General features: G+C 32.7%; 5 protein-coding genes across 7 annotated transcripts; 3 read left to right on the top strand and 2 right to left on the bottom strand.

Annotated features, from left to right (window-relative positions):
- Window positions 1–2,961: 2,961 nt before the first annotated feature.
- On the bottom strand, window positions 2,962–6,500 carry LOC120078290 (ARM repeat superfamily protein). Its single transcript, XM_039032523.2, has 2 exons — window positions 3,777–6,500; window positions 2,962–3,419 (listed from the first exon to the last, which is right to left on the bottom strand). The coding sequence occupies exon 1, from the start codon at window positions 5,530–5,532 to the stop codon at window positions 3,808–3,810; it is 1,725 nt and encodes a 574-aa protein (XP_038888451.1). The 5' UTR covers window positions 5,533–6,500; the 3' UTR covers window positions 2,962–3,419; window positions 3,777–3,807.
- Window positions 6,501–7,443: 943 nt separating this feature from the next.
- Window positions 7,444–19,541, top strand: LOC120077765 (uncharacterized). Of its 2 annotated transcripts, XM_039031773.2 has the most exons (17): window positions 7,445–7,741; window positions 7,821–8,458; window positions 8,788–8,951; window positions 9,359–9,419; window positions 10,134–10,199; window positions 10,453–10,541; window positions 11,013–11,076; window positions 11,533–11,745; window positions 12,880–12,945; window positions 13,490–13,569; window positions 13,649–13,776; window positions 16,164–16,231; window positions 16,716–16,758; window positions 17,012–17,971; window positions 18,080–18,180; window positions 18,299–18,609; window positions 18,803–19,541. In XM_039031773.2, the coding sequence occupies exons 1-11, from the start codon at window positions 7,600–7,602 to the stop codon at window positions 13,761–13,763; spliced, it is 1,698 nt and encodes a 565-aa protein (XP_038887701.1). In that variant the 5' UTR covers window positions 7,445–7,599; the 3' UTR covers window positions 13,764–13,776; window positions 16,164–16,231; window positions 16,716–16,758; window positions 17,012–17,971; window positions 18,080–18,180; window positions 18,299–18,609; window positions 18,803–19,541. The 2 variants fall into 2 exon arrangements, with proteins under 2 accessions (XP_090170019.1, XP_038887701.1); XM_090313893.1 differs by lacking the exons at window positions 16,716–16,758; window positions 18,080–18,180; window positions 18,299–18,609; window positions 18,803–19,541 and having other exon boundaries at window positions 7,444–7,741; window positions 17,012–17,302.
- On the top strand, window positions 18,833–19,541 carry LOC120077437 (uncharacterized). The gene has a single exon (XM_039031317.2). The coding sequence runs from the start codon at window positions 18,833–18,835 to the stop codon at window positions 19,340–19,342; it is 510 nt and encodes a 169-aa protein (XP_038887245.2). The 3' UTR covers window positions 19,343–19,541.
- A 9,281-nt stretch (window positions 19,542–28,822) lies between these two features.
- Window positions 28,823–30,947, top strand: LOC120077485 (1-aminocyclopropane-1-carboxylate oxidase 1). Its single transcript, XM_039031378.2, has 4 exons — window positions 28,823–29,157; window positions 29,386–29,612; window positions 29,730–30,063; window positions 30,324–30,947. Exons 1-4 carry the CDS (start codon window positions 28,828–28,830, stop codon window positions 30,609–30,611), a joined length of 1,179 nt encoding a protein of 392 aa, XP_038887306.2. The 5' UTR covers window positions 28,823–28,827; the 3' UTR covers window positions 30,612–30,947.
- A 7,726-nt stretch (window positions 30,948–38,673) lies between these two features.
- On the bottom strand, window positions 38,674–41,764 carry LOC120078115 (inositol diphosphatase DSP1-like). Of its 2 annotated transcripts, XM_039032335.2 has the most exons (6): window positions 41,270–41,764; window positions 41,046–41,139; window positions 40,489–40,578; window positions 39,777–39,834; window positions 39,608–39,651; window positions 38,674–39,166 (listed from the first exon to the last, which is right to left on the bottom strand). In XM_039032335.2, exons 1-6 carry the CDS (start codon window positions 41,506–41,508, stop codon window positions 38,981–38,983), a joined length of 711 nt encoding a protein of 236 aa, XP_038888263.1. In that variant the 5' UTR covers window positions 41,509–41,764; the 3' UTR covers window positions 38,674–38,980. The 2 variants fall into 2 exon arrangements, with proteins under 2 accessions (XP_038888263.1, XP_038888264.1); XM_039032336.2 differs by lacking the exon at window positions 40,489–40,578 and having other exon boundaries at window positions 41,270–41,744.
- Between the last annotated feature and the right edge of the window lie 9,077 nt (window positions 41,765–50,841).

Consider the following 50,841-nt stretch of genomic DNA (forward strand, 5'->3'; position numbering starts at 1 on the left):
TCATCGCAACAATCTATAATGGTAAATACTACTTTGGTACATATGTATTTTGAGGTTACATCAACTAACTCCATATCATATCAAATTTTCAACCTAAATCTAGTCATGATCATATCAAAATTTCACTTTAATTCGATATACATCTCAATATAAAAAACTATAATAACATTTTGATTCTTCTCATTTCATTTTTAGTTATTTACTTTCAAATAAATCACACTTCCACCACTTACTTTATAATCAAAATACTGCATCAAGATCGAGTAAAACTTCACCACACATTTTAACACATGTCCCCAAGTTCGACACTCGGATCACACTAAGGCATCTCTAGCTAGATTCATACTTGGATTTACCTAGAGAAAACATTGCATCTAGATTGAGAGATTCATATGGAAGGAGTACGATATAAGGCATTTCATCGCAACAATCTATAATGGTAAATACTACTTTGGTACATATGTATTTTGAGGTTACATCAACTAACTCCATATCATATCAAATTTTCAACCTAAATCTAGTCATGATCATATCAAAATTTCACTTTAATTCGATATACATCTCAATATAAAAAACTATAATAACATTTTGATTCTTCTCATTTCATTTTTAGTTATTTACTTTCAAATAAATCTTAAGATTGGCTCCTACTATTAATTTATTGTTAACTTTTCTCCCAACAAAATGCATATGAAAATAAGATATAAACAATAAACAAGTTTACATAATTAAATGAGGTATTTCCCTTTAAAACGATCATAAGTTTGAATCCCTACTCCAAATCGAGATATAATTTCTTTAAGAATATACAAACGAAGAAAACGATAAACAATAAACAAAGCTATAAAGCTAGGAAGAGGCTAAATTACATTAATGTCTTCGGAATAAAATGGAAAAAAATCTAATATTATCTTTATCGTACAAGCAGAAACATGGACAAAGAAAAAAAAAAATCAATTTTTTCTATAAAATAATTGATATAAAAAAGAAAAACAAAGAAAAATTTCCTTTTTTATATCAATTATAGAAATGAAGGTTTTAGAAAAAAGTTTAAAAGCTGCAAAGTAGCTCAAAACCAAAATAGTGAAGAAGGCAATAGGAAAGTGGGAGTAGAGACATGCATTGAAAGATGACTGCACTCACTGCTACCTCTTGGGAAAGAGAGACTGAAAAAGGGAAAAGAATGAAGCTTTACAGCTAGCTAATGGATATATATATAGCTTTGCATTCATAGACATCACAAGAAATCCCACAATATCAAAAGTCACTTCCTTTTTCCCATTCCAAATATCAAATTAAAACAGACACACACCCACAATATCACACAATGAAATTATCAAAAAAGGAAACAGAAAAATATAAATGGCAACTGGCAAGCAGAGGCATGTGAATAGAAGGTAAAAATAATGGCCCACACCCCACATCATATATTTTATTTGGACTAAATTACCAAAAAAATAAATAAAAAAAAAAACCTAAGATATATGATTATCTCATATACTAATTTCATCGTTGTTTATACATTTTCAACTTTAGCTTATTTTCGTCGTTACACTTTTAAAATATTCATTTTAGTTCTTATACTTCCAAAAAGTAGTCATTTTGATTCCTTTATTTTTATTTTTAGTTCAATTTTAAGAGAGCAAATTGGTCACTTTTTGAAAGTTTAATGACCAAATAAACCAAGGTTGAAGGTAAAAGGACTAAAATGAACATTTAAAAATACACGGATCAAAATAAACTAAAAACTAAAAATATAAAGACCAAAATGAACCAAAGCCAAAAATATACGGACCGAAATAATATTTAAACCCTAAAAGTAACATTTTACCTTTGGCCTTTCATAAACATTAACTTAAACCTCAAATACACGATTTCGCCTAGGTTAGAGGTATCAGGATAACTTTTGAAAGAATAGGAGTAATTCTACCAAGTTTAAGGGTATTTTTTTTTTTTCTTTTTTGGTAATTTATTTATCTCTCAAAATACTTTGTGACAGGACAGTATTCGGCCTGTGCAAAGTTGAACACTTTCCTTTGGGACCCTCACCCTTTCCTGTTTTTTTCCCCTACATCTCCGCCGTGCTTACCTCTCCTTTGTTTTCTTCTTTTTCCAACTCTTAATCATAATTTCTCCCTTCGGAATCAGATTCACATGGATTTGCATTTCTCAATTCTCAAGCCTCAGCTTCTTCCCAACCCTAAAAACTTACATCTACATCTACCCCAATAATTGCCAACCACTCTCACATGGGATTGCCATCTCCTCAGTGAACCCCAAGCTTCCATATCACACTACAAGATTTCCTTGTAAGTGTTAAATAGAAACGAAAAAAAAAAAAAAAAAGATCCCTAGCTATAACTAACTAGTGGGGTAGATATTGTTTTCTGAAATTATCATTGTATCAATAAACAAGCAAGAGAAGAAACCACAAGGCCCCACTCATCCATACCTGATGGAAAATGCCCTTCCTTCCTCACTTCTCAATGCTTCATCCCTCCCTCCATTATTATTACCCACTACAAATCGGAAAAAATTTATAATCCGACAGTACATACTCCTTCCATTTAATCATTATGAGTTGGCCTAGTAGTATATAAAGGAACATCACTTGATAAAAGGCTAAAAGATCATAGGTTCAATCTATGGTAACTACCTATCTAGAATTTAATATTCGGTGAGTTGTCCTATCAGATTAGTCCAAATATACATCGACTGACTCAAGACATTCACGAATATTAAAAAAAAAAAAATACACGCTCCTTACCTTAAATATTTGACATAAAATTTTAACTGATTACGCTCTGCATAGCCAGCCAACCAGAGGATAACCATAGGATAATTTGATGATGAAACAGAAACATACAGAATCAGACAGAAAAGAAGCCATTGAGGCAAACACAACCAAACAAAAGGATAGGGATTCACAGAGCATCATCATCATCACCATAATCCGACACATTTGTTGGTCAAAAAAGGTATACACAAAAAAACCACCTCCACTCTTTCAATAAACTTCTTCATTACATAATTTTCTTCCTTCTCTTTTTGAATAAATAATAAAAAAGAAGAAACTCACTTGAAATGTACACAATCAAACAAAATGACAATCATGGGCATAAGACACCACACTTACATCCTCATCAGTGAAATTAAATTAATATTATAAGGAAAAAGCATACCAGGATACTCCCTAAAACCCGCATCCATGCTTCTTTCTTCCATTTTTTTCCTTACTTTTTTCCCCCTAAACCTTACCAAAGAAAAAAGGTTTAAATATATTATATATATTAAAAAAAGATAATATACTACTAGGTGAAAATGGTTGTTGAGTATACGATTGGGTTGGTCATATGTTGTTGTTGTAACCTTTTTCTCTCTGTCTTCAGCAGTTAGAAAAATCCAAACGAACTGATCCCCTGAAAAATACAGTTTATAAATTAAATAAATACGATAATTAATTACTTTATTATTTATCCCCAAAAAATAAAAATAAAAATAGGACGGTCGATTTAAGTACTGTCATAATTCCTACGACTAAATTATGTGTCAGTGTAGAGGTCCAGTGGTCCCCACAGGTGTGATGGGAGATACTGATACGACGTCGTGTTTGTTTCCCTAACAGGTGACTGGCACTGGCCGGTCACATGAGGAGGGGTATCATTGACTTTCTACCGAATGGTACTCTCTGGTCAATCTCAGAGAAAGGTTTAAAGTGTAGGGTCAACACCTGATACTATAGCGAGTTTCCGTATTTACCCTTGGATGAATCTTACCTTTGACGGCGGGGGTTAGTTTCTTTTCCGTTTATTCCTTCCATGTCCTGTTGAAGATGCTTCTCAGCCGATTGCCGTTCAGCCGCTGTAGGGCCTTTTTAGCTCCGTCGACGTTCATATCGGCGAGATTCTGCAGGTGCTGGTAAGCTCCGGCATCAATCAGTCTCTTCCGGCAACCGTTGCTTCCGCCGGCGAGAACAGCTGTGACGATGGCTAATGGGAAAGACTTGCCGACGACCTCGTTTTTTGGATCAAGCATTTGCATCAATCTCATTACGCTCTTCTCGTCCTTCATCAATTCTTTCCGATTTGATCGGACGGTCAATAGAGATGCTAGGGCACGCACTGCCACCTCCTGAACTCCGGCCGGCTTCGGCATTTCCATTAGCTTCACCAGGGAACTCATACAACTCCCAATGGCTCTCTTGTTCCCATCGCTAATTGATAAATTGGAAACCAGAGAGGCGGCAATTTGCTGCAGTACTAAGTTTCCGTGCTTCACTAATTCGCCGAGTTTCATTACAAATAATGTAGAAGATGATAGAATCCGAGCGACAGAATCGGAAACCGCGAGGGAACTTAGGGCTCGCAACGCGTTTTCGATCGTATCTGAACTCGGTGAATCGTGGATGAGGTGTAATAATCTTTGTAAACCTCGTTCTTGGATTATCAGTGATCGGTAATACTCACCGGAGGAGGCTAATACTGCTATTGACATTGCTGCCTTCTCCTGCGCGGCCGTTGTGCTCGAAACTAACAATTGTAACAAGACTGGAATCGCCCCTTCCTCGACGAGAGAGGATTTGATATCTTCCACCGCCGTGACGTTTCTAATCGCACCGACCGCCGAAGCTTGCAGCGAAGGGGTACCTGATCGGCAGGCATCGATTAAGACCGATACGCCTCCATAAGCGGAAACAGCCCAAGCGTTTTCGGAGTCGATGGTGATGGCTTCGACTGCGGCGGCGGCTTTTTCCTTCAGATGCATCCATCCTGTTTCAAGAATCCTCAACAATGGGCCTAATCCTCCTTCTTCGAACACTCTTTTCCTCGATTCATCGCCGGCCGTAGAGAGAACTGATACCGCAGAAGCAGCAAGCTCTCGCACAGACGGCTGAGCGTTGAAATCAAGCAAATGTACCAAATACCCAATGTTTCCCTCTTTAGCAACCAACCCAGCAGACTTCTCATCCTGGTTCAGAAGCTGAACCAGAGACTCCAGAGCCTTCTTCTTGAACTCCATCCCTCCGATTTGCAACCGCGTGAAGAGATCCCTAATGAAAAACTCAGTATCATCCTTATTCGAACCCGGAACTGGCTGAGAGAGCACTAACGCGTTGGATTGATAAAGAACCCCAGATCTAAGCAACAAATCGAGGTCGTTGAGTTGACTAGAGAGAGAAGCAGACGCCATATCTAAATCACTCTGCATATGAAGCTTCCCGCCAGAGAAGGCAGGGTCGGAGCATTGGTCTGACAAAGACTTAAGCCGCTGAAGGGTTGAAAGTAGTGACGGAAGAATGGTATGAACAAGGGGGTTTTCCGACCAGTGAGGGGAATCCAAGATTTCGATAAGAGCAGAGTGAAGAATGGAGAGCTTCGAATGGAGAACCTGCCACCGCCCAACGAAGGACCGGACATTGAGGGAGGAAAGTAGTAGAAACGAAACAATCTGAATGATGAGGTCGAGAAGGGCTTGGGAGGAAGAGGTGGACGAAGGCGGCGGAATGGGTGGTCCAGCGGTGGTCGGAGGCATTTACGGGTAAGATTCTGATCGGAATAGAACCCTTAGAAAGCTCTGAAACAGGTGTGAGAAACAGAGAACATGACAGAGAGAAGGATTGCTTGGTGGGAAAGGAAAAAAAAGGAAAAAAAAAAGATGAAAGGGAGGGAAAATGGAAGTGCTTCTGACACAAAAACGATACAGAAAAGTGATTGTTGGCGGAATCAAGAACACAATCAACGACGATGAGAGAGAGAGAAGGAGAAGAAAGCTTCGAAGTGGAGAAAGAAAAACCGTGGCGGTTGAAAAGAGAGAAGCTGCGGGTCACGCGGAGAAGATCGTGGGGCTCCAATTGGGCCTTTCTTATTTGGGCCTAATGGGCCGGATTATCCATTTCACATTTTCCTCTGCTTTGACTTCTCACTTTGCCATCGTCAAAATTATTTTTTTCTTCATTTTTAACAAATGCTGAAATTAATTTTAGAAAAATATAAAATTATTTAGAATAAGACTTTTCAATAATTAGTCAAAATGCGTTTTGGGCTGATTGCCTGAACAAATCACTCCACAAATTTTGTCCCAAATTACTTTTAAGACCCTACATCAATTTAAAATCAAAAGTTTGAAACCAAACGTTGATTTGATTATATAAAATTAAATGTACCTAAAAATTTATATTTTTTTGTGGCTTCTTCAACTTGTTGAAGAGGATTTTCTTGTGTTTGATTGCAAAATAGTGTTGCCCATGTTCCGTTTTGCAGGACAGTCAGTGCATCAGAGAGTATGTTATGGCCTTATTAGAATGTTTTTCCTTTATGGCTCACTCGACTTGTTGAAAGGAATTTTGATGTGTTGATTTTGTTTAAGACTATGTTGTTGTCTTAAAAGACATTATAACTTCCTTGATTACTGAATTTAGGTGTAACATCTTAGAGTATTTTTTTTGTTAGTACATACAATTGTGAGAATATGGGACTAAACTTTCAGCTTATGAAGAGGAATGTTTTGCCAATTACGAACGAGTAAGCTCATTTTGCAGATTTGACAGTAATTACAAAAATGAAAATTGAAAATTGCATTTTATTCTTATCGTTATTAGAAGTTGGGAACTTAATTGACAATATTTACTTTACCGTCTTCAAGTTGGATTTTTCATATTTATTTGAGATTTGATTATATAATTCAGATTTTTTTAGTATGATATTCAGATTAATGTTCTTGGGGGGTTTATTTTTTCAGTGAGTTGGTTGGCATTGGAACACACATATATTGATTCCTAGTGTGACGTTGGACTGGACCACCCTCTGCCTTACCTTACCCCATCTATAGAGACACCTTTTTACAAATATAATTGAAAACAAATATATCTGTAAGAAAGTGAGTGTTTAATTCCTACAAAATTTATGTTAAGTAGTCAATAAACAACAGTTTTTTTTTTAAACAAATAATTGGGATAGGGAAATCGAGCCCCTAATATTAAAGTCAATATTACAAATTTTTATATCAATTGGGCTATACTCATTATGGTGAATAAAATGCTACAATCATTTCTTCAAGAATATCATCATAGAAAAAATGATATACAAAGATTGCACGTTACAAGAGTGTTGATAGTAAACATTTCAGTTGGATATCCTTAGATCATGTTGGTTACTTTCTTCATCTATCTTGTTTGTGCTCCTCCCTCATATTCTCGTGCTCATGTCTCTCGAAGTTTTTCCTAAAGCACGAGCGTGAGTGATTGTTGAAGCGAACAATGGATGGTTAGACCATGGATTACAAATGAGCTTATATTATTCGACATCTATTGAAAAAATTCTTCAATTTGTTTATATTTTACCATCTAATATCTAAGTTGTCTCTTAAAAAAAATCAAATATCTAAATCGAGGGACTATTTAGAGACTCGTAATAGTATAAGTTTGTAAAGTAATATAATCCAAAAAATCATATTTGAATGGAGGGTTTTGGGTTCAAAAGGGAAAAAACGTTTATCCTTTATCCTCTAAACCCTTGTTGTACCTCCATCAGTTTTTACTCAGCACACAGAAAATAGATTATCAAGAAGCCAACGATCTGAAGAAGGCTTCACCCACCAAAAATGGTGCAAAAACCATGGAGGATAATACCAAAGCCATTGCTCGAAACCGTCCTCAACAATCATTCACAGCACCACCGTGTCCCTCAGCCTTTGATCCTTCATGGCCCCAGAGGCGTCGGCAAAACCACTCTCATTCTCGAACGTAAACTCTTCTAATGTCTTTTCTTTTTCAGCTAATTTCCTATCGAATTCTTTATCTCATGATTACTGATGTTTCTCAGGCCTCCTCGCCGATTGGAACAAAGGCCCTCACTTATCTGGATATGTAGACTTTGCTGAAACTATCGAAGATCATCACCCAATTTACGGCCAGTCCTTTCCCTGGGCATCGTGGTCGAATTGTCCGCCACCATCTCTGTCTAATTGCAGAATTAAACTGGAAACTTGTCTCGAATCCATGGCTGAAAAGGGCGTCAAACTAGGCAGTATAACATCCCATCAAATATTCACCACCATGAACAAGTGGCACGGCCTGAATACGGCCCTTCGTCGCGTACTTCAGGGGGATAATGCTTCGAAAAGTGTGGCCTCGCGCAGATCGTCAAGCGCGGCTCTGTGGGATCAAGCCGTTTTTGCACTATCTGCTCGATGTAATGCCGCTGAGGTTGATGGGGTCTTAGGATTGGGTGAGGAAGGGAGGAGTTTATCAATCGAAGAAGCTTCTTATTTTAGAGACGCTATTGTGGCGCTGAGACTGGCTAAGGAGTTGATCAAAATTCAGCAAGGGTGGCGAGCTAATGCCATTGCTGATTTGAGTCGGACGCGTGGTTTCTCGCCGTCATTGGCACATTCCTGTACTGATTGGCCTTGTTTGTTGATAGAATTGCTGTCACAAGCTGCTGAAATCGATCATTTTCAGGTAAACATATTTAAAACAGTTCGAGTGTGATGTAGTTTAATCGATATTATTGACTTGATGAAGAGAAAGGATCCTTCCCCCCCTCCCCCATTTTAGGGAGGGGGGTGAATTATAGGCTATAATCCCAAGACGTTTTGTTGATTAAATAAAGAGGCATTTCTTTTTAAAACCCGAATCTTCAAGAGGAAATGAACCCCGACGGAACTTTGTCTTCAAGACTTAGAAACGGGGATTACTTGTACAATTTCATAATGGTGATTTTGTTAAGCACGATGAGATATGTATGGGAATTGGACTGTAACCCTTTTCTTTTGGTATGTTCTTGGCAGCCAAAATTAATTATTAACAATATAGACGTGTTACGAAATGCAAGTTTATCAGATGATGATACATCAGTATGTGGATCGATGTATCATGACAGCCTAGTCTGGAGAATAATTGCTCTTGGGGCAAATGAAAGGTGCCTTCCTGTTATACTTGTAACGTCTGATAGGTAAGGTTACTGGCATACCCTTGCATTCTCTTATATACACTGCTTCAATTGTCAGGACTTTAGAGCATGTAAATATTGGATACCCTATCATATGATAAATAATTATTTGTATCTAGGAGAAAGCTTATCAAATAACGTATATTTAAAATCTTTAATATGAGGTTGATTCTCCAGCCTAGTAATCTACATTGTGGTATTTGTTTCTGGTCAGCTGATTTGTTTTAATTGAATTCAGCTTTCATATTTAGCTATATATATATATATATTGATAAGAAAATGTTTCGTTGATGGTATGAAAATACTTGGCTATTTTTTTGGTTTATCTATGTTTGAATCACTCTTCATATTCATATGCCATATATAGAATATAATCTTTTCATTACTGCCTTCTTCTCCTTCTTGAACAGCTACTATTCTTACCGCGCTTACATGGATTTTGGATTTCCAGATATATTTGTCTCACGTGAGGTACTGTGTGTATAGAGAAGGTTGAACTAATTTATCTTTGTTTCTATATCTATATCATTTTGCCCTTTTCCAAGACTCCCACTATGTTCATTATTCAATTATGGATGAAATACCATTTTGGTCCCTCTACTTTGACGAGACTTGCTCAATTTAGGCCCAAATTATAGATGCCCACTTCATCCAAGAGTTCCAGCCTTCGCCATCTTGTCCAGTATGCTATTTATTTGTTTATTTATGTTTTTAACAAATGAATAAGTTAACCCCAGCCTAATGGTTTAGGTTGCTGGTGTCAAAACAGTTCAATATGGTTGAGATAGGTAGTAATTTAATGTGATATTGAGATCCTAATATTAAAATTCGACGACTGCTTGTTCAGTTCAAGATTACCAAGGTCTTGTTTCTGAGGCTTGATAATCAAAACAAAATTTGATCACAGATGGAGATGGGAGTGTTAAGAATTTGTATAAAGAAATGGAGCAACCTCAATCTGACAACTTAAGCATTTGAGACTAAAATAGTACTTGCACGGAGCAAAGAAACTAATGAATGGATGCGGACGTACAGAAAAAGAAGGAACATCTTTGTCTTGTCTTATTACATCTTTGTCTTGTTTTATTAACTTCGTTGATTAAATAAGCATTGGAATGCTTAGAGATCTCTTGTTCTAGAATAATCATTCTAAATCTCATCCTTTCAAGTTCGTTTGAGCTGCAGACTTTTGGATGGACTCCTCAAGAGGCTAAACTGCATATGGTTCCTGATTATTTCAGCAATGCAGAGGTTAGTAACTGCTATGAATTGTAAAGAACTCTTTCCTTGAGGGAGCTGTAATTGAAATGCAAAGGTTTAAATTTAACAAACCAACGGAAGAAGATTGAATGTATGAAAAACAATGTTGTAAAGCTTATCTGCATTTTTTAAATCTGCTTTTCGTTTCTCGCAAGTTATTCACATTAAAATACATGTAATGTACTTCTGCTCTACCCTGAATTACAATCATTCCGAGACTATATTCATTCTCTCTAAATTGTAGTGGAAGCTGATTGCTGAGGTGCTTGGCCCAAACCCTCGACACTTATTTGAGCTTTATGCTCTGAAGCAAGGCAATTACTTTAACAAAACGTAAGAATGAGATGTTTTATTGTTATTCTCATTACTGCAATACCTCGAAACTGTGTCGGCTCTTGGGCTCATAGATGGTGTGGCTAGCTTTATCTGACTGGTACTGTAATATGAAATGTTTGGTGTAACTATTACTGTGCTTGTTGCATAGTTTGTTCTCCAATTAAGTTCGTTGACTACTAAATGAACAAGGTTTTCATTCGTGTGTTATGCATCCTTGTACCAGAAAGTTAACTGAAAATGTGCAGAAGGTCTTTCATTTGCTCTATGAAAGTTTAGTTTTTCATTTTTTTTTAAAATGTTACATTGTATATTCGGAAATTCCTTCTTTGAAGACATCCTAGTTACTGAACCACTGGAACTGTTTAAAAATGATTCAGTTCTCTGCTTATATGGTGTTTTTGATTCAGACAAAATGGAAAGTTGATTCTATATTGAATTTGATTGACTAAACTTTATGATTGACTATAGGGCAACGGATCATAATTTTGGCACAATCGAGGATATAGTAGATGCATACTTGGCATACTTGCAAGTAAGGACATGAAGACAGCGTGCCTATTCTTTAACTGTTTATCATACTTTCTCATTATCGTCTCCATTATTTGTATATTGTTAGATAATGAATAGATGTCTAATACTTTGTATGGCTAAAAGATATTTCGATTGAGTTAAATTTCTTCCAATAGCATGTTATTGTGCATATTTTCATCTTCTGGGAATTGGAAGTATTGGGGTTTGATGAAGTCAGACAAAGAAGGCACTAATGTCCCTGTTATAAGTATCCTGCACGAAAGTTTGGAGGTGTTTTCTGGTGTATTGGATGGACCTATTAACCAGCTTAAGTAGTCCATGCCTCTGTTTCATTTTCATATTCTTCTTCAGACAGTATTTCTATAATGATGTGTGCATGCTATTTTGTATTACCTATTTCTTTTAATTTTACAAAACTTAGTTTAGCGACCTTCTACCTAAGTTTCTTTATTTTAAGGTGACAGTGGTAAATCCTGCCATGGACAGAGCACTATCACTCCTGCAAGCGCATGTTGTCGATGTGCGGAATGGACTGGTTTCAAAAGATAAATTACGCTTTGGTGCACCTTGGAGGCATCCTCCTCAGAGTGATGATCCACGCTTGAGTTTGGACTGGGCAAAGATTCAGCTGATGGATTTTGTGCATTCTCTTGTGGATGCGGAATTTGGGGTAACTATCTGTGTTTTGGTGCAGAAATTGTTAGTTGTAAATGCTTCCTATTGTGTTGCATAGCCCTTGAATCATTTTGCATGTGTTGCATAGCCCTTGAATCATTTTGCATGTATGCATCAGGGGAGGTTTTTTGCGTCTTAGCAGGTGTAGAATTGCGTTATTCATTCTTCCTTGCCACCATCTTTTATCTAACCATTGTTAAAATGTAATATATAGTTTCTTACGTTTATATTGGAAATTTTTTAGATTAAAACAATCTCGATGTTAAAGTTGACTAAAAAAAAAGATTTAAATGTGATTTCAGATTTATTTATTCTAAAACATAAATTCTTAATTGAATGAAAAAAATGTTAAAAAAACACTTTTGGTCTTTGAATGCTCGTGAAAGTAACAATTTAGTTCCTGAACTCTAATAAGTAACAATTTAATCTCTGTACTTCAAATTTTTAACAATTTAATCCCTATACTTCAAATTTTTAACAATTTAGTCCCTTACATGAAGAATCTCATCAAATTAAGTGTCAATTTTTATTATGTAATAACTCATTATTTATAGTTTAGAAAAAAATTTGATCTTGGATTAGTTTATTGATCTACATGTATAATTTTTTTCATTAAATCTTACAAAAATTTTCACGCTAGGGATTAAATCGTTACAAATTATAAAGTATATGGACTCAATTTTTTTTTTTTTTTTTTAACGTCCTCAGTATATGGAATCAATTGTTACTTATTAAAGTTTAGGGACTAAATTTTTACAAATTTCAATGTAAAGGGATTACATTGTTTCGAACTAAAGCTTAGATACCAAAGGTTTCTTTTAACCTAAAAAAGAAAAGAAGGGGTGGAGAATAGGATAGAAGATAACAACGAGCTTATTTAATTAAAACTTTGATTGACTCAAGAAGTTAGTGGGATTTTAGTTAGTTACGTTTGTTTGTTTGTTTTTTCTTTTTTTCTTTTTCCTTTTTTTTTTTTGGGGGGGGGGGGGGAGCCTAGGTGGGATGCCTTTCATAATTGTAACTTGAGCCTTGTTAGGATTTTTTTTTTTTTTTTTTTTTTGGTCCTCTGTACTAAAACTATTATTTTAGTCTTTATTCCTCATTCAAATTTTTGCACTCTTGTTATTAGGTTAACTATCTTGCTGACTGTAGCCTTGAGATCTTTGATGATCCTTCTGCCGTTGCATTGGCTGAGGTTAGCCTTCTTCCATTAATGATTTTTTCTTATTCGCGAGTCGATTGATATGGTTCACATACTATTTGGTTTCATAGAAGTTCTTAACTGTCAACTTTTTCAACAAAGCAGTCAAGTCCTACTTCTCGCAATGTACAGTATTTTTTTTCTTTAGTTTGGCAAATGTTTGTTACTTTTACTTTTTAAAATTGAAAACCTAATTTAGGTTAGTTCACTCCATCTACTTCGGCTATCTTTGAAATATTAACCTTGATCTAGTAAATTTTTTCTTCTATTTGTGTGAGTTTTCCAACATCTTAATTCAATGGGGATGTTTGCACTAACAATGGTTCTTAAAAAATTAGCGAGTAAACTGACGTTGCTCCGTGAGTAGGTTTTACCATGGTGAAAACCAAACTGCATAGGATAGAATTTTGTTATTTTCCCAAGAAAAGGATAGGATTTAGTTAATTTATTCATGTTATTCTACAGTTGATATCTAGATCTAACCGCGTTGAATCAACTCACCTATTTTCTCCCATGTAATCTTTCTCACCTCCTGAAGGTCGGTTTGCTTTATGCACAACGGGATCCATCCTTCATGCGGCCTATATCTAGAGGGATTCAAAGATGTCTAGTGCGATGGTAAGGGAACCTTCTTGTCTATCATACAAGGGAGAAACAATGATATGAATTCAAATGGAAATTTTCTATTATTCTTCAGGCTTGTCCAACAGCAACTTCAACTTAGTTCCAGACGTCGTCTTCAGTATCTCTGGCAGAGAATTATACGTGGACGTAGCTATCGCCATCTCATGCTAGAAGTGGGATATAAATAGACCCTGGTATAAGGTGAGCACTCACCGCACAGTTAGCAAAATAATGATTTGAGTCAAACTCTTATCCTTGCCCCAGTATCCTCTTTCTTGAGCTTCATTTTTTTGACACCCTCAATAAGAAAATTTGTCTCAACTATAAGTAGGAAAATGGACTCGAAAGAAAGAAAGAAAAAAAAAAGAGAATATTATTTTAAGTAGGAATTAACTCTTTTATATATATATATATAAATGGTACTCAATGAAAAGAGATTATTGCTCAAAGTATAAAGCTCAGGATACAAAGATACAAGATAATAATCATAATAATCTAGAGCTCTATAAATTAGCAGGTGCACCAGGACATCTCAACTAGGTTGACACCCCCATAGCATCTTCATCATATTCATTTACAAGATGAAACTATCAAACAAGAATCAGAGACTACTAGTTAGTTACAAAGAAGTTATAAAAGCATTTCAATTGAGGTAAATGCCAACATTCAAGAAAGTTGATGAACATGTAACTTAAATTGTCATTTAAACCTTCCCATAACCTGTCCTGGGTCCCATTGTGGGGTATCCGTAAGAGTGAGTCCTTTTGGAATCCTATGTTGGAAAATGTTTAAAAGCAGCTGTTTTTCCGGAGGCCTTTCTTCTCTGCGAGAGGAAGGTTTAGTCTTATCCAATAGTGTTAAGTGGGATCCCTTCATATTTCCTTTTCATGTTTAGAATTCTAGTAGCAGTGAACAAAAGCAATGAAAAAATTATGAAGAATTTCTTATATGAAAGGGAGGTCGAGGGGGGAGGTTTGCATATGGTTAGTTGGGAGGTGGTTGTGAAACCCATGGAAGCTTGGAGACCTCCCTTGATAAGGAGATTTTCCAGGCCTGGAGAAACTTGCAAGTGAGGTTTGCAATATTATGTGTTTTAGTACCTACTTGTGGGCGATAGTTTCTCCTCCATTCTGTAATCTAATTATCAGTCTTCTTCTTTTGGATTGGAATCTATTTCATGGTTAGCTTTTGATTTTTTTTTTTTTTTTTTTTTTAGGTTAGGCATGTGCACATTCTTTCATTTCTCTCCATCAAACTAGATTTCTTATTATATATATATATATATATATATATAGATGTATATTTCTTATTTGTGAGTGACCGGGTCAAAGTGCACGCACTTCGACTAATGTCACGGGACAGCCCGTCTTACCTTACAATATTTGGATGCCAAGAAAACTTGTAGGATATAAAATTCTAGATTAGTGACCACCAGGAATTGAATAAATAATTGAACCACTGCTATCTCGCATTAGAATGGAAATAGAAAACCAAAGGAAAACCAAGAATGATATAATGTATTCCTAAATTGCAAGAATTCACCAGTTTTTGAATTTCTCAAAGAAAAAGTGCAAGAAAAAACTTGAATTTTAGGTCAGTCTTATCACATAATGTCATAACCCATCCTAAAGGCAAGCTATAAAGGAAACTATGAGCATAGCTCTATTGTTTTAAGACGTGTCCTAAACAAGAGGTTAGAGGTTCAAATCTTCCCACCCCACTTTTAATGTTGTCCTAAAAAAAGAGTTGATAAAGGAGCATGAGAAAGACAGTTGAAATAGTTTACACACAACCTCGACTTAGTATCAATAGACCAAACTGTCCTACCATCACAACACTTGTGCCCCAGACCATTAACGACTTTTCTGAGGTATTAGAATTCACTTCTCATTCCATATCATTCGTTTCTTCAAAAGTGTTGGTTCCACCTTGCCAAGGGAAGAGATATTGAAGAAGCAATAAGCATTGCATTGATTGGAAGAAGGAAAAAAAACGACGAAATAAGAATCGAGAAGAGCTCTCAATTTAAACTTTTTCCACGAACTGAATTGAGTCTGTTAACCACGGCAAACTTGCATGGAATTGTCTTCAAGTTTTTTCCCTTTCTTTCCTTTCCTCATTTCTTTCTTTCTTCCATAACTGGGAATGTTTGGACTAACTTACTAAGGTAACAACATGCTCCTAAATATCGATCATTGTGAAACTTGTAAGATAATTTAATAACTTCCTTAAATGTCCCCAAGGTTTCAACCTAACCACAAACATTTCTGTCTGGATTACAACTTGGCTCTAGATCAAGTTCAAGGGAAACAACTAGTGTACTCCTTCTTTGGTATATCTGAGTATTACAGTATATGTGTTTACTGTTATTCCATTTTATTATTTATTGTTTCCATTTATTGTAACATTGCATGTGTGTACGTGTGACTTCAGTATGTATTTAAGAGAGATTCATTCTCATTAATTGGAATTAGACGAAATTCCTTTTTCCTCTCAATTGTTGTGAAACTGATTTGTTTGTACATTTGAAATATGTTGTGCCTTTGATCAATAATTTTATTTTCAAAATGGCGGTCATTTTCTTTCAGGTTTTCTTTGACAATGGCATATTCAGAAGAGGGCAGGATGTTACACTTGGGGTTTCAAATACAGAAATGTAAGTTGCTCATTCCATGAAGAAATTACTGTTGTGCTTCGCGTTTTTAGTGTAGTTTCTTACAACTATTTTGTTTTCTTTTTTGGGTTTGGAGATTGTCCACTGTCATATATAGCTGATATATATATATATATATATATATATATATGAACACATTGGTTATGGTGGAGTTTCGCCTACCTATGATCATACATTCAGTTTGAACAATTCCTCTTCCTTGATCGTTTCTTGTGCATAATGGTGGAATTTGAATTATATGTATATGGGAAAGCTCGGTTTCTTACTAAAAGAATTCTATGCATATGGAACAGAGTCTCGAGTATTTGTAGAAGTCACTTTGGTTTTCACTTGTTCTCTTGCGTGAAAATGGGGCTTCCAATAATGCGGAGCATTATTTACTACACCGTATAAGGATATTACTCAAAACTTTACTATCTGAGCACGCTGTTTTTTTGTTAATTCGGAGTTTCTTGTTGGCATACAGGTACGGGTAGATTTAGGGACTGACTCGATAATTTCAATATAAGGTTAGAGCCTCCTTCCTTGATTTCTCATATGGCACGTGATCACTCTCTAATTAGATCGTCTTCCCTCTTTTCAAAACCAAAATTAGTTCTACATTAGTAAATATTATCCACGATTAATTTGGGATATATATGGATCACGGAGCTTAGTGACCAATGTTCCTTCATTGGTGCCAATTGTATCAGTATAACCTCAGTGTCATCAGTTTCACTTGTGACGAGTCTAATTACTGTTGAAAAACTGGTTTAATTGCAGGAACTGAGCTTCCAGGCGCAGCTGTTATACTAACATGTGGAGTATTTATTCAATTTTTGAAGAAGGAAGGTTTTCATTGAAATTTCTGTGTATTCAAGAATTTCTTAGAATCGTAGATTGATATATTTGTAGACTGATTGATAATGGGGGCATAATAAGAGTGTAAAGTAACAACCTTTTCTTGGGAAGGTGGGTAAAAGATCAATATGGGATTTTTTGAATATTCATTTACATTTCCATAGAAATCAAATTACTTGAAATGAGTGTAAAGAAACAGCTTTTTTGGAGTCACTGTTCATCTTTATTTCATTATGCCCGATTTCAACTTTTTGGACAAAAGGTGGGCCGGAAACCAACCCCCTCAAATTAAGTAGGAAGGAGAAGAAACGTGCCGGATTTATTGGCTTTTTTCTTCTTTTATTTGAATTAACTCTCGCCGCAAAGGAGCAGAAAATTGCCATGATTATAGTTATAGTAACTAGCTTGCACACTGGCCCCAATTAAAAATGAAGTGGTCTAACCCTTCCAAGTTTACCTGGCCTTTATTAATCTATCCCGAGATAGGAAGAGCTCCTTAAAGTAGAAAAAGTAGCACAACCGTAGTTTTCAAGGATTTCATTTTGACCATTCCAAGTTCATATGAACTATCATGTTCGTCTGAGAACATCACTTCTTTATATGAGTACATGATTTTGATGTTCAAATAAGACCCCTTGTAATATCTAGAAGGTGTCACTTCAAGATTCTTTTTTTTTTCCTCCCAGAAGTAGATTTGTGTTTGAAAGGGTTTAAGCTTTAAATGAGAGAGATGATGATCACCACCCAACACTATCATCTGTTCATGTGTCAACTACCCCAAAAATTATTCTGTATTAACAATCATTTATCGCAGGATTTAGATACTTGAGATTATGCGGTTTGGGATGGTGGGCTTTCCTTTTTTAGTTCAACAAAAATAAGGTAAAGGATTCAAATCTCTAACATTTTGGTCGAAGACACAAGGATTGGTTTGGAATGATGAGTATGTGCATTAAAACCATACATATACACTATTTCTATCTATTACAGGCTTAGAAGAGTAAATGGTGTGTTCTCACCAGAAATGGGTAGCTTGAATGGCGCATAGGTCTACGGTTTCCCGCTCATATAGAGGCACTAATTTGAATTAGGTACTTTCCAACCCACCTGAAGTCTTTGTTAGTGGTAGAGATAAGAGTTAGAGTTAGAGAGAGAAATGTCAATTGTCAACAGAGAAATCAAACATGGCGGGTCCCCTTTTCCATATAGATCGAGATCGATGCCTGCACGTTTATTGCTTTACTCTCTCTTCATTGCCTGCTGCGGCGCTCCCCCCTCCACTCCAATGCCAACCACAAAGTCTTTGATCAATCAGCTTATTCAATTCAACTACACAAACTTTCCTTAGACCCAACTTCTTCTTCAGTTCAGATATGGAAATGGAATGAATGGCGGACATGGCATGGCCCTTCATTCGACTTCCCAGTTTCTCCCTTCTTCACCACCACTCAGCCATGGCGGACTTCTTTCAGCTTAGTTAATGAAGTCCTATCCCTGAAGATTTACAGAACCCAAAACTGGTTAGTAAGATAACTCTCTCTTTCATTACAAACCCACTTTTCCTTTACTGATTTTCCTTGTTCTTTGATCTCAAACGGCATTATTTGAGGCATTCTTCTTTCTGGGTATCTCTGATTTGCTACCTTCTCTGTTTCATTTCTCACCAGAATTCCTTTCTGGTTTTTTTTTTTTTTTTTTTTTTTTTTGAGTCAGACCGGTTGATAGGCGAAATTTGAGGAGAAAATGGAGCGGCCAAATCGAGGGCGGAGATGGGCTAATTTGAAGCAACGGCTAGGATTGAAGGGGATGGGGTGCTGTGGAGGTTCATGGAGTCCAACGTCGTCAACTTTGACAATGATTGAAGGGTTTAGCTTAAGCCGCCATGGAAGTAGCCGCAGCCATAGAGAAGATGGGGCTCGGAGCTCTGCAGCTTCCGGTATGAACTTGGCGATGGCTCTGGCAGCGGAGAGAAATTTGAGGACTGATGAAGGAGGCCCCACCGGCGCCGGTGATGTGAAATCACTGATGAGATTGTTTGAAGAAATGGACGGTGGGGATTGGAAAACAAAAAGAAAGGAGATTGAGAATAACAGTGATTGGATGTGCTGCGTGTGCATGGAAAGGAGTAAAGGCGCGGCTTTTATTCCCTGTGGACACACCTTCTGTAGGGTATGTTCTAGAGAATTATGGCTCAACAGAGGCACGTGTCCTATTTGCAACCGTTCGATCATTGAGATTCTTGACATTTTTTAAATTTTAAACAACGTTTTCGTTTTCGTTTTCGTTTTCGTGAATTCTCTCGATGGTTTGGATTTTTTTCCCCTTTCGATATGATAGAAGGATAAGGCTATATGGATTCATGCATTTCTTTTTCTTCTTTAAAAGAATATAATTAGTTGAATTGAATCTGATGTAAACAAAGAGAATATTATGCTATTAAAATTCTTGTAAAGATTGGATCTTGTCAGGATTAGGATATGTTGATGTTAGAATTTTGGTTTGCACAACTTCTCAATCACACTTGATTTCCTTAGCGTCATTTCAAACTAAAGACGATGAGTAAGAGTTGAAACACTTGCACAATAACCGTGCTGCTAAGATTCTAAGATGTTCGAGAGCTATCTGTTTAGAGCTTAGCTAGAATTAGAGAATGTATATTTTGGGTAAAAGAGAAGACGATTAATTTTGCAGGGAAAGTTTCAAGATCCTCGAAAAAAAAAAAAAATTCAACACTTTTAGCATCTATTGTTGTATTTGTATTTTGTATCTATTTGAGATAAGTACAAATATAACTTTGTAGATAACATAACTTTCTTAGATAGCAATAATAATATATTAAATAGGACACGGCGGGGTTGGAGACAGAGTATAATCCTTGTCCCCATACTTGTTTAATCAACGGGGAGAAAACTCTTCTTGCTTTCTCCCTCATTCTCCGTTTAATAGGAGAATTCTCACTCTATTTAGAGCGGGTCTGCAAAGTAGATATAGTCAAGCAAAAATAAATGAGGCATGAGAATTTGAACTTTCGACTTAAAAAAAAAAAGGTACATGTAATTATCAGGAAGTTATGCTTACTTTTGACAAATGGTGCTTAGTTTATAACCCTCCATTGATTTAGATACTGAAGTGTGTTGGACAAATCCTAAACCTAAAAGTCTACCTCAATAGGTTATAGGGCTAATTGCATAAATATAATTCAAGTCTAAAATAATAGAATATGTACTACAAGGATAAAATAATTGCATATATAGATCAAAAAATGGTAAAAGACTAAAAAATCCATGTCTAGCCACCATTTTGCTCGCATCTTCCCAGTTTTCTCAAATTAAAAGTTATCACTAATAGCAACTATCAGTGATAGCCATTGATAGCTGCTATCAGCTCCTATCACTGATAGCTTCTATCAATTGCTATCGATGATAGTTGCTATCAGCGATAACTTTCAGTTTGAGAAAAAATAATACAATCTTGAAATATTAGCTTTTAATTTGCTATCAATTATCAGTAGCTATCATTGATTTACTTTCATCAATTGGAATCAACCTTGAAATATTAATACTTAAGACTATCAATGGCTATCAATGATAGATTTATAAATAGTGATCAACTTTGATTACCACAGTAGCTAATCACTAATGGCAGCTATCAATTGCTATCACTGATAGGCTTTCATCAATTAGAATCAACCTTAAAATATTAACACTTATGGCTATCAATGATAGACTTCTATAACTGGTTATCACCTTTGAAAGAAACTCGATATATAGATATCACCTAAGTTTTATCACCGATATCACTAACATCACTCATATTATGGTTATCAGTGATAGCTTCTTTCACTGATAATATCACTAATAAGATGTTATCAATGATCTCACTGATATCATGCTATCAGTGATAGTTCTCTATCACCGATAACGTGCTATCAGTAGTAGCTTCTATTACCGATAATGTACTATCGGATAGCTTCTATCACCGATAACGTACTATTGGATAGCTTCTATCACCGATAACGTGTTATCGTATAGCTTTTATCATCGATAACATGCTATTAGAATTAGCTTCTATCACTAGTAACATGCTATCAGTAGTAGCTTCTATCAATCATAGTCACTGAACACGTTTTTGCTCTTTCTTGTCCTTCCCAAATATTTATAAGCCCCTCTTCTTTTCGATGATAGCTTCTATCACTGATAAACATGCTATTAGCAATAACTTCTAGGCATTCCACTTACATTTTAGTTTGAGATCCAACTTTATTAATTAAATTCACTAAGTTGGCTATCAATGATAGCTATTAGTGATAACTTCTAGGCATTCCACTTACATTTTAGTTTGAGATCCAACTTTATTAATTAAATTCACTAAGTTGGCTATCAATGATAGATTTCTATAAGTGGCTATTAACTATAAAAATATAATCAAAGATTAAGCTATCAATGATAGAAAATATTAGTGACTATCACTTATAGACTTTCATTTGCTATTTATATTTATTATTTGTTATAATAATCAAACTTGATGATTAGCTTGTTGGTGTTAAGTCTAATTGAGTAGTTTCAAGTCTTTGGTACAAAACTCAGCTTCATAATTCTTGTGAAAAAAAATGGAAGCAAAAAATTCAAATAAAGGAAAGAAAAATTTTAAAAATAAGAGAAAGAGAATAAGCAAAAACTGAAGAAAGAAAATAAAATTAAATAGAAAAAATGGAGTAAAAACCAGAAAAATAAAAGAAAAATTTTAAAAAGAAAAAGAAATGGAAGAAGCAAAAAATCGAAGAAAGAAACTAAAATAAGATAATAAAAAAAGAAAAAGGAAGAAGCAAAAATCGGAGAAAGGAAAGAAAATAAAAAATAAAATAAAAAAAAAGAATAAGCAAGAACCAAAGAAAGAAAATTTTAAAAATAAATAAATAAATAAAAACCGAAGAAAGAAAATAAAATAAAATTAAAAAAGAAAAAGAAAAAGAAAGAAAAAGAGAAGGATGTGAAAGAAATTAAAAAAGAAAGGAAAGAAAAAGAAAGGAAAAAAGAAGGAAAAGAAAGAAAAGAAAAAATAAAAGGTGCACATCAAAATAAGACCATGGAGGACGAAATTGAAAATTAAAAAGAAATTAAAAAATTGATTAGTCAACTCATCCATATTTGCATTTTTAGATTTTTTTTTCTCTTATTCTACTATGTATTACAAATATCCTAGGTTATATATTTGAAGGCCTTGCTTTAAAATTGTATAAAATTTAGGCTTTTTACTCTTGATATGAATTAAAATCTTAGATTAAGGTCCTTCAACTTTGAAAGTAACATTTTTTTTCAGTTAAACCAATTTAGAGTGGGTGATTAAATTTCAACACTGTCTAAACTACATTTAGATTGACTTTCTAAGTTGGCCATTTAATTTTTGTACTTCAAAATAATTCTAATAGGTCTCTAAATGTTAAATTATATAATTCATAGTTGACACATGTTAATAGCTAAACATGTATGACATGAAATTAAGAAATCAAGTCTCTAGTAATTTTTTTGGTATAGAATTGACAATTCCATGCTTTATTATAATATGAATTTCAACTTATGAAATCGATCGATATTTAAGACTATATAAACATCGCATAACCTTGAATTTCTTATACTTACTAAGTATGAGTAAACAATATTTCTCCTAATCTCTAGAAGGATTATGGTTAGTAGAAGGCTCTTTAGCCAAAAAAAAAAAAAAAAAAAATTCATTGAGAAAAATAAAAGAACTTAGAAAGGCATAAAAAAAACAAGCTTGCAAAAAGAGTCATCGACTAGCTATAAGAATGGACTCGAAATTCAAACGAATTACATAATAAACTAATAATTACACAATAAACTTGATAATAACCTCCTTCAGACCTCTCCGAACATCTAATAGTTCTACAACTCAACAAATCACACCCTCACAAAATAGTAAAAGAATAACCCGTACTCGAAGAGTTTTTAGAGGGAGAGTTCATCAAAATCTCTTTCAATCATAGAGCAACGGTTCCTATTATGCACTATAACAACCCCAAAATATGATCAAGACTCACCTCTTATCGATAACAAAGGACACATCATTACGGATGTACGTAAAACTAAGAAAAAAATGTAGTTTTATATGATCATGGGTGTTCACTTATATATTATAGGATTTCGGCAAGTTATAAAGAACAACATAACAACTCCAATCTCCACATATTTCAATTTTCTACTACATAACCATTGTAGGAATATGTAAATTTGAACTTCAGACTTCGAGAAAACGAATATACGTATGAATTATCATATGATTATAATAATCTTAATTAAAAGTTTTGTAAATGTAATCCATTTAAGATAGAATAATTATACATATTAATTAAAGAAGTAAAAAAGAATAATAGTTATTAAGATTTAAAATGGTGTATTCTTAAAGTGGAGGATGAGATAGAGATATAAACATATTTTGGTGGACAATCTAAATATATGATTTGCCTTGTTATGGGACATTTCAAATATTGCAACTTTTTATAACTTCTCAAAAGATAAAAGCTCTGTATTTAGACATATTCAAACGTTTTAATCAAAAGTTGTTCGATCATTATCAGAACTCATTCCTTTTTCGTGTTTTTTTTTTTAAATTAATTTTTTTAAAAAAACTCACTCTATATGCATCTAGTCCTAAACTTTTTTTGATGTTTTGGTGAAATTTCCCACTATTAGCCATGGCTCAGTCAAAAAAATGCCAAAAAAAATTTAATCTCATATTTATTATACGTTGAAAATTTTCAAACTCCTTAATCAATCTCTTAATATAAAAATCTACTCTCTTTTAAGTCAATAATAATTATAGCGAATAGAAATTATAGTATAATATAGGTTTGACATCGTTTATTTACTCAAAAACATTAATTTCATACAAATTACTTGAATATATGTTGAAAAAATTACACACAAAGACTTTTCTTCTTTATAATCAATCTAAATCAACGTCCACATTTTTTCTTTTATTAAAGACTTTGTAATTTATGTATTGATCTAAGCCAATTAGTAATTTCTCTCGTTCTAGAAGATTCATATAATTAATATTTCCAAATATCCTTGAGAGCTTGGAAGAAAAAAGAGTTAAAACCTAAAACTTCCTCTTGTGTCAAAAATGAGATTTGATTTCTATTTCATATGAGTAGACATTACCTCCAACTTGTGGCCTTTAAGTGGTTGATAGGTTCAAAGTAACAAGAGATATCCCATCCCACCATACTATACCAAAGGGCTTCACCTAAAGGTGATAAATGTTGACAACCCCTTTTTCTTCTTCATTCATCACTTTTTTTTTTCCCAATCTATATTTGTCTCTATATATTTTGTCCGACATAAAATATATTTTTTGTCCTTAAGATTTCAACTAAATTTCTATCTGGTTCATAAGTTCTGAATATAACCTTTTTAATCTTTGAGATTTAATTTTAGTTTTGTTGGAATGTCTTGAATTTGTTTGTTGGTGCTTCAAACAATCAAATACGGGAGTCTCGCTGCCCGATCAGCAAATCGAGGTCCAAGGACAGCATGTCCTGGTGGAGTTCGAGGACATCGCCCCCGAAACCTATTCATAATTCGTATTTAGCATATTTATTTATTTGTAGTTATTTACGATTATGACCTTAGAGGCGCTGATTTTTTTTTTTTTTTGTTATTCAGAAAATATTTTCTCTAATAATATCGTTCTTCCTTTGCTTCGTGAATGTAACTAATACACTATTACTGAACCATGTATATCTGTGTGTTGATACTTTTTTACGTTTTTATATTCTTTAATTGTCGATTACGTAACAAGATTCAATTTAGTCTTTGGAGTTTCAAAAGTGATATGTAAGATCTCAAAAATTAAATTCAACTTAATCCTTAATTGGTCCTTGAGATTTTGAAATTGGTTTCTAAATAAATCCTTTGAGTACTAGAGAGTGAATATTCATAAAATCAAACAAAATGATGAAGTTAACATATGCTAATCAATCTTGTTTATATTTACTTTTTAAACGGGTGTTTCTTAAACTAAATTGAGGACAAAACATTTTATTTTTTGAGACCTCAAGTACCCAAATAGAAATTAAATTCACATTTCAATGATAAAAAAAAATGTTAGTTTTGAATACTTAAGATCGAGTTTGAATATTACCTAAGGATTAAAAACATAGTTTTTTTTTTTCTTTTTTTTGTTACATAAAGATAATAAGGTAGCTACCCATAGCATACAAACATATTTGATGATGAACATTATGAACATTAGGTTAAAATATATAATAAGGTTGTAGCTTAAATTAATATATACTCGCCATGATTTTGTATATATCCGAACAGCCATCCTTGTTGCAGCCATATGTAGCCAAGAAATTTTGGTAAAAGATTGGATTTTGGGTATCAGCAGCCATTAAAATTCAAACAAACTTTTTAATATATTCAATTTGATTAAAACCCAATTTTAAATCATCGAATCTCTGAGAAAAAACCAAATTATTCTTCATATATATTATATATGTGTGTTGAATGTCAACCGTGAGATCAATATGGATAATATTTATGAAAATGAATTAAAAAAAAATTGGTACATTTCATCCTTCCAAACCATATATTATATACTAAAAAAATCACATTTATGACATGCTAATCAACCTACTGCTTTTTTGTAAAATGAAATTTGAGAAATTATCAATACAATTGGTATTTGTCCTTATCAATATCAAAGCTAATTTGTTTTTAGTTGATTGGAATGAACCCAAAAAAAAAGAAAAAATGCAAGTAAATGATAATTTATAATTTAAGATAAAGAGTGGAGAAAAAAAAAATTCAATTCAACTAACATAAATTCATACAACAGATTTCAAGATTAGAGGCTCAATTTCCCTACCCCACATCTCGTTAGGCAATAAAAACATTCAAGCTCCCTTTAGACAAACAAATTGATCTCCAAAGTTAAGTTCGAGTATATTTTGTTTGCGAAGTCATTTTCGATATGTTATTTAATTTATCCTTTTCCATCGTCAGTTACTAAACTTTTAAATTTATATCTAGTCTATGAATTTTAAAAATATCTCAAATCTGTGTTTAATAGGTTATTATTCTCTTAAGATATTTAAATAAACATTAACGGATATGTATCGTTTAAAAAAAAAGTTAAATTTAATTCCATGTCTAATAATAGAGGATGTTAAATTTTCAATTGTGTCTAGAGTAGGTATATAGATTTAATTAGGTAAATGATGGATTAGAAACAAAGAAAAAAAAGAAATTGAAAACTCAAATCTATTTTGTGACACATGATTTAAAGTTAAAAAAACTTGTTAAAATGCAGTGAGCAAAGTTTGTGATTAAAAAAGGAAAAAAGAAAAAAGAAAAAGAAAAAGAAAAAAAGGTGAGTGGGTTAAAAGACAAGTGGCACAAAATCTCGAAAGAAGAGGAAAAGTAATATTAATAAAGAATTTTGAAACAAAAAGTTGAGAGAGAATGTTTTTGTATGTAAAAGAGTAAATGGTGTGAAGAAGGGGTTAATGTGTTAGGGACTTAGCATATAAATGAGTGACATGGCATGTTTGATGACAACAACCGCACTAACACTCCTTATGGGAATGGCCTAAGCTGTCCACACCATACAAAACACTTCTGCATGCCAAACCCATTTATATCAAACTTCTAATCATTATCACTCTATAGTTTATCCCTACAAAATTCACTCAATTTCTTGTTACTGAATCCAACCTACATTCGTCAATGTGTGAGAGTACTTACACCGATGTGGTACCAAGTTGAAGACATTCATGCCTAACTTAGTATCAAGGAGTATTTAATTCAACTAGATATGTAAACTTTGGATTACTTACTCACCTCCCCTTGGTGTCGTCAAAACGAAGTTGTTCCTTTAACTTCTACTTGAGGTTACATGAAACACCGACATGTCAGGATGAGTATGGCCGTTGGTTATTTTCCCTTTTGGTGAAATTCTATAGCTCGATTAGTCGATCCAAAACTCAAGTCTCTAGCGTTTTCTTTTTTAAAACGTGTCATCTCTTGAGTTTGAAGCAACCCTTAATAAACCACGTGTGAGATGAGGATGAAGTGTACCAAAATGAGATTTGATTGGAAGTCCAAGGTGGTGATAATATTGGATTGTATAATATACTCTATTTGGATGTGGAATGAGCTAGAGATTGAATCACATGTTTAGAAAGAAAGTTCTCCTATTTTAGTTTTTCTTTTTAAGTGAGAAGAAATAATGTATGGTGTTGTTAGGTGGTATAAGATGGATCATGGTATTAAATTTTCGTCAACATTTTCACATTTAGATATTCGACATCAGTATGAAGAGTGAAGCAAAATTTCTATTATATCTTAAAAAGAACCATGAAACATAAACAATGAACAACAAAGTGTCGCTAATGTAAATATATTGTAACTAATAAATATTATTTTTGTTTTTATAATTTTTTTAGAAATATTCATCAACATCGATATATTTTATCGATATTTTCATCGACATTTCTGTAAAATTGAAGCTTCGACATTTCTGCCGACATAGACAATTTAAATTTTGTATGAGATAAGAGCATAAACGTTTCGTTTCGTGGTCAAATAGGAATGGTTAGGTTTAAGACTTCTAAATGATCACGAGAGAAAAGTTTTTACTTGAGAGAGAAGGAATTATAGAATGTATTTGATATGATGTTTGTTCATCTTTAGCATTAGTACACAAATGAAAATTGGTGTGAGACCCACACAAAAAAAAAAATAGAAGAAATTAAAGGGAAATTTTAAGAGGTGGGATCGGATTGATGAGAGAATACAAGGTTGGTAAAATTCCTAGAGAGAATTGATATAGGAGAATAATTTCTAATTATATTATTTTCAGTTTTTTTTTTTTTTTAATAAAGGTAGTGTAGAGGATAGAACCGAAAACAAATTAGAATATGAATTATCCATTCACTCATGCTTATCAAACTTTAAAATTGAGATTGAGTTAAAATTCACATAGATAAAATATAAAGAAATAAATAAGCACGGGATGAAACGTCCCACCAAAATGATCGAAATAATGATCACGATGGATGATGACATATTTCATCATTTTTTAGGAGTGTTTGGTGCAAGGATTAGAATAGTGAGCTCTAAAGAGTTATGAAGTTTAAGAAGTTGTGAACTCCTAAAATTCACGGTGTAAGGAGTTGATAAGGTATAAAATTAATGTGTTTTTTAGTAGTGAGATCCACAAATTCTTTAAGCCAAACAAGGAGTGAAATTTACAATTCCAACTACCATCTAGATTTCCAAATCTTGAGCTCAAGGCATTACAATCTAAGTGAACAAATCATCTAAGTCTCGGTTCGTTTATTTGACACGCAATGTTTTCAAAGGTAAAAGAAAATAGAAGAAAAATTAGAAGTAGGTGAGTTTAAAGAAAACATACCAAATGCATGTAAGAATTATATGTGAGATTCAAAAAATAAAGAAAAATGTGGAAGTCATGTAAGTACAAAATAGGTACTGTTTTTTTTTTTTTGTTTTTTCTACTGAATCACAATATGGGAAGACACCAAGGAATTAGGGTGTATGGCATTGGCAGCCAAAAAATAGCTCCAAATTTTGTTCCAACATTAAAGATCATAAAGCTAATCAAAGTGGGTCCAATCCTCACCAAAGAGGAAATTCAGTCTTCAACAAGCCAAAGCCACCCCCTCTTCCCACATACATGCATGAAAATTTATGGGCCCATTATTTTATCATCACATTTTTAATAATTTCTTCTTCTTCTTCTTCTTTTTTTCATCAATTTCTTCCCACTTTCCAATCCAAAACAATTTCTCTATAAATACCCTTCATTATAACTTGTTCCAACACACACCACCAACCAAAAACAATACTCAAAACCAAAGAGTTTTTTTTTTTTTTTTCCCTTTACACAAACCAATTTTTTTTTATCTGCAAAAAATGGCTGTCTTTCCTATCATCAACTTGGAAAACATCAATGGTGATGGTAGAGCTAAGATCTTGGAGCAAATTGAAGATGCCTGCCAAAATTGGGGTTTCTTTGAGGTGATTTCATATATTCTCATTCCTTTTTTTTTTTTTCTCCCTCAAGAATTTGAACCTATGAACTTTGGTGGAAGTAGAGACATCTCGACTTAACTGCGGGAATAATCTTGAAGGAAGTAGAGATGTCTCGAGCTTGTGGCGAGATCACAAATTTGTATTTCTTCTTAATTTTCTTTGTAATTTTGGTCCTTTGTGTTTGTATGTGTTTGACTTGAATTTAATTTGTAGTTGGTGAACCATGGGATCCCACATAAGTTTTTGGACACAGTGGAGAAGATGACAAGAGATCATTACAAGAAGTCTATGGAAGAGAGGTTTAAAGAGACTGTGCTTAGCAAGGGCTTAGAGGCTGCACAAGCTGAAGTTAATGATATGGATTGGGAAAGCACCTTTTTCTTACGACATCTCCCGGAATCAAACATTTCTGAGATGTCTGATCTCGACGAGGAGTATAAGTATGATATTGTTCACTTTAATTTAAATCTTTCGATAGTTATACATTATTTTCTTTTCGTTTGAGTCTTTAACAATATAATTTCTAACGTGAAGTGTGCCGTGTGAATGATTGGCAGGAAAATTATGAAGGAATTTGCAAAGAAGTTGGAGAATCTTGCTGAGGAGCTATTGGACCTACTATGTGAGAATCTTGGGTTGGAAAAGGGTTATCTCAAGAAGGCTTTCTATGGTTCAAAAGGTCCAACATTTGGGACAAAGGTGAGCAATTACCCGCCGTGTCCCAAGCCAGATCTGATCAAGGGTCTCCGAGCCCACACCGATGCCGGTGGCATCATCCTCCTCTTCCAAGATGACAAGGTTAGTGGCCTGCAACTTCTCAAAGATGGCAACTGGATCGACGTGCCCCCAATGCGCCACGCCATTGTTGTCAACCTTGGAGACCAGCTTGAGGTATTTCATATATTAATAGCCTAAGCTGCATTTATCCACACATCCCTCTTTTTGTTATACAGTAAAAAAAATCATTTTTTTAAATTGACATATGACAAATTTTTATGTGATAAATGTCTGAGTTATACAAAGATAGGCACAACTCAAACAACATTCACATTTTTTTTAAAAAAAAAAAATACAATAGTAGTTTTAGATCTTAAACTTTCTAGAATTAAATAGATTACTTATATAAAGAGTTGTAATGTAAAACTTCGCAGGTGATCACAAACGGAAGATACAAAAGTGTGATGCATAGAGTGATAACTCAGACGAGTGGAACTGGTCGAATGTCGATAGCTTCATTCTACAATCCAGGTAGCGATGCCGTGATCTTCCCGGCACCGATGCTAGTGGAGAAAGATCAGGCTGAGGAGAAGGAAGTGTACCCCAAGTTTGTGTTTGAAGATTACATGAAGCTCTACATAGGAGTCAAGTTTCAGGCCAAGGAGCCAAGATTTGAAGCCATGAAAGCCAATGCTAATTTGGGTCCAATGGCAACAGCATAAAAGCAAAAATTAAAGGGGAGAAAAAAGTAAAGGCCCACTTTTATAACAGTAATAAATATTTAAAGGGCTTGTCTTTGTGTTTGCCTCGTTTAAGTGGGTTATTGTTATTAATCTGGTGAAAAGTTAAAAGCAAATATTGGAGTAGAAGAATATATTTATGTTTGTAGCAACTAGCTAGCAAAAGTGTTGTTCCCAATCCCATTTTCTTTATAATTAAATTCACTTTCATCTTAACAGTCCAATAGGGTTTCAGAGCCACATCTCTATAGTTTCCCAGAAAAAGTAATCTTTTTTAATAGAAAGTATGCTGAAAGATCCAAAGTTGGATTGCTTTTACATTGTTCTTTTCCTTATAAATGGAAATGGAGTAAATTCTAATAAAGGGCAACAAATATTCATCTTATAGTAAATTCAAATCTTGGTTTTCATTTTTTTTTCCTTAAAAGAGGGGTACATCCACTTGAGATCACGTCTTGTTAGGACTATTTGTATGTACTATTCAATTTCAATAGCAATACTCCATTTCATTTGGCACAATTTTCTAAAAACATTTGATCCTAAAGTGAACTTTATCATAAACGAATAATATTTTTTTTCCATCCTTAGTGATAAATGAAACTTAATTCGACGAAAATTGATATTGAGAATGTTATCTTTATGGTAAGTCGAGACTATATGATCCAACTACTTGCTATAACAATTTATTAGCTTATGTACTTGTGCATCGCGAAGCAATCTAATCACATTTCAATTAGGTGTGTGTATATTTTTAGACTTTTTCTAAGTTTTTCGTATATGTTCCGGTTGACCCAAAAGCTTAAGCTGACTAGTAATGATTCACATGCTATATGTCATAATCGCGCCTTCTTAAGGGTCTCGAGACGATTGTGCGGCACTTGTTCTCGCCCTCGAACAAGTCAGCCAATCCAAATCCGAATAGCCGATGGCACAATGGGCGTTTCAAATAACCTCCAACCCTGTTCTTCAGAAAAGGTTTTAGAAAAACGAGTTTAGAGGAAAATATTTTCGCAAACGTTTGAAAGCATATGTAAACAATGAACATTAGTCATACAGCTAGAAAGCAATAAGCAACAACACAGCTTTATAGCATACAACTCACTGGTATGAGGATATGATAATTAGTCTTACTCTCATATAGTGCATTCCGAACAAAAGTACATCTTTCACCCTTGCATATGGAAATGGGCGATCGGTCACACACTAAGAAAAGTACATAGAAAGTAAACTACCTAGTAAAAGGAAATACATAAGATGAAAGCATAGTAAAAAAGGGTGGAAGCGGACATGCGGCCATGGGCAACACGCTTTGGACAAGCATGACCGTGACATTCTCCCCCACTCAATTGGTTGACGTCCCCATTAACCAACTCTACTCGAACTCAACAAATTGTTAAGTAGTTGCCTTGAGGTCTTCTGCGCGCTCTCAACGAACTTCTCTGTCTTTGAGGCTTTTCCACCTCTCCAAGAACTCTTCTCAGCTTGGTCTTGGTCTTCCAACTCTGTCGCTTCTCTCAACAAGTCTCTCATTGACTTCTTCTCATTTTCTTTGTTGTGCTAGTCGGACGGGTTACCACCCTACATGGCTCTTCAGCATGGTTAGGATGACAGGGTTTCAGTCTACTTATGTAGATGACAGGATGAATCTCCATCAACGATGGTAACTGTACCCGATAAAAGGCTTTTCCAACCCTTTCGATGACTTCCCCCGGTCCTTTAAAGCTGCTCATGAGGCAACGTTCTCTTTGTCTTCGACTTCAAAACTGTCCTAGGCACAAGTTTACCTGAACCCTGGCCACTGTTAGGAACTCTCAGTGTCTAGGCTTCCTTCTTCTTCTTCTCCTTCTATTTGGAGGCAGGGATTGGGTGAACTATCCGGCTAAAAAACACAACACTTTTCTAAGACACACAGAATGTCTTGAGGTGTCTTTTTTCCGTGGTTTTGACTGACTCGTGGGTAAGGTCCTTTCCCTTTCGGCTGTTTAATCCTTGCATACACAATGGTGGGCGTGGACCCTGTGATCACTAAACATTTGGCGAGAGGTATCGGTATTACCTTATGTTCAAGCAAGAACTTCATCCCCAACACCACGTCAAAATCATCCATTTTAATGATCACGAAATCATCAGGGCCACTCCAATCCCCCAACTTCACGACTGTTCTCTTCGTCATTCCTGTAATTGACAAGGCCATAGAGTTCAGGCCTTTTATTTTTCCTGCGCCTCCTTCCCAATAGAGATTCAACCGTCTGGCTTCTGTTTCAGACATAAAATTATGGGTGGCTCCTAAGTCAACCATGGTATTTTTGGTCGATCTATGGTTGACCCAAGCATCTACATATATCAGTCTTCCCCTTTGGGGCTTATTTATTTCTCTCGTATTCTTCTAGAGGGCAATTAAAAATCTTCGAGTCCCGACTCGAGGGGTCTCATCTTCCTCGGCTTGTACATTCTCGTCCTCTACCTGAACAACTTTGCCTTTCCAATCTGAGGCTAATGAGGCTTGAAAAGTGTTAAAGGCTACTCGTTTCGGACATTTGCTCGCCTTATGTTATCCATTGCATATATAACAGGAAAGAGGCTGATAGAAATTCTACCGATTCTGCCCCCGTCATGTATTTCTAGTTGCCTGTTGAAGTGGTTTTCCATCCCCATTAGTGTATCTCTTTCCCCTACTGTTCCTCGATGGGCTCGAACCATTACCTTTCCACCTCTATTAAGGGATCTCGAGTGTTGCCTCATCTCTTGAGATTCATCCATCAAGTCGAACAACCATTCGGCCACCACATATGCGGCTGGGAGATCCTATATTCTCTATTCATGCGGTTTTGTCTTTGCCCATAGTTTTAGACCTTCGACAAAACAGAAAACTTTGTCATTTTCCGACATATCTCTTATGTCCAACATCAACCCGACAAATTGTTTCACATAGTCCTTAATGGTGCCAATATGTTTCAATTCCTGTAATTTACGTCTTGCCAAAATCTCAACATTCTCGGGGAAAAACTGAGAACACAACTCTTATTTCAGTCTTTCCCACGTGTCGATGGTGCACCGACCCTCTTGGACGTCTAAGAAACGAGACCTCCACCATAATTTGGCATCCTCTGCTAAATGTATCGTCGCTAAGGTGATCTTTGACTCTTCAGTTGTTGTGTTCTTAGCTCTGAAATACTGCTCCATGTCAAAGATAAAATTTTCTGGTGCTTTCGCATCGCGAGCCCCACAAAAGGGCTTAGGCTTGGGTACTTTTACCCTGTTGAATTGGGTTGCACCCCCGACTGGGGATTTATTTCCCATCGCTCTCATGGTGAGGTTAACTCTTGTACTAATGTCCGCAATCTCTGCCCGGATGACATCAATGGTGGCTCGAAAGTTCTCGGACAATTCAGTCACCATCTGAATTATTACTCTCTGCAAACTGTCTAGTTTTTTGACACGCTCTTCTACATGGGAAATAGAGTCCGACGAACCATCCCTATGCTCAAGAGGCCCATTTCTCGTAGCTTGTGACTCTAGGGTCTCAACCCTTGTCAACATTTCCCTGACGGGCATTCCGTCTAAGTGGCCAGACACTACGTCAATTTCATCGGCCTTGTCAACAACTTCTTGTAACCGAGTTTCTAGGAACCGAACCGGATCAGGGACTTCTATTAGATAGAGCATTTGCTCTTCTATCTCAACCAACCGGTCAACATGGGACTTGCCCAACTGCTTTGTAGCAGACATGACCACAGCTTTTTAACTCCGCAAGCCGACTTGGCTCTGATACCAACTATCATAATCGCACATTCGTAAGGGTCTCAAGGCAATTATGCAGCACTTGTTCTCGCCCTGAAAGAAGTTAGCCAATCCAAATCCAAATAGTCGATGGCACAATGGGCGTTTCAAACAACCTCCACCCCTGTTCTTCAAAAAAGGTTTTAGAAAACGAGTTTAGAGGAAAAGGTTTTCACAAACGTTTGTAAGCATGTGTAAACAATGAACATTAGTCGTACAGCTAGAAAGCAATAAGCAATAACATGGCTTTGTAGCATACAACTCACTGGTATGAGGATATGATGATTAGTCTTACTCCCATATAGTGCATTCTGAACAAAAGTACATCTGTCACCCTTGCATATGGAAATGGGCGAGCGGTCACACACTAAGAAAAGTACATAGAAAGCAAACTACCTAGCAAAGAGAAATATATAAGATGAAAGCATAGTAAAAAAAGGTGGAGGCGGATATGCGGCCATGGTAACACGCCCTGGACAAGCATGACTGTGACACCATGCACATGTTTCACATGTTTATGAAATGTATTATTTATTATTTTATTTTTTATGTTTTAAAGGATTAATTTTAAAGTTGAAAATTCATTTATATTTTTGTTAATTGTAAATCATGCTAATGAAGTATATTGAAATAGCTTCTGCTATTCTATACTTTATAAATATGAAATCTCTTTCTAAGAAAGAAATTGTAAAATTAGTAACAGATGCAAAGATTCGAAATGTAAGACTAGCTACACCCGAAATAGTGGTGTTCTATTGACATAAAATGTACTTATTCGATTTCAAAGTTAACTTTCACATATAATAAATCTATTTTGTAAAGTGAAAATATGAAGGATAACCTTTATTGTTCTAACATCTCTCAGCGAACACATAAACTCAATAAGTCGTTTTTTATATGGATCACATTCATACATGAATGGATAAATTCATTCGATGTGTAACTACCTACAAATATAATTAATAGAAACCTAAACTCGAAGAGTCGTGTCTCAAAGATTTACGGACATCCACAGATATCGAAACTCAAATAGTCACATTTTTATACATGGATCACATCATACAGGAATGGATACACTGATTGAATATGTGTAACCACTTGGACCCGATGAGTTATGTTTGGTCGACATAAGGTTACATTTCTTTTGTTTTAACATCGCTCAACAGACAACAAATGAAAAATCATGCCCTGAAGATGGAAGGGTAAAGTAGTCATTTACTAAATATGTTGGGAAAAAAAAAGAATGTACAAATTTTCCTACTTCCCCCTTTTAATATAGTATAGATAAGTGTAGAATCAGTATGGCAACCTAGTGGGGTGAATAGGGTTTAATAAAACTAATTAAAAAAATCTCTAATGTGGACCCAATTAAGCAAATCAATATACTTTTGGCTATCAAATAATTTAAACAAGAATTTCTGCAAAGTAATTCGATCCAAAAAAAAAAACAAGAAATTAAAATTAACACTTTAAGTACCCTATTTAATTTTAATAATAAGATTGATAAAATAGATATGCAAAGATGAATTCAACCAACCTAAATAGACAAATGTGAGCAATTAATTTCAAGGATAAATTATAACAATTAATTTCATGCAAATAAAAAATAATTAATAAATTAAATAGAAGAGGGATAAAGAAATTGACACCGTGATTTTATAGTGGTTTGGCACAATCGGTGTACATCTACTTGCCAAACTCCTCTTGGTATGTCACTATGAATTTGACTCTTTCCATAGCTTAGAGTTACCGCTACAACGTTTTTTTTTTGGGAGCAAGAACAAACTCGATCCTTTCCACGGTTAAGGATCAAACCATTACAACGACTCTTTTTTCGAGATCAAGAGCAACTCTTACCATAGTATGAGTTATTCATATTGCACTAGAATCATTGTTACAAGTTCTATACAATGGACAATTCAAAACATCCAAATTATTTTTATAAAAAAAAATCAGGTTTGTTATCATCAAAAATATTAATTAATTAATTAATTAGAATTAATTAATTTGAGATTAAAGCCGAAAAGCCAACAATCTCCCTTTTTTATGATGACAAACAACTCAAGAAAAATAAAATCCAAAGAGATGTGTGATAGAAAATATGAACTTAAATCACAATCAACACATATTTCAATTCACTTGAACATAAAGAATATATTCAATAATAACATGTTTTCATTTTTCTTATTACCTCTCCCTCTTTTGGAATCAATCAAAAAAGAGAATTAAGAAAAATAACATAAAGATGTGAAGATCCTTAAAAATATGAACATATAATTTTGCATATTTCTTCTCCTATCAACATGCCTTCTAAGAATAAGCAATGTTGTAAATTCAAGAGGCATTACAAGAAATTTTAAAATCAATTTCACAAATTTCTCCCCCTTTTGAAATCAACTTAGTCCATAGAATGTGGTCGAAAGCCAATTACTCCCTCTTAATAAAGAACAAAAAGACATTTGGCATATATCAATTTATTCACCCTAGATGGGGTGAGTAAGGTTTAATAGAAATAATTAAAACTTTTTTTTCTAGTGTGGGCCCAATTAAACAAATCAATATACTTTTGGCTATCAAATAATTTAAACAATAATTTTATGAAAAATAATTCAACCAAAGAAGCTAAGAAATTAAAATTAACACTTAAAATACCCTATTTAATTTTAATAATAAGATTGGTAAAATAAATATGCAAAGATAAATTCAACCAACCTAAATAGACAAATGTGACCCATTAATTTCAAGGATGAATTATAACAATTAATTTCATGCAAATAAAAATAATTAATAAATTAATTACAAAATTAAATAGAAGATGGATAGAGAAATTGACACCGTGATTTTACAATGGTTCGGCACAACCAGCCTACATCCACTTCCCAAGCTACTCTTGGGTATGTCACTACGAATTTGACTCTTTCCACGGCTTAGAGTCGAACTGCTACAACGTTCTTTTTCCAGGAGCAAAAACAAAGTCGATCATTTTCACGATTGAAGATCAAACCGTTACAATGGCTCTTTTTTTGGGATTGAGAGCAACCCTTACAATAGTTTAGAAAAATAAATAGCACACTCGACAAACTCTCTAGAATAGTGGATTAATAAATTTAGCATTCAATGAATCAATTCTCACAACATAAAATATCTCTCTCAAGAAGAAGATGAAAAGAAGAAAATTAAAGCATAGAGAGAAAACAACAATGGTGACTTAATGAGTTATGGATGATTGAACGAGAAGAAAAGTTTAAATAGAGAAGAAAAATTGTTGACATTTAATTTGAGCCATTGGATCTTGGAAAAGAAAAATCAATGATAGATATTTTAAACTTCTAATCGTTAGATACAAACAAAAAAAATAATATAATAACATATATCTTTTTAAATCATTTCTTTTAAAACCCAATAAAAAGCAATGTCAACTATGTGTCCAAAACTAACTGTTAGACACAAACATAAGATAACATGAAATCTTTTTTTTAAATTAATTTTCTTTTTATAAAATCAATCCAAAACTCAAAAGTAACTTATCTCATGCTTATGTAAGTGAAGATTTGGTGTGAAGCCTTGGAGCTTACGTTAGAAGAGCAAAAGGCGAATGTGTGTAACACCTTTCAATTAGTTCACTTTAAAGAGAAAAATTCTACATGTCATCGGCTCAGGATTTGTCCATTAAGCTTGTTTTGGCTTTCGGTCATATCTTATTCATTTGAACTCTGATTCAAGTGTTTCAGTTTGCATTGGAACCGTTGTTCCACGCTCACAATGGACACTCCAAAACACTCAAATTGTTAAAAATAAATAAATAATATTAAGTTTGTTATCATCAAAACATTAATTAATTAATTAATTTGAGATTAAAGACCAAAAAGCCAATAATAAGTGAGAGTAAATTTAATATAATATCAACACTTTAACACTCCCTCACTTATGAGCTTGAAAATTTTTAAAATATGCCCAACAAGTGAGAAAAATCAATTTAATTGAGGAGGAAACAACATTACCAGAGTTTGAACACAAAACCCCCATATTCTAACACCAAGTTAAATTAGTGATTGACCAAAAAACCTAAATTATAAGTGAAAGTAAATTTACTATTATATCAACAATTTAGCAGTATATTGATAATAATGGTAGCATGAGTGGTACACATAATGGAATGCTTTTTTTTCTCTTTAGAAAAATGCTAAAAATGGAACTCAAGAGATCGAAATGTATAATTGCATATAAAACTTCTTTTTTTGACCAAGAAAGGGATCCAAAAATATAAAGCTAAAAAAGATACCAAATCTTCTTTTCGATTTTGACTATAACTTTCATGTTCTTGGAATTCTAGTACATATGATTGGGGTTAATCCTAATGAACCCCCTGATGGATTTATAACCATAAGTATAGTTTGGGAATAGTAAATATACAATACAAAGGGGAGTTAATCACTTGAACTGAAATGTGTGAGGCTTAAAGAATGACAAGTAATTAGGCCAATGAAAAGTGAAAAACTTCAGAATGGCTCGTCATTTATTGGGTGTCTTCTTCTTTTACTAATGAACATCCTCACAGGCATAGAGGACAATTACCTTTCTGAACAAGAAAGTGATGATGGCAAATGCTTCAAGCCAGAAATGTCGAATAGTTCAATAAACCTCTGATCTGAAACTCTTGCCTTGGCAGCGGCAAACCGTTGATATTCATCAAAGACTGACGATAGGCACCATTTCTGCAACTTTCTAAAGCATCCCACGACACAACCAGTTCGGTGCTGATGAGTGAGAAACAAGTTAAACTATTTAGAAACTCCATGAAAGCAATAGTCATATTAGAAGATACCACTATTTTTAAAATCACCATTTAACCAAAAAGTTTAAATTGATCGATAATGCTAAAATACATTATGTAAGTTTAAATAAAGGACTTTCTATTATGGTACCATGTTAAATCATTACTCGATCCAAAAGAATAAATCGATGGTCGGTTTTAATACTTTTAATAGTACATACCTTTACTAACTACTTTTAAAATCACCACTTAATCCAAAAGTTCAAACTGATGGATAAATACTAAAATACATTTTGAAAGTTCAAACACAATACTTCCTATTTTGATACCATGTTAAATCACGACGTAATCCAAAAGCATGGACTAATGGGTACTGTAAATTTACTTCTATATTTTGTATATTTATGCTTTTAGCGGAACATACCTTCCCCCGTTTGCAATGGATTAAAACCGGGCGATTCCTCACATCTACATGGTGAAAAAATAATGCCCGAGTGAACACAAACCCAAACTATATAACATTATTTGAAAATCTACTGATTCAGCATTCATTGAAGATTTAAAATGTGAAGTATTGGTAATGGTATAGGTACCAAGAATAACTTTAAGTACTTCACGAATCGTAAAGTCTGGAATGTTCACAAAAGGCTCCTGCATTTAATTGCAACAAAAACCAAAGTGATCAGCGTTCTTTTAGAATACTATATGTCATCAATGGAATTCCAGTGTTTTGACTTTCAGCTGGCTATAATTGCCATCCGGGCAGTTGATTCTTATGTTAAACAAACTTTAGTTAAAGAAAATTACTTCCAAGTTCCAACTTAAAAACTAGCATTGGCATGACACTAAAACAAAAGCAAGGAATGGATGATGCAACCTCTTAACCTCTTGAGTTCTCCAAAAGGTTGAGTTTTCTATTGGTTTTTGTCAACAATAACCATTCAATTGACAATCGATATATGTCAGAAAAACAAAATGCAATTTCATCTTACTTCTCAATCAAAGGAACATGGGAGCTTTAGAAGCAATGAAACAGTGCAAAAGGAAGTCTAAACACCCCTTCCTCTCACAAAACCGCCACAAAATATGTGCTTGTAATTACCGCAAGACTAATATATATCGTAGCACAAGGCAATGATAAATGATGAAAATCGTACAGCCAGTCTAGCCTCACTCCTCTCTTTCCTTGTTTTTATTTTCTCCTTTGGGTATATGTAAACTTAATTATTGAAAAAATGAATTCAATACGTTGATGCATTTCAGAAATAACTGGGATAATAACATTAATTAGATCAAATTTCATACCAAATAGTACATTTGATCGCCGCTCATATCCAAATTCCTCATACACTCGAGAATCAAGTTTACATATGCATCAACCTTGTCTGAACCCGCCTAGACAATTTACACAAGCTAAATTTTGTTAGCTAAATCCCCAAAACAATTTTCATAAACGTATAGAAACAGTCAAAAGCAGTGTATTGGCTGATCACCATCAAATACTTGTATCTGAATTGTTTTCCTTACGTAACAAATTCACCAAAACCAAGCCCATATGTTATTATTGGAAACAACTTCAAACCAAGAGTAGTTCTAATCTCTCTAGTTAAGTTCATATGCATACAGAGCATTACCACAAAAATCACTTCAAAAGAAGCTTCCCTGAGAATTGAGAATTGACATTTAACATAAAAGGTCAAAAATCAAATTCACTGAAGGCTGAAGCATAAGAAAACAACAAATTCAAACAGAAATTTACTTTTGCACGTTAGCATTAGCCGTCATTAAGATATCAAAGTCATACACATATTCACAGAAACTATATCTCTCAATAATGATATTTCGATGAAGTAAGAACAAACCTTAGAACCTTCAATCCCAAATTGAAACAATCGGATCCCATTGGACTTGAGAAAATCCATATTGGCCTCAGGATATGGCTCGGGACAAAGACATCTACCACATCCGTTCAAAAGAACAATCAGTTCATACTCAATCATCGATTATCACGAAGCGAACAAAATCGAGAACAGACGAACCGAACAAGGAAAGCAAACAAACAAAGAATCAGTAGTAAAAGTCTTACATAATCGAACGAAGGCCTAATGTCTGCAAGAAAGAGAAGTTGGAAGAGTCGGGGAAGCCGGAGCGGAAAATGCCGCTGTCAACGACGGCGAAGTTCAGAGGAGGAACGAAGAGGTTATCTCCTTCATTCTCGCAGTCGGCGCCATTGGAAACAAGTGGCACGGGAAGAGTAGGATGGAGATGGTCGGAATCATCATGGGTCGTTTGATCGGAGTGTTGCGAGTGGTGGTCGATTGTCATGACGGAGTGTAAGAAGAAGAAGAAGGAATTGAGAAGGATGAAATGAAGTGGAAAAATGGAGATCGGGATCGGAGGAGATATTCAGGCGGCGGTGGTGGAATGTTCCAGTTCCGGTTCCGATTCTGATTCCGATTCCGACGAAAACTTTTCTTCTATCTTTATTGGGAAAATATTTGGACAGTTAAAAAAAAAGAAAAAGAGGGAATGGGTGGACCAAGCAAGTTGGTTATATTGGGAATTGTCACTTCTTAACCCCTCTTTTTATACTACATAAAACCCCTCTTTTTTATTTCTTTTTTATTTCTTTTTTCTTTTCTTTTTTTAAAAAATATATTATTTCTTTTTCTTTTAAAAAAAACAGCATTCACTTTTTTAATATTAATAATAAAAAAAAAAAAACAATGGTATCATTATAATTTAATATCGATCGACTCGTAAGAAGAGTCATCGATGCCATAGAATAACTTAACTAGTTAAGCTGTTCATAATTTTGTTTGATTAGATTATAAACTTAGTTTTTCTAAAACTTCAATTTTGTAAATCATAGATCATTAGCATATTTGAGTATTTTAAAAAAAATTAACGAAGAGAAAGTTAACTTTTTAATCCCCGAGTTTAAATAATATCTCTATTTGGTCCATTAATTTTCAAAATATACATTTTTAGACATTGAGTTCTTAGAATAAATTTACAAGTTACTGAAATAATATTATTATTTTTATATAATTATATGATATTTTAAATTAGAAAAATAATAATTTTACGGAGAAGAAATATTTTTCTAAGTTTAAAAGGTTGTGTAATTATTTAAAATAATTTTTTAAAAAAACACTTCATGGAATCTTTAAATTTATTCTTAAAAACTTAAAGACTAAACACATAGATTTTGAAAACTAATGGATCAAATGCATTCACTGTTAAAAATTCAAAGACTAAAAAATGTACAATTTGAAAACTCAGAAACCAAATAAGCATATTCTTCATAAAACGTAAAGGACCCAAATTTGAATATGTTACAGATCCATTACACAATTTTTAAGATTCTTTGATATATTAGACATAAAGTTGAAATTTTAGAGACTTATTGAATATAAAACATAACATCTAAAGATCCAATTTGTAATCTAACTAACTTTTATATTAAAAAAAACATGATAAGTCTAAATAACATAATGAAATATTTTTAAGAAAACATGATAAATTTAAATAAAATGATATTAACGTGTTAGTTTATTTAACTTCATTTAATTAATACATAGATTAGAAACAAATGGTATTTAACGTTTGACGGAAATTAAGTGTCGTATATCAATTTTTCAATGCAACCTATCAATATTTGACTTAAAGATAATAATACAAGTGTATGGGTATCAATTATTGTTTCGATTAAAAATATCTCGTCCAATATCTACCAAACATCATCATATTGAGTTTACGTTTCTTCAAGTGTCAAAGACTTTAAGTGGGCTAACAATTTATGAAGATTGAAATATTTCAACGACTCTTTTAAATCATCAATAGAAAGAAGATAATTGAAATTTGATCATCGATCGTGAAAAGGATGAACAGGTAGCAATGAATTTAAAAAAGGTTAGGGTTTGAGAATTGAAGGTTTGGGGGAAATAGAACATTCTTGGGAATATGCTGAGGGAAAAAAGTGGGTGTACGTTATTTAATAATGAGAGAGTGCAAGGGCTTTGCGCCTCGTCCTTTGTTTTCGGTTAAATTATTTTCTTTTTCTTTTTTAAGTGTCTTTTTCTTCAACATTTTTTGTGCAAAAACGATTGGGTTTTTTAGAATATAATTAAAATTCTCTGATTCTTATTTGTCAGTTGGGGATGTACTTTATATTCAAAGGAGATAGGTTTATTTTATATTATAATATAATTATTGCATGCACCCACTTTATTTATTTATTTGGGGGAAAAAACTAATTTAAAAAGAATCCAATGTTTTGATTTGTGGAAAAAAAGAATATGTTTGGTCTGAATTTTTATCACTTGGTGGGGTGTTTGGGCCAATTTAGGTATATTTTTAGTAAATTGAAAGGTTCAAACTCTATTTTAAGATGGGTTGCTTTGTGAGCTTTTAAAAAATAACCTATAAATTGTTTGCAAATCAAATTTTAGAAGTGTATTAAAATAAATAAACAAAAAGTTAGATCCTAAATCTTTAAAAGGGGGGAAATCATGTTCCCACTTCTTAGAATATATATCATTTTAGGAGTCATAGTCGGTTCGGTTTTATCGATTTTGAGGTCAATTATGTTACAAAGAAGAGATCCAAATCAATGTTCAATTAAAAAACAAAACCATTATACTGGTTTTATTTGGATCGGTTTATTATCGGTTTGGTTCTCGATTTTTCGCATTTTTCTTTTCTCTTCCAATTTTTATTTTTATCACCACTTAGTTTTGAATTGGGTTTTTTTTTTTTTTTGTTAATTTAAAATTAAAATTGGGTCTATTTCTTTTATCATAAATTTAAATTTGAAATTTTTTTCTTGGCACTTTCTAATTAAAAAACATATAAGCTCCATAATAATTATTTTTTTTTCTAGACAACAAATATACATACAGATAATTAAAATACTAAAAGGTAGTTTATTTTTAAGGGTATATATATTTATTGGATCGATTTTGTTTTGATTGGTTTTTCTAATAAAAAATCGATCCAAACCAATACTTTTTTATATTCTCCAAATACAAACCAAGATATCAAATTTTATATTAGAAAACCAAACCAAACCATTGAATAGGTTTGGTTTGTTTTGGTTATTCAATTTTTCGGTTTTTCGGTTTTTTGATTTTTTGTGACACTCTTATATCATTTCATGCATAATATTGACAATGCAAAATTAATGTTTAATTACTAATAAGTAAACTGTTTTTTAAATAATACCAAAAAGAAAAGGAGAGAGAGAAATCAACGGTGAAGGGCAAAATAAATATTATATTAAAAAATGAGGGATAAAATAAATAAGTAAAAAAGTTCTCTTCTCATAGTCCTCAATATAACATATAAAATTTAATTAAATAGATCTCATATTAAAAAATTAAAATATTAAGAAAAATTGAATAAAATTTAGAAATTTCAAAATAGTGATGAAATAATTGTGAAATTTTAATTAATTATAATTCTTTTAATTATTTTTAATTAATTAATAATAAAAGTAATAATAGATTATCCAATTTGGGTCCCTTACTACTGGATACACTTTTAGTCAAAGGTTTCAAAAAAATTACAAGTTTACTCGGGTTCAGATTTGAGTTTTGTTTCAATTTCTTCTAAGATTTCAATATTTAAATTTTTTTAGTCTTGATTTTTCATTCAATGTCTACTTTCAGTCTTTAGTATTAATTCTATTAATTATTTTAAAAGAAATAAAATAATTAGATTTCTAGTAGGTTAATAGATTATCCAATTTCGATAAAAATTGTTTGGACTCTAGATTTAAAAATGTGTTTCACTTCTAGTCCAATGTTTCAAAAAGTTACAAGTTTATTCTTGAGGTATGAGTTTTGTTTCAATTTGTCCCCAAGATTTAGGGTCTGTTTGGATCGATTAAAAGAAAATGTCTTTAAAATAAGTCATTTTTATTTAAACTCTTTTGATAAAAATTGTTTAAAATACATTTTGAGAGTGTTTCAAAAGCTATTTTGAGTGGCTATTGGCTACCAAACCCTTCAAAAAAATTTCAAAATAACTTATTTTACAAATTAAACGTTGGAAAAGTTAAACCAAATACACCCTTAAACTTGTAACTTGATTTTTCATTTAACACTCACTTTCGGTCTTCAATGTTAATTTTGTTAGTTAATTCAAAATAATTATATTAATTAAAATTTCATTATTTTTTCATCACTATTTTAAAATTTCACTTCATAGTTATTTTAAATTAGTCAATGACATTAATTTTAAAAGTGAATATTTAGTTAAAAATTTAAGGTTAGAAGTGTGAATCTCGAAATCTAATAACCAAATTGAAACAAAAATCAAGTAAATCTATAACATTTTAAAATCTAGAAATTAAATTGAAATCAAATTCAAAATTTAACGATTGAAAATGTAACATTTTAAAAGCTATAGACGAAATGAAAACTAGACCTAAAACTTAATAACGAAAAGTTTTTTAAGCAAATGTATATTACAAATTACTAACTAAACAAAGTATTCAATGTGTGAATATTATATAACAACGTACTAAAAACACTAAATAACGGAAATAATAGCAATGACCAAAATATTCAAACAAAAAAAAAGACTAAACGATAATTTTCTTAAATCTCAAAAACTTACCATTTAAAACTACACTAACTCGTGGCCGTTTGAATTGACTTGAGAAAAAAAAATATTTTTCAAAAAATTCATTTTTATTTAAATAATTTTAACAAAAATTATTGAAAATACACTTCAAAAACTATTTTGAGTGATTGTCAAATACTTCGATTTTTTTTCAAAATGATTTGTTTTTTTAAATTAAGCATTTGAAAATGCATTCCAAACACACTTTTAATATCTTTACAATAGGTAGATGATATTATGAATTTATAGACCTAAATTTACACGGTTTTACTTTTTCAACATGTAAAACTTAGGGCATGTGTAGGACGCAGGTCCCTAGCTAGGGACTTATGACCTATAGTTATAGAAGAAGTTTCGATTTTGTGAATGATAGGGCTTGTAGGCCGACATGTCGCCTTTATAAAGTTTATTGTGTTGTAACTAAATGTGGTAGCACAAAGTACTTTGTCTGGTTTAATTCAAGCATATATGAAAAATATAACATGTTCTTAATTATCTTAAATTATTCATGTACATGTAGGTACGGAAATTGATGTTAATGTTTGAATAAGTTATGAGATGCTATATAATTATTCGACTTCAAAGATTTATAAGGCTCCATTTTATTTAGATCTTATTTGATCATCTTTTGATTTTTTTTTTTTCGATAATTATGCTTTTAAAAAAAACTTCTTTTTAGGGTTTTCACCTTTTTTAATTAAATTATTTAAAAAAATAATACTTGATTTTAATAATACTCCCGATAAATATAAAATGAAATAAAGAAATCAATAGATAAAAATAATGTTTATCAATTTAATTTGTAAAAACCAAATAGTTATCAAATTTGAAAGGAAAACAATGATGAAGGTTAGTTGGAAATGAAAAGTGATGGTCAAAATGGTTTGGTTGGAAATGTAAAGGCCAACAACTATTGACTATATAACAAACTTGTAAATTATAGAAATAAAAAAAAAAAAGAAAAGGCAGCTAACTTTTAAGTAATTGTAAAATATTTTGTTTTGTTTGATTTAAATGTAGATAAATTTTTGTTATCGTGTCTAAATATCAAGATAGGGTATATATTATTAGGAATAAAACCAAAATCCTACATTTGTTAAATAGGGAGATGATTATGAGTATATATGTAAGAACAACCATCTCTTCGATATGAGACCTTTTGGAGTGAAACCAAAAACAAAACTATGAGAATTTATGTCGAAAATGGACAATATCATACGGTTGTAGATATAGTTGAATGGCCATTGTCCCTAACAAGTGGTATCAAAGTCATGTCCCTAACTTAATCATGTCGGTAGAATTCAATTGTGGTGAGATATGTGGTTGAATCCTATTGATAGACGGGATGATTTACGAAGAATTTGACGGAAAGATTGTTGAGAATGTGACCAAAATCTCACCGTACATTAAATTATTTACAAATTACTTTGAAAAAAGAAATTAGATTCAATTATGACTTGTGAGTTTAATGAATCTCTTAAACTTTTTAAGATAATGTCTATTATTTTGTACTTTATTAAGTTTTTAATATATTTTTGATATTTCAAGATTTGTCTGTTCGTTTGTGCATGTCATTTTTTTTTTTTTTTTTTTAAGAATATTGTATTTATTTAATCTCTCGACTATAAACTTTATATATTTCTTACCTTAACTACTGCATCAGTTAATTAACAAATATGCCATCACTTGAAATTAAATTGAGATCATTCTGCTACTGAATCCATAAATAATTAGTCAAAGTGACATGTAAATGTTCAACTACCAAACTTCGCACTAACACATAAATATTAGATACAAAATTAAAAGTTCATAAATATATTATGAATATTGATATATTCCAGCCTTTAAAAGTGAAAAGACCTACCAAAAACGTGTAAATCCATATGGACAAAATTGACAATTAAAAGTTTGCAGTCCTAATGCCACCTAAATGTTAAACTAAGACTTTAACAATAAAATCTAGACAAATACTTAAAGTGTTGATTGGGTTGCACATATCTTTGTACCGTCCACCTTGTTGTTTAATTAAAATTTATTGTGCGACAACATTTAAAAAAAAAATGAATTTGTTTTTCTTTATTATGTAATAAAAGTGAGTTGAATGGAGATAGGTTGCAAACTAATCATTGTTCTAAAAGTTAAGGTTAAATATTATTTTGTCCACGTAAGACTTGTTACATTTTAGTTATTCAACTTTCAAAATAGTTTAGCTAATACACTTATTTATCATGTAAAACCATACAAGTGAAATGGTCTTTTGCAAATGAGAAAGTAACATTTTTTTTTAAGTATTCAAGTTAGAGAAATAATACATTACTTAAGTCCATAGCAACAAAAAAAAAATCAAATATATTGAAAGTATTGATATAGGAGGTGTTCATGAAAATGGGGTAAGATCTTTTTTTTTTCTGTGTGGTGAATTGTAAAAACCACTCTTGAAATAGGAGAGTAGTTGTAATTACACCCTCAAAAAACTAAGCTTTTAAACTTATACAAATGTTAAAATTAGACCCTCAAATTTACATAATTGTATAAATTGATTCAATTTTTATCATTTGGAGGTCCAATTTCTACAACTATAGTAAGTTTGAGGGTCCAATTTTTAAACTTGCATAAATTTGAGGACATTAAGAATTTAAGAGTATAATTGTAACTATCACCATATTTTAAGAGTAGTACCTGCAATTTGCCATTTTTTTTTTTTTTTTTTTATGAAAAGTGCGTAAGGTCAAAGTTTTTAGTTAAATGATTGTTATTATAATTTGTGATTGTATTAGGATACCTTGTGAAATAGAGATTCTCATGTCAAATGAAATTCTTGCAAGTATTGTACAGAGATTAGAGAGTTCTATACGTTTTCGTTTTGGCAAAAAAAAAAAAAAAAAAAAAAAAGGTTTTTAACCAAATAAGTTCAAGCAAGCCGGTAAGTTTGAATTTAGAATTGGATTGTCATATAAATAATTAGGTTTTTCTCTTTTAAATCTCACAATGTCAATTGGGGTTGTGATTAAACAAATGGATAAGGTTTTTTCAGAATTGAAAAATCAAATGGGCATTGTTTAAACCAAGAAAATTTGACTTCCTATTCCCTTTTCAAATTGCAATTGGTCAACAATTTAGAATTCTGTGAAGCTCACCCCAAGCAAACAAAAAAAGGTTATTGTTGTACACAAAGCTGGAAAAATAGTGCAATTGAGGCAACTATAATGCATTTGTTTGAGAACTTGATATTTTTGTTGAAGAAAGTTCAAATCAGCTCTTATTTTTCAATTTAATTATTATCGTTGTGAGTCATTAGAATCATTAGAATCAAAAGTTAAGATATGATCAAAATTACTTCTCATGGTATTTTGATGTTTGTGATATTTCATCGTGAACATTCAAAGTGTCTTTAAACCTTTAATTTTGTGTCTAACAAATTAACAAAATAAAATTTAAATTAATTGATCTTTTAAATATAAATTTAAATTTGCTCCCTCATTTCTCCTTTTAATCCCGCAGGGATTCAACCAGTCAATTTCCATAAAGATTCCGTTGTTAATTTCCACAAAGATTCTATTGTTAATTCCTAATATGGGCTAAATTAGGGACAAATTTGAGTTTTGACACTTTAGAATGGACTAAATATAAAAATTAAATACCTAATATATATATATACATATATAATTTAAGTCGGATCGAGGTGAAGGAAGGATACCCTCCCCATCCCCGATAAACCATGAATTCACCATTTCAATTGGTACAAGGCCTTACAGAGCTATAAAGAATTTTGCCAACCCCAAATAGACACAATTGTTTTGCCTAAAAAAGACTGTCATTAATGAAAGGTTGGAAGCAAAGATGTAAACTGCCTACTTCAAGAAAGATTAATATCCTATAATCTCTAGAATTTATTGTTAAAATTTTCAAATTTATTAGACTTGTTGATATAATACACAAAATCAAAAGGACTGTTTTCAACTAAAAGAAAACGAACTTATTTATAAATATAATAAAATATCATTGTTTTTCAGTGATAAACGACGATAAATATATATCATGGTCTATCAATATCTATCAATGTCAATAATAGATGTCTACCTTTTGCTATATTTAAAAATATTTTCAATAATTTCATCCATTAAAATAATTATCCAATCAAAAAACACAAGAATTAAATCCAAGAAATAAATAAAAGTTTTAAAGTTTAACAAGTAAATTTATAATTTAACCATACATTTAATGAAAAGTTAGATGAATGAGGATAAAAACCAACCACATATTAATAGAAAATTATTATCCCAGAAATACCTTTTTCCATAAAGTTGACTTTGAGGCTTTCGGTCCCCTACCTTCCACAAGCCGACGGCCCAAAGCTATAAACTCTTTAAAAGTGGAAAATTTCAATCCCTAGGTAAGATGGAGAGTAAAGGCCAATCTAAAAATAGACCATTTATAGAGCATTTTTCACAATTTCACCACAAAACCCAAATTTAACATACATTATTATTATTATTATTATTATTATTATTATTAAGGGCTTCTAACCAACCCTTTTTCCTTATTAAGTACAAAGTTAAATATATGTTCAACCCGTTTAGTAATTATTTTATTTTTTCTTTTTTGTTTTTGAAAATTAAGTCCATTATTATATTTAGGGGTATTTAAAAATTCGAAAACCCAAAAAAATCGATCCCAATCCGTACGATTTTGGTTGGATTATGAACTCATTTGGGTTAGATTGAATTCAAATAAATGAAAATTTTATAAGTTAAATTGGTTCATGAGATTACCTAATATAACCCAAACTAACCCGAATTTATTATTTACTTTAAAATATATTCTTTTTATTTTTTACAACACAATTATTTATACATATATTAATCTTAATTTTATTTAATTCCAATATCTTTTAATAATTTATTCTTCAACAACTTTTAAATTTTTTTTTTCTTTTTTGCACTTTATAAAGAAAATTTTACCTATATAAATTGAAATTGAATTATTAATCTTAATTCAATATATGAAAATAATTAAATTAAATTTTTA

The sequence above is a fragment of the Benincasa hispida genome, chromosome 5, assembly GCF_027475165.1.
Source record: "Benincasa hispida cultivar pf3 chromosome 5, pf3_genome.v1.1, whole genome shotgun sequence".
In the NCBI taxonomy this organism is placed as follows: Eukaryota; Viridiplantae; Streptophyta; class Magnoliopsida; order Cucurbitales; family Cucurbitaceae; genus Benincasa; species Benincasa hispida.

What these genes read in the sequence shown, in the direction of transcription:
- LOC120077437 (XM_039031317.2), top strand. Translation starts at nt 18,833, where the DNA reads ATGGAGCGGCCAAATCGAGGGCGGAGATGGGCTAATTTGAAGCAACGG.
- LOC120078290 (XM_039032523.2), bottom strand. Translation starts at nt 5,532, where the DNA reads ATGCCTCCGACCACCGCTGGACCACCCATTCCGCCGCCTTCGTCCACC.
- LOC120078115 (XM_039032335.2), bottom strand. Translation starts at nt 41,508, where the DNA reads ATGACAATCGACCACCACTCGCAACACTCCGATCAAACGACCCATGAT. An exon ending in TTGGGATTGAAGGTTCTAAG is followed by an intron (nt 40,579 to 41,045) that starts GTTTGTTCTTAC and finishes TAAATTGTCTAG; the next exon opens with GCGGGTTCAGACAAGGTTGA. An exon ending in AGTACTTAAAGTTATTCTTG is followed by an intron (nt 39,652 to 39,776) that starts GTACCTATACCA and finishes TTCACCATGTAG; the next exon opens with ATGTGAGGAATCGCCCGGTT.
- LOC120077485 (XM_039031378.2), top strand. Translation starts at nt 28,828, where the DNA reads ATGGGCCCATTATTTTATCATCACATTTTTAATAATTTCTTCTTCTTC. An exon ending in AAAATTGGGGTTTCTTTGAG is followed by an intron (nt 29,158 to 29,385) that starts GTGATTTCATAT and finishes TTTAATTTGTAG; the next exon opens with TTGGTGAACCATGGGATCCC. An exon ending in GATCTCGACGAGGAGTATAA is followed by an intron (nt 29,613 to 29,729) that starts GTATGATATTGT and finishes AATGATTGGCAG; the next exon opens with GAAAATTATGAAGGAATTTG.
- LOC120077765 (XM_090313893.1), top strand. Translation starts at nt 7,600, where the DNA reads ATGGTGCAAAAACCATGGAGGATAATACCAAAGCCATTGCTCGAAACC. An exon ending in CTGAAATCGATCATTTTCAG is followed by an intron (nt 8,459 to 8,787) that starts GTAAACATATTT and finishes TGTTCTTGGCAG; the next exon opens with CCAAAATTAATTATTAACAA. An exon ending in GGCAATTACTTTAACAAAAC is followed by an intron (nt 10,542 to 11,012) that starts GTAAGAATGAGA and finishes GATTGACTATAG; the next exon opens with GGCAACGGATCATAATTTTG.